Source organism: Telopea speciosissima, chromosome 1 (genome assembly GCF_018873765.1).
Source record: "Telopea speciosissima isolate NSW1024214 ecotype Mountain lineage chromosome 1, Tspe_v1, whole genome shotgun sequence".
Classification (NCBI taxonomy): domain Eukaryota; kingdom Viridiplantae; phylum Streptophyta; class Magnoliopsida; order Proteales; family Proteaceae; genus Telopea; species Telopea speciosissima.
In genome coordinates this window covers 42,516,717-42,588,805 of record NC_057916.1, presented here as the reverse complement: position 1 = coordinate 42,588,805, position 72,089 = coordinate 42,516,717, and the positions used below count along the sequence as shown (strand labels likewise).

General features: G+C 39.7%; 3 protein-coding genes across 6 annotated transcripts; 1 reads left to right on the top strand and 2 right to left on the bottom strand.

Annotated features, from left to right (window-relative positions):
• Positions 1 to 47,062: 47,062 nt before the first annotated feature.
• LOC122670672 (terpene synthase 10-like) lies at positions 47,063 to 50,068 on the bottom strand. Its single transcript, XM_043867636.1, has 7 exons — positions 49,794 to 50,068; positions 49,422 to 49,686; positions 48,942 to 49,314; positions 48,387 to 48,605; positions 48,101 to 48,239; positions 47,753 to 48,001; positions 47,063 to 47,636 (listed from the first exon to the last, which is right to left on the bottom strand). The coding sequence occupies exons 1-7, from the start codon at positions 50,022 to 50,024 to the stop codon at positions 47,289 to 47,291; spliced, it is 1,824 nt and encodes a 607-aa protein (XP_043723571.1). The 5' UTR covers positions 50,025 to 50,068; the 3' UTR covers positions 47,063 to 47,288.
• A 10,783-nt stretch (positions 50,069 to 60,851) lies between these two features.
• On the top strand, positions 60,852 to 64,772 carry LOC122671388 (putative beta-glucosidase 41). Of its 2 annotated transcripts, XM_043868583.1 has the most exons (14): positions 60,852 to 60,997; positions 61,182 to 61,317; positions 61,436 to 61,502; positions 61,580 to 61,638; positions 61,906 to 61,981; positions 62,080 to 62,151; positions 62,242 to 62,329; positions 62,409 to 62,664; positions 63,150 to 63,265; positions 63,365 to 63,588; positions 63,676 to 63,707; positions 63,803 to 63,905; positions 63,987 to 64,095; positions 64,231 to 64,772. In XM_043868583.1, exons 2-14 carry the CDS (start codon positions 61,186 to 61,188, stop codon positions 64,409 to 64,411), a joined length of 1,515 nt encoding a protein of 504 aa, XP_043724518.1. In that variant the 5' UTR covers positions 60,852 to 60,997; positions 61,182 to 61,185; the 3' UTR covers positions 64,412 to 64,772. The 2 variants fall into 2 exon arrangements, with proteins under 2 accessions (XP_043724518.1, XP_043724509.1); XM_043868574.1 differs by having other exon boundaries at positions 62,080 to 62,329.
• LOC122671400 (pentatricopeptide repeat-containing protein At1g55890, mitochondrial-like) lies at positions 61,433 to 70,277 on the bottom strand. Of its 3 annotated transcripts, none has more exons than XM_043868608.1 (2): positions 69,008 to 70,277; positions 61,433 to 61,445 (listed from the first exon to the last, which is right to left on the bottom strand). In XM_043868608.1, exon 1 carries the CDS (start codon positions 70,184 to 70,186, stop codon positions 69,035 to 69,037), a length of 1,152 nt encoding a protein of 383 aa, XP_043724543.1. In that variant the 5' UTR covers positions 70,187 to 70,277; the 3' UTR covers positions 61,433 to 61,445; positions 69,008 to 69,034. The 3 variants fall into 3 exon arrangements, with proteins under 3 accessions (XP_043724543.1, XP_043724536.1, XP_043724529.1); XM_043868601.1 differs by lacking the exon at positions 61,433 to 61,445 and adding an exon at positions 62,692 to 62,848; XM_043868594.1 differs by lacking the exon at positions 61,433 to 61,445 and adding an exon at positions 64,386 to 64,508.
• Between the last annotated feature and the right edge of the window lie 1,812 nt (positions 70,278 to 72,089).

Sequence of the window (72,089 nt, the reverse complement as noted above, 5' to 3'; positions counted from 1 at the left end):
ATGAACTCCTAATAGGGCACAAGTGACCATGTGCCATTCTGTAATAAAGCATTAAATTCATCAACCATCGCCCAACACCAGTGGGGGTATTTATTAGCCTGGGAAAAGGAGGTGGGTTCAAAGGTTAGGTCAACTGTGGTGGGTTTAGTGTGATGGGCATTAGATTGAGGTAATATGTTGGGGTCGGCATAGAGGTCAAGTAGTGACCGGGTTTTTAGTGGAGGACTGGAAGAGGTTGCCAAGGGAACCGTGGGGTGGGGAGAGGTGGTAATGGGGTGTGTGGTAGGTGAGGGCGGATAGGGTGGTGGAGGTGTTTGGTCAGGGGGGGGAGGGGTCAGCTGAGGCTGTGGGTTCGTGTGAGGGGTGGGGATCACAACATTGGGAGCTATGGCCCAAGGAATATTGGTCGTTGGGGGCAAGGGGGAGGGATTTGGGCCTGTTGAGAAAATGGAAATACATCTTCATTAAACCGAACATGGCGAGAAATATAGATGCGATGGGTGAGAAGATCCATACAATGGTAACCTACATGTGATGGACTGTATCCTAGAAAACACAAGGAGAAGTTCTAGGGTCCATCTTATGGGCATGGTAAGGCCTAAGCCAAGGAAAACATAGGCAGCCAAAGATGCACATAAAAGAATAGTCAAGGGCTTGTTGGGTTACCAACTGATAGGGGGAAATGTTCCCAGTAACAGAGGATGTCATTTGGTTGATTAAATAAACTGCAATCTCAAAAGCATAATCCCAGTAAATGGAGGGAACAGAAGCATGAGAAAGTAAGGTAAGACCTGTTTCGGCAATGTGCCGTTGATGCCTTTCAATAAAGTCCTGTTGCTCATGAGTGTGCGGGCAGGACACACAGTGTTGGATGCCATGAGTGGCAAAAAATGAAGAGAGGGAACGAAATTCACCGCCCCAATCAGTCTGAATGGCCTTGATAGGGTGTGAAAATTGTTTTTCCACCAAGGCCTTGAACTTAATAAAACAAGAAAATACGTCAGATTTTAATTTTAATGGATAGAACCAAATATATTTGCTAAAGTCATTAACAAAAATTAAAAAGTAGCGATTGCCTTCAGAAGAAGCAGTTGGATGAGGTCCCCATACATCACTAAAAATCAAATCTAAAGGAAAATAACTACGAGAAACGGTTTCAGTCAAAGATAAACGATGGGCCTTGCTTATTTGACAAGCAGAGCAAAGATGAGGAGTCAGAGGGAGACGCTGATCCGAAACCATGGGACGAAGAACACGATCATGTGGGTGTCCCAAACGATGGTGCCAACGATCATAGAAGGAAGCAGACGCCAAGTTTGCAGAAGGAGGAAAGGCAGTGGAAAAGGTATATAAGCCAGCTTTACTGGGTCTGGAAAAGATAATCACCTTGGTGACCAGATCCTTCACAAGAAAAAAGGACGAGTGAAACTCAAAGAATACACGATTATCATGACAAAATTTTTGAACAGAAATTAAGGAGTTAGTATGTCACACCCCCATCCCTGAACCACGGGAAATGCAACCGGAGCATACAACTACGCTCTCCAACCACCAGAATCACTGATGCAGTACCCAAGACTAACTCATTCACAACGACGGATAATAGGTAAAAAGTAAAGAATTAATATTAATAACATCGAGTTAGCGAAAGCTAGGTGATAGCATATAAAATATTATCTATTCAAGTACAATTCGTTCTAATCGGGACTTATGTATTACCTACTATATAAATAATACATCTATCATGAAAGGAATCAAAAGAATACACCTATAATTCAAAATGAATAATCAAGTGCATCAAAAAGATGGCCACCGCCATAAGTCACGTCCCGCCAAGGAACACACATCGCAGCAACACTCGTCCATGCTCCACGATCTCCGGAGCCCACCAATCAACGTAACCAGCCTCGGGAGTCTCGTACTGTGCCACTCGCTCGAATGTACCGCATCAACTAAAAATATGTTTCCTCGAGGAGTGAGCTCCAATCGAGCCCAATGAGTGGCTAAGCCACACAAGCATGCACAATAATAATGAATGGGGTTGACTACAAATCGTACTTGATGGACGGATACCAAGGTGACCCATACCACCAAGGTAGACCGTACATCACATACAATTTACAATCATGCTACATGAATGAATGATGATGTATAGTTTTATTGTTATCCACCTAACACACAACTAAGTCGGGTATAGTACTATAGCAACACCTTAGGTAGCATCCCGACATCGGTACCATAAACGGATGGTATACCGGCGATGACAAACCCGAGTCGCTACCGAAGCCTCGTGTACGGTCTCCACCAAGAGATATACGCAAACCCCAAGTCAAATCCCGTCCCGGCGTTCGGCCCAAAATACGGTTGGCGCCCAAACTTCCCGGTGAGTATACCCGAATAACGGTCGGAACCCACGGATTTGACCGACACCTAACCCCCGTCGGTAAGGGTCATAGTACTGGGTAAACATTTATCCTAGCCAGCATTCACCTATTGTATGAGTGAGGTACGCATGTGCATAGGCCGAGGCCGAGTCCATAGATACCGAAATACGGTCGGCCGGCTATCCTCTCGCCCCTCTAGCCCATACGCGTATACAAGTACGAGATGTGAATACCGAAGGTAGTCGATCGGTCACCATCCCGTTTCCACCTAATGCAATGGACAACTCTAATGCAATTTCAAGTACGGTAATCTCAAGCCCAGCACCCACCGGCACTTGATCCCGCTCCAAGCCCTAGATCTACATGCCATGAGTGAGTCCATATTATGGAATCCCCAGGTCCAGCACCAACCGGCACCCGAGTCCCATAACTAAATCCAATACCATTCGCACCATAGTGCAATAAAATAAATAATATCGTAAGACAAGAATGTAAAGTCCTATCAACATCTAAACATTTATATCGTCCTATATCTTACTAATAATTATATATTATAGCACACATGCATGAATGACATTCGCAAGACACGACACACAAACATTCCATAAATTAAGACGTTTGCTTAACTCACTCCACATGATTCTCAGTCAATCGTCGATGACGGAGCTCTTCAAATTGGCGTTCGATGCCAAGTACACTGTCCCACGTACTAATACGCCCTCGAGCCGGGTCAGTCAACCTAAAGAGAGTGTACAACGTGGGGAGAGATTAGTGCCTTAGGGCTAGAAGAGTTGGGCCCCATAAGTTATCAAACAAGGCTAAAATAGGGGACCGGCACATACAAAGAAGGCTATATCATGTGCTGTCCATGTGCCTCGTCCATGTGCCTGTCCCTCTCGGACTTTCCCACCGGCAGATCTAGGTTCTCGTGGACTGCACTTGCATGTGCCTGTCCATGTGCCTGTCCCTCTCGGACCTCCCACCGCGCAGATCTTTCTCGGGGACTGGCACTTGCATGTGCCTGTCCATGTGCTGTCCCTCTCGGACTTCCCACCGCAGATCTAGTTTCTCAGGGACCGCACTTGCATGTGCCTCGTCCACGTGCCGTCTTGCGTTCATGCCATTCCGAGAATGGTTTTGCAGCCCCAAAGTCTTGGGCTAAAATGGGGTATTCTTTGGGGTTTTTTAGGGGTCTCTTTGGCCATGAGAACAACTCCAACCAAGGTGCCATAGCACACACCCAACATGGGTTTGTAAACCCCATGATCGATTAGGTTTTCCTCCATTAAAATACATATGGAAAGAAAACTCATGGGTTTGGGTATTGGGGTTTTGAAAGGGTCTTTAATCAATGTTATTTAACACCCCTCAAACCCACACATCTATGGTCTTCCATGAGGGTTGGTAAAACCCATAAATGGAGGTAAATCCCCAACTTAGGGTTCATAAATGGAGAAGGGTGAATGGGTTTAAGGTAGGGTTAGGTGCTTCATAGTTAAACATCAAGGATTTGCCATTAATGGCTCTTCTAATTGAGTAGATGAAGCACTCAAGGTGTGCTCAACCAATTCAAACCCTAGGTAATAGAATTAGGGAAAGAGAGATGGAGAGAGAGAGAGAGAGAGAAAGAGACTCACCAAGGGTTGATGATGATAGCTTGTGCTCCACCATACTTCTCCCTTCTCCTTCCTTCTTCCTCTTCTTCTTTCTTCTTCTTTCTTCTTCTTCTCTTCTTCTTCTTTCTTTTTCTCCTCTCCTCTCCACGATTTAGGATTGAAATGTGAGGTGAATAGTAGTTTTGGGTCTTTAATAACCCATCTAGGCATTAGGTCTTGTTTGGTTAGTCTCAAGTCCTTAGGTCCATTTGTTTAGGAGCTTGTTTGGTTAGGTATAAGCCCAAGGTCTAGTTTAAGTCATTGGGCCATTGGATCCACTTGGGCCCATGGCCCATGGTCCATGGCCCATGTCCTAAGTTCTAGTTACAATTAGAAAGAGACTAAGCTCCTAAGCCCAAGCCCATTCTAGTTCTTATGCTTATTAATGGTCATGCATAGGCATGAATTATTCGGATAGTGACTTACTCCCAATCATCGCTAAGTGGATAAGGGCGATTCAGGTGCGGGCCCGTGGATCCCTATCATAAGAGAATTCCAAGAATATGCTTTAGTGGATGATTTTCCCCCGTCTCGACGGTGGATCTTTCCTCGAGGACTTCCCCTGTTTCGCGGTCCACAATCTCGTGTGATGGCTTGAGTATTATGACCCACAGCTTCACGAGCGTACTCCACTCTTGGTTCTACACAAAAGGTTCAAACCAGACCGGTGGTCGATCGCGTTCAAACCGGGTTTTGGACACGGATTTAACATCCTCCCCACCTTATAAGAATTTCATCCTCGAAATTGAGACGTCCTAGGTATCTGCATAGGTGAGGATACTTCGATCGCACTTCACCTTCTCATTAACGAGATGCCCCTTTAATCAATGAGATTGCTCCACCGAACTTTATCAAAAGTTACGTTCGATTGTGAGGATTGCTGTCCTTATAATCAAAGTTCTCTTGGGTAGCTCTTCATGTGTCAATCCATGACAAGTCGATGTGGCTTTTTAGTCTTGACAATATCAATGTAGGGGTGTACTTTCTCACATCATTACGTAAAATACATTAACACACTTGCCCTCTTTGTCGGCGAATTACTCCTTAGTTGGCGATACTGCAAGAAAACATAATCGGCATAGCTCTTCCATTTAGATTAAGCCGCCATGATTCGGTCCCTTATCAAATCTACTTTTCCACAAGTGGCTTGTATCAATTCAGACCCTAATATTCTTTGCTAATCAACTTCCTCCCAATATAGTGGTGTTCGAAATTTCTATTGTATCGTGCTTTGAACGGTGTCATACCTATAGTAGTTTGGTAGCCGTTGTTGTAAACAAACACTACAAGTGAGATGTGCTCATCCCGACTACCCTTCATATCAATGACACAAGCCCTGAGCACGTCCTCTAGGGTCCGAATAGTCCGCTTTGACTTACCATTAGTTTGTGGATGGAGAACCGTGCTAAAATTCAGCAAGGTACCCATAGCCTTCAAAACCGCCACAGACTTCAATGCAAACTCGGGATCACGATTAGAAATGATATCCATCTCCATGTAAGTGAGTCACATTATCCATGTATAGCTTATTCAACTTGTCCATTGGATAGATCTCCTTTATTAGGATAAATGTGCTAACTTGCTAAGCCGGTCAACAATGACCCAAACAAAGATCAATACATTTAGCTATACCGGCAATTTAGTGACAAAATCCATAATGATGTATTTCCACTCGCTCGAATAGGAAGTGATTACAATAGTCCATATGGTCGTTGCCTCTCCATGCCACCTTAACTCGCTCACCAGGGGTACACATAACCTATCCCTGAACCGAAGGACGTTATTTTCTGGACAAGGTAAAATCGATTCCTCCCGCATCTCTTCCTCGAATGTCATCTATCAATTTCTCGTAACTCCACATCGGTATGTTGGGCTTCCTTAATCTTCTCCGCCAATGAGGGTTGTATTGTCAGAGAGGCAAATAACATAGTAGCATCATCAATTAACACTTCTAGCCCCATTCTTCCGCTTCCTCTATAAGCCTCTTATTGATCTTAGAGCTGGCAAGGAAGGGTTTGTGATTTCCTACTAAGTGCATCTGCCACCACATTGGCTTTGCTTAAATGGTATTGGATAGTGCCGGATAGAGGGGTTAAAACTATGCTCAACTTCCGCCTCCGGACTGCGCTTAGTTATTTAGCTTAAACTAAGTTGTATGGATTTGTCCTCTAATAGTATCCACCTTACATAATGGTATAAATCAATTCCGGTTTAGTTAATATAAAGTCCAAGTGTATTTAAGGACCCAAGAAAATCAAACTCGAGCTTATACTTCTAGGAATAGAGAGATGCAACTATTTCCATATACTTCATCCAAGATTCGTACTCCTAAAATTTTGGGTTGAATGACACAAGGCTGTACTACTTTGCTTACCTGGCTTTTCCTATGAGGACTTTCACTTCCGATCCTCCAATACCTAACTCACTTTAGAATGAATTGGAATATTGATGGAATCCCTACTGCTCACTCCCAATAACGGAGGGGACATTCGGGACCCATTACTCCACTCATATCTATTGTTGAGCAAGGTTTTGTCGAATCATTCAGTTCCAATTCCTTTTTGTTCTTGATCGCACTTGGCTACACTAACACCCGATATAATACTGTTCATCAACTTAAATTGCTAGATCTATCATTCTCTTCCAACTACATGATATAATCCATACCTCCTAGCATCCGTCCCTAAATTATCCTTTCTAGATATCCATCGGTTCGTGGGTGTATAGACATATCGAGATTTAACTACGTGCCTATATATATATTATTTTTCACCGTCCCTTCGTAATCTAGACACAATTGGGTTTCCTATTGGACAAGGTCCTCGAACGTACTGTGCCCATACACCAAGCCAATCCCAGATTCCCGTAGATTTACCAACAAGTCCTAAAAATGGCTCTCCGAGAGACATGTAGGGCCATAGGCTTACCCAAGGGTACTTAGGACCAATACTCAAATTTCTAGGTGGTTCCCAAAGAAAGCCCGGCAGTCATCGAGGATACGAGAAAAATGAAAGATAATTTCCCCTAATCATTAGCCTACGTAACAGTCCTCATGAGAGTCTCTCACCGATAGCTAGCTTTTTATGGTTAGGCTAATCCCAATTATCATTATATTTTACATCATTGTTCATGACTTTACCCTCATAAACCTTAGTATATATCTTCTTCCTCTTTTTTTTTTTTTTTTTTTTTTTTTTTTTTTTTTTTTTTGTAACTCCTAGGGTTTAGTATGTAGTTTCTCATCTTTTCTTCATTTTTCTAAACTGGTTTATGTTCTATGGAAGTCCCATACCTTTATTTGTATTATTAAAGCATTGTTCTATCAAAGAAAATTTATATATTCTCCTTGTTCTACTGATTCTTGTTTGTGGATAAGGCTTTTAATATTTAACCCTAATTTAGAGTAAATCGGGTCGTGTGAACACCGAGTTAGTCCATAAGGTAGAGCATCGCGCTCGATACCAAACTGTCACACCCCCATCCTCGAACCACGGAAATGCAACCGAGCATACAACTACGCCTCCAACCACCGTAATCACCGATGCAGCACTCAAGACTAACTCATTCACAACGGCGATAATAGGTAAAAAGTAAAGGATTAATATTAATAACATCGAGTTAGCGTAAGCTAGGTGATAGCATATAAAATATTATCTATTCAAGTTTACCCCTTCAAGTACAATTCGTTCTAATCAGACTTATGTATTACCTACTATATAAATAATACATCTATCATGAAAGGAATCAAAAGAATACACCTATAATTCAAAATGAATAATCAAGTGTATCAAAAGATGGCCACCGCCATAAGTCACTGTCTGCCAAGGAACACACATCGCAAAACACTCGGTCCATGCTCCACGATCTCCGGAGCCCACCAATCAACGTAACCAGCCTCGGAGTCTCGTACTCGTGCCACTCGCTCGAATGTACCGCATCAACTAAAAGTATGTTTCCTCGAGGAGTGAGCTCCAATCGAGCCCAATGAGTGGCTAAGCCACACAAGCATACACAATAATAATAATGAATGGGGTTGATCAAACCATACATGATGGACGGATACCAAGGTGTCCCATACCACCAAGGTAGACCGTACATCACATACAATTTACAATCATGCTACATGAATGAATGATGATGTATAGTTTTATTGTTATCCACCTAACACACAACTAAGTCGGTATAGTACTATAGCAACACCTTAGGTAGCATCCCGACATCGGTACCATAAACGGATGGTATACCGGCGATGACAAACCCGAGTCGCGCCGAAGCCTCGCTGCACGGTCTCCACCAAGAGATATACGCAAACCCCCAAGTCAAATCCCGTCCCGCGTTCGGCCCAAAATACGGTTGGCGCCAAACTTCCCGGTGGGTATACCCGAATAACGGTCGGAACCCACGGATTTGACCGACACCTAACCCCGCTCGGTAAGGGTCATAGTACTGGTAAACATTTATCCTAGCCAAAGATTCACCTATTGTATGAGTGAGGTACGCATGTGCATAGGCCAGAGGCCGAGTCCATAGATACCGAAATACGGTCGGCGGCTATCCTCTCGCCCCTCTAGCCCATACGCGTATACAAGTACGAGATGTGAATACCGAAGGTAGTCGATCGGTCACCATCCCGTTTCCACCTAATGCAATGGACAACTCTAATGCAATTTCAAGTACGGTAATCTCAAGCCCAAGACCCACCGGCACTTGGATCCCGCTCGAAGCCCTAGATCTACATGCCATGAGTGAGTCCATATTATGGAATCCCTGTGTCCAAGCACCAACCGCACCCGAGTCCCATAACTAAATCCAATACCATTCGCACCATAGTGCAATAAAATAAATAATATCGTAAGACAAGAATGTAACGTCCTATCAACATCTAAACATTTATATCATCCTATATCTTACTAATAATTATATATTATAGCACACATGCATGAATGACATTCGCAAGACACGACACACAAACATTCCATAAATTAAGACGCTTGCTTAACTCACTCACATGATTCTCGTCAATCGCCGCACGGAGCTCTTCAAATCGGCGTTCGATGCCAGTACACCGTCCCCACGTACTAATACGCCCGAGCCGGGTCACCAACCTAAAGAGAGTGTACAACGTGGGAGAGATTAGTGCCTTAGGGCTAGAAGAGTTGGGCCCCATAAGTTATCAAACAAGGCTAAAATAGGGGACCGGTACATACAAAGAAGGCTATATCATGTGCCTATCCATGTGCCCGTCCATGTGCCTGTCCCTCTCGGACTTTCCCACCTGGCAGATCTAGGTTCTCGTGGACTGGCACTTGCATGTGCCTGTCCATGTGCTCGTCCCTCTCGGACCTCCCACCGGCAGATCTTTCTCGTGGACTGCACTTGCATGTGCCTGTCCCTCTCGACTTCCCACCGCGAGATCTAGTTTCTCGTGGACCGGCACTTGCATGTGCCTGTCCCACGTGCGCGCTCTTGCTCATGCCATTCCGAGAATGGTTTTGCAGCCCCAAAGTCTTGGGCTAAAATGGGGTATTCTTTGGGGTTTTTTAGGGGTCTCTTTGGCCATGAGAACAACTCCAACCAAGGTGCCATAGCACACACCCAACATGGGTTTGTAAACCCCATGATCGATTAGGTTTTCCTCCATTAAAATACATATGGAAAGAAAACTCATGGGTTTGGGTATTGGGGTTTTGAAAGGGTCTTTAATCAATGTTATTTAACACCCCTCAAACCCACACATCTACGGTCTTCCATGAGGGTTGGTAAAACCCATAAATGGAGGTAAATCCCCAACTTAGGGTTCATAAATGGAGAAGGGTGAATGGGTTTAAGGTAGGGTTAGGTGCTTCATAGTTAAACATCAAGGATTTGCCATTAATGGCTCTTCTAATTGAGTAGATGAAGCACTCAAGGTGTGCTCAACCAATTCAAACCCTAGGTAATAGAATTAGGGAAAGAGAGATGGAGAGAGAGAGAGAGAGAGAGAGAGAAAGAGACTCACCAAGGGTTGATGATGATAGCTTGTGCTCCACCATACTTCTCCCTTCTCCTTCCTTCTTCCTCTTCTTCTTTCTTCTTCTTTCTTCTTCTTCTCTTCTTCTTCTTTCTTTTTCTCCTCTCCTCTCCACGATTTAGGATTGAAATGTGAGGTGAATAGTAGTTTTGGGTCTTTAATAACCTATCTAGGCATTAGGTCTTGTTTGGTTAGTCTCAAGTCCTTAGGTCCATTTGTTTAGGAGCTTGTTTGGTTAGGTATAAGCCCAAGGTCTAGTTTAAGTCATTGGGCCATTGGATCCACTTGGGCCCATGGCCCATGGTCCATGGCCCATGTCCTAAGTTCTAGTTACAATTAGAAAGAGACTAAGCTCCTAAGCCCAAGCCCATTCTAGTTCTTATGCTTATTAATGGTCATGCATAGGCATGAATTATTCGGATAGTGACTTACTCCCAATCATCGCTAAGTGGATAAGGGCGATTCAGGTGCGGGCCCCGTGGATCCCTATCATAAGGGAATTCCAAGAATATGCTTTAGTGGATGATTTTCCCCTGTCTCGACGGTGGATCTTTCCTCGAGGACTTCCCTGTTCACGGTCCACAATCTCGTGTGATGGCTTGAGTATTATGACCCACAGTTCACGAGCGTACTCCACTCTTGGTTCTACACAAAGGTTCAAACCAGACCGGTGGTCAGATCGCGTTTCAAACCGGGTTTTGGACACGGATTTAACATAGTAAGAGAGGGAACATGAAGAACATCGGATAGTAAAAAAGAACGATTAGAAGAGGAAAGAGATACTGAACCTATGTTAACAATGGGTAGACCATTACCATTGCCTACTTGAAGCTGATTGGTACCTGCGTATGGATCATAAGTAGTGAAAGATTGCAGATCAGGGGTGGCATGGTGAGTGGCACCTGTATTAGGGATCCAATGGGTAGGGATGTGGGGCTATTGTGGAGGGACGGTGGAGGGGGAGGGTTATTGATGGCCAGTTGAGAATTATGGGTGGATGGTCGAGGGTTGTGGGTATAGTAGGTGGTGGGCTGGTTTGTTGGTTGAGAGGTAAGGAGAGGGTGATGGGGTAGGAAGAAGGGGTGGTTTTTTATTATTGGTGGGGGCTTGCTGGCGGTAGTAGCATAAAGGAGCTTGATGGTTGGTGTGGCCACAAATGGTGCATGGGCTATGTGCATAGGCATTGAAACTTCCAAAACCATGTCCACGACCCCGGCCTCTGGGGGTGCCACGGCTAGAGGATGAATAGCCAGAGCCGCGGCCTTGCTGAGTGAGATTGGCTGAAGTAGCGGCAGATGGATCAATTGTTGCACGTCTTGAAGTGAACAGGGACTCATGACTCAAGAGGAGCCCATGAAGTTCAGAGTAAGTAAGTGGCGGCTGGCGATACATCATGGTAGGAATGACGGATTGGTACTCTTCTCGCAACGATCTAAAGATATGAATGTTGAAGTCCTCTGTAGGGAGCGGCTTGCCTGCAATTGCCAGTTCATCAGAGAGTTCCTTTACCCGATGAAGAAACTGAGAGATGGTTTCATCATGCTTGTGTACCAAATTTTGAAGGGCAAAGTTAAGAGCAAGTATGCGTGGAGTGTTGGGATTACTGAAGGCTACCATAAGGGCATCCCAGATCTCTTTGCTGCTTACACGGCCCACAACAAGTGGTAGGGCACTTTGTCAAGGGAGGTGATAAGAAGACTCATAATGGCTGCATCCTGAATGCGCCATTTTGTTGCTTTCTTAGGATCATCGGGGCATGGTTTGTCGTCGGTAACATAGTCATAAAGACATTGTCCAATCAGATAGGGGACAACTTGCGTCTTCCAATAGATGTAGTTTGTAGAGTTTAGCTTGATTGAGAGGAAGTGGTGAGCACCCGAACCAGTAGTGAGGGACACAAGAGAGGATGGGGGAGGGGCGGTGGCACTCACAATTGAGCTGCCTTGGTCGACCATCGAGTCCAAAACATGGGAGGTGAGAAAATTTTTTTAGAATTTTAGTTGTAGGAGGGGAGCTCATTTGAGCATCTTGCTCTGAATACCATGTTGAGAAGCAATTGTATATTCATTCACCTTGATTGTCTCTACCATAATAGTAGAGTATATATACAGGAGATTACATTGTGATCTTGTAGGATCTTAGAGAATAATACATAATATGAAAATTGGATATTACAAGAGATATTATCACATGTGATAACGTTGTGTATGGTAAGTCTTGGTACCCAAGGCCACATATGATAACACTGTGAATGGTAAGTCTTCATATCCAAGGATTTGCCACATGTGATATTACTTAGAATGGCAGGTGCATGCATGGTAGTTGGAGAAAATGTGGAGAGAGAGAAGATCTCTCGGTTGATACCAAGCAACCAAACAACTTGGGATGCACAATTTCCATATGATGCATAAAAGAAAAATAATAAGATAATATGAGTGCAAAGGCCGTACAATGCTTTTTGGTCCATCAGGTTGCCTGCACATAACCCAATGAACACCAACCCCCAGTCCAAAAGCCATGCTTGCATGTTGGGGTAAATTCTAGGCGGTTAACAAAACATGAGATTCAGAGAGAGAGGACTTACAGACAGGTCTTCGGCTATAAGCGATGGCCCTAATGGCTTTAAAGAAGATGGGAGCAGTGTCGACTTCCATCCAGGCTCACATTGGTGGAAAGGTTCAGATAAGGCAACTTCCCCGCTATCTCTCCAATCAAAATCGGTGGGAAGATTGTTGGAATTGATGCTTTGTATATGTTTCACCAACATCCATCGTCCTGAATGGAAAAAGTGAATCCGCAAGGAGAGACCTCATTTAATCAATGTAATGTAGGTAAACTCTAAACCCTACAAAATATACATCGATAGTTTTTTAGATAAATTAGTGATTCGAATATGCCTTGCTTTGAAAAGAACTGACTATTCGCCGGTATAGGTAAGGGAACCTATTGCTAATAAAGATAGCAAAATCTGCTATGGCAATAAAACTCGCATGGAGGGATGGAGAAAGTGTTGAGCCTATGTCGGCAGCAGAGGTGGTGATGGAGGAGGCGAGAGGAAGAGGGAGAGGCACAATGATGTAAGGGTTGCGTTCTAGAGTTTGGGAGTTGTCTTCCAATCTATGCGAAGAAGAGAGAAAAGGCGGGGATGGATGGATGTGTCTTTTGGAATTTGGGAAGCGTCTTCTCCGCGCGCGAGAGAAGAAAAGAGAGAGATAGAGAGAAGGTATTTTTAAAAATTGGACAAAGGTAGAGTACGTACTTTTATAGGATACATATATATATATATATATATTACAATTGAGCTCAAAAAAGATCTTGTAGCTTAAGAGTTAAGCACTATATCAGCATATTGTGGCCCATTAAGTAGGTGTTATACATTATCCATGCTTTTGATTTCTAGCAACCTTGGTGGGTCCACTAATATCATACTATTATATAAAAGCACGTTGTGGCAAATCTTTCAGGTACCTTTCTATCCTTCATTCTTATCTAAAATTCCATTATTCAATTCTTAATCTTTATGTCATTCTTTCTTATAATTTCTTATAATCCTTCGTCCCTTAGTTTTTTTTTTTTTTTTTCTTAATTCTTAAAATCGTTTTTTATGACAGTAAATTTATCGAATCCCATTCTTACCAAAAAAAAAAAAATATATATCTAATCGTGTGACCGTTTCTTTCCCTCTCCCTCTCCCTCTCTCCAATCTCCCAATTTCAGTCCTCTCACGTTTCAAAGAAAACGAACCTCTCTCTCCCAATCTCCCAATCTCCAGTCCCTCTCACGTCTTAAAGAAAACGAACCTCTCTCTCCCTCTCCTCCCTAAAGCCTCTTTCCTCGATTTCCTTTCCATTCTTCCTTCTTCTTCTCTCTCTCGACATCACACATCATTCTTTCTAGAGAAAATCTTTGTAAGAAGATGGGAGACAGATATTTTCTTGATTGTGTTTGCATTGTGACCTCCATCCCTACTTCTCTTCTTCTTCTTGGCGTTGGGGACTGTTTCAGGGGATATTCCTGCAGCCACCGTCGAGGATGTGGAACTTGAAAATCATGAAAAGTTGACTGTGCTGATTGAAAAGTAGGTGGAATCCACCCTTGGATGTCTGGCATGCATGAGTGGTTTCAGTTTCACCTGTCACATTCTGTTTGATTTTTTGTCTTCGATCCTTACAGCGGCTAATGATTAATGTCTGAAGCAATTAGGTTTTTGGGTTCGAGTTTGGTCTCGGTGATTCTACATTGAGGATGATTTTGTCGTGGACATATGGTAGGAGACGAGGAGGACGCCGCCGGTTCCCGAGGACAGTGTCAGATCTCCGGTGCCGGCGGCGGTGGCCGCAAAGCATTCTGGAGGTCGGCATCTTGGTCTTCCAGGTCTGCCTCTCAGAGTTCTACCCCCTTCGATCATGTCAAAGACTTCTCAGATCCTCATAATAGCATCACCAACAAGAACAACGGCGGAGGACAGTTCCAAAGGTTTCCTCTTCTTCTCACTCCTAGGTCCCAGCAGGGTAAGGCTCGCTCTTGCTTGCCCCCCTTGCAGCCATTGTCGATCACTCGCCGCGGCTTGGACGAGTGGCCCAAAGCTGGTTCAGGTGATGTGGGGGAATGGCCTCAACCTCCCACCCCAGGTGGTCGGGGTGATCCAAACAAACCCATAGAAGGTTTGAAGCTTGATTTCAATTTGGTTAATGGATTTCTGCTCTTATCCGTTTGATCGAAGAAGAATATTTCTGTTAATTTTTTTCCAATTTTTTTTGTGTGGATTGGATTGATGTATTTCTGCAGATAATACGGCTCCCAAAAGTTTTACCAGTTCTCTCCCTCTCACGTGCTTAAGAACACACCGATTTCTCAGATTTCGCTTCCTCCTCACCGTTTCTTCTTCATTGAGCCAAGAAATAGTATTCCTTCTATTTTCGCTGGTGTTTGATCATACCCGACAGAAGTTTGCACTTGAGGCTGCAACCCAGTTTTAAATATTACTTTTGGCGTTTCTTCAGTTCCTTACAGGGGAAGATTTTCCACAGCTTCAGGTTTGCGGTCATAGTGATGAAGTTAATTTCCAATTTTCTAAGACTAATTTTGGTTCCCCCATTTTATTTAATATGGAATTCATTCTTTGATTGAGTAGTTTGAAGCAATTTTAGTCATGGCAAGTTTTGGGAACTCGATTGTCGCTTCAATCTGCAAACTGGGTCTCTTCATTTGAACCGACTTGATTATAGAATCTAACAATCGTCTGGTATTTGAACAGAACATTCCAATTAATACAACTGAACATAGTTATCACTGTTAATTTATATGCATGATATACATGGCAACCATATATGGTAGTTCTTTAATGGTGCAGATGGCTCAAACCCAATCAAGAACGTCATCGTTAAATGAGATAGCAGGTGCTCAGACTTCTCGGTCCCATCAACCATTGGGATTTTATCACTCAATGGACCAGGGTTTTTTTGCTTTTATTATTAATCTGGTTATGCTGTGAATTCAAAGAATCAAGTTTCATCATGAAACAATATGGAGGAGTGTGAAGTTTATTTGGTATGTGTCTAATATCTTAAATTTTAACAAGTTCTGTAGGAAGAAACAACTGCATGATATAGAAAGTTGGTGTACCTGCAAAGTTTTGGTTCTATTTTTAGAGAGAAGGCTATGAAGTTGAATGTGGTTTCCCATGAATGATAGATAGTTCAGAGATTAAGGATTCCAAGGCCTCCATAACTTGGTGGTAAAGAATAAGACTCTTTACTAACTCAAATAACACATCAGGTTTGTTCTTTAGGAATTGAGTTTGATGTACAGATTCCATTTGATTGCTAAATTTTAACACATCAGGTTTGTTCTTTAGGTCGATTGTTTCAGATCTAAGAGAGAACTGGTAAAACTTTTGGGACTGTAAGTACCGCTCATGAGAGGGAATAAAAAATAAAACTCAAATAAATGGAAAAAAAATAGAAGAAGATCAGGTCGCCATGAACTGATACCCTGGTCGCCCATCAACAGAAGTGAAGGATTTGCCCATCAAATCCATTGAGCTAGAGGCCCTTTCTTTGTTCCAAACATATAAAACCATTTCAATATTCCATTTCTCAAGAAATTGTATTTTTTTGTTTGTCTTAGGCCCCTATTTCAAAAGCACAATAGGTTGTTCATGTTGTTATTTTCAGAGAAGTTAAAATGGAACTGCTTTGTTTGTTGCTTGTATGAAAGGTGTTTGATGAAATGCGTTAGTATGAATGTATCACCTGGTGCCTACGAATGGAATACATTACTGTGATGCACTCACTGTCTCACCAGCATTCGAAAATCAAGAATAGATTTTAGTTAGACATGTGCCAAACAACATTCCCATTCTATGTGAGGAATGCATTCTCCATCTTGAGAATGAGAATATGCATTCTCCATCTTGAGAATGAGGAATGCTCTAGGATGTGCACCTACGGCATGTTATCAGATAGATTTTGATGCTAAGAACAATTTAGGGGGTGGCCTTTTCATTGATGATTGACCCGTAAATGGAGTTCACAGTAATGAACCCTGACATAAAGTGATTTAGGATAGGAGAGAAGAGCCTCTGATCTATGCTGCTCTTTTAGTTATCTATTTAGGAAAATTTAATATTATTTTATATTATCCTCTTTTTACAATAGTTGTCAAGCCTGATCTCTCATTTTTAATTTTCTTCCTTTCATGCCCTTCAATTGCCTGCAATTGCATTCTTTTTAAGCCGTTTGTTCTCTTAATTAGATTTGGTTTGTGTCATACACTGGATTTTACATGTAGCTTCGGAAGATCCTTTCCAACTACTTTACACAAAGTCAACCATCCTTTTTGAAAGCATCAAATTTAATCAAATAGTATACTAATGGGATAATTTCATAGAAATCAGGCACTGAATGACATCACGAACTTAATTGAACTTGGTCAGTCTGTCTCAAACGTCTCTTTCTTGGTTAATTACTCCAATGGATTCTAAGTCCTTGATGTTAAGGATGCCTCTGATGTCAATGAATTGGTCTCAAAACGTGGTGGTCCAGTTACTTTTCTACAGATGCAACCCATCGTTGCATTACAAACTAAAGAATCCATCAAATGTGTTCTTGGTGGATCCTTGTAGAGAATGTGTTCTCTTTTGATCAGATTGAAGCCACATTTGAAGAAACCCCCAACCCAGAGAGAGAGAGAGAGAGAGAGAGTATATGAAGGATGGGTCCATGATTTCTTCTTTGTTGTTTTTATTTTATTTTGTTTTATTTATTTATTTATTTTTTGTGCGGGTTGATTGGGGTGTGGGGTGGTTGGTTAGGTGCTATCTGAAAGTTTTGGTATTCCCGTTTTACAAATGTTTGATGTGAAAATTGTTCTCCGAGTAGCTGCTGTCTTGAAAATCAGTTAAATTGATGTGGATGGAATTATGTTCGAGTTATAGTGGATAGCTTTCTTTGTGTTTTTTGTTTTCATTCATATTGTCTGTGCCTTTCAAGAATCCTAGAATTTCAGATTCTAAAGAATTTCTCCCTGACATAGTTTAGTATATACTTTTTTATTTTCACTTGACTGTTTGCCTAATAATAGTTACATTTAAACACTTTGTGAGCTTAATATGTGTACTTTGTTGTGCAAGATTATTGGCCAAGTGGCAGCTTCTGGAACACATCAGTGGACTTTTGCAGACAGGCCTGCATCTGGTTCCTGGTCATCATCTGAAGTAAGGATTCTTCTTATCTTCCATTGAATAAATAATTTTCATGCATGTTCATTCTACCTCCAAAAACAGATGAGAATACTCCACTTATTTTATTACTTCATTTCTCATATTGTTTCATTTTGGTGATTCCCAGTACTGTGATGGGTGACAAGAGGATGCCGACAGCCCTTTTGTTACTCCTCCTGGATCCAATAAGACCTCTCTCTCATTCTCTCCCTCTATCCCCACTTCTTGGCCGAAGATCCCTCCTCCCTTTGTCCCCCCCCCCTCTCTCTCTCTCTCTCTCTCTCCCTCTCCCCCTCTGCTCTTTGCCGCCTCCTCTTCTCTCTGCATTTATCTTTCCCCCTTTTCCTTCTCTCTTATTATTATTTGCATATTGAATACCGTTGGGATGGAGATTAGTTGAGAAAGACATTGGTCCGTTGGGCTGCTTCAATTGTTGACAAGGAAAGAGTATTGGGAACTTCAAATCAGAACTTTGAATTGATTTAATAGCTCTAGATTAAGGAAGACAGGTTTTATTCCTGCAAATAGCGCTAAAACTTACAGAAGATGACAGATTCAATTGCTGGAAAACAGAGTATAAGAGATTGATGGAAAGAAGAAGAATTAAAAATGGTGAAGAATAATAGTAACCTATATAGGAAGGAGGAGATTAGAGAAAATTCCTTTCCACGTTTTTTTTTTCTTCAAATTTTTAAATTGAAAGGATCATAAGCTAATTTGTTTTGCATATTTGTAGACTGTAATTTCTTTATTTTCTAAATTATTGTTTTTGAGTTTAATTTCAGTAATTTCAGTATTTTCTATTATATTCTTAATATTGGAGTTTGATTTGTTTGCAGCTTCCCCATCTACATTGATGGCATCTCTCTCTTCGGTCTTCTCTTCAACCCTGCTACTTCCCCATCTAAGTTGATGGCAAGTTATTGGTGATTGGTAAGCATACTTTTCTCTTTGTATATAATTTGATGTTGTTCTATTTCTTTACGACATGTTTTCGTAGATTTAAGATCACAAAACTATATATCGCTCTCTCTTCTTGATTTTCTTCGTCCCCATACCCCTCTCTCTCCCCTACTGGTCTGTGGCGAATTATCTCGACTTGAAGACGTTACCTGCGCATATGGCTCCCATCCTCCCCAGTGTTAAGAACCAGGTACCCTTGCTCTTCCCCTTGCCTTTTTGTCATTTTAGGGTTCATATAACTCGCTCAAATTTCTTCCTCTAATACTCTTGCAAGTAAATTTTTTGTCTCTGAAATTTTTACTTTTTAATTTATTAATTTAATTCTAGGAGACACTCTCTTCTCTCCCAAACCCTCTCCCTTCCCGTGATCTCTCAATGCACTGGGATTCCACCATTTCTCTCATTCCCTCTGTCTCCTCAATTTTCTTCATCCCCATACCCCTCTCTCTCCCCTACTGGTCTGTGGCAAATTATCTCAACTTGAAGAGCTTACCTGCTCATATGGCTCGCATCCTCCCCAGTGTTAAGAACCAAGTACCGTCTCTCTTCCCTTGCCTTTTGTCATTTTAGGGTTCATATAACTCACTCAAATTTCTTCCTAATGGGTTGTAAATTTCTGTCAAAAAAAAAGAGCTTTGCTCTAGGATATCAAAATACCTTGTAGATAAAACCAAAACCCACTTTCCATATTTTATTTTCTTGATTAAAGTCATCAATACCAATTACCAATTCTTTGTAAGTGTACTATATAACATTCTTTATGCCTGAAACATCTGTAAGCAATATTTTACCCTTCTTCAATTTAATGAAAAGTTTTACGTTCTATTTACTTTTGGCCATTTTACGTCCAAACAAATGGAGCCTTTACATCATTATTTTTATTTTTATATTCTGTTTTTAGTAGGAAATCTAATATCGGTAAATGTGATTATAGTACGGATCAACACTTCATGATTTAGATTCAAAGAGTAAAATTAGAACACTAGAACATGAATTTTGGATGTGAGGATCAAACGGAAATTTCAGAATTGAAGTTAGTGAGTGATGACTTGTGATCTCCCATGTTCCTAGGCTTATGAAAATTTGAGGGGTTCAACCCCTTGTAAGTGAGAGCCAGCTTCAAATCTACAAATGGTTGCAAACTATCTTACGCAGTTTAGCTAAAAATATTTCCTTTAGGTGGGAATTTTGCTCAGAGTAAAGAACTACAGTCACTTGTGCAGTTTTATCCTCTAGAAGTTGGAGCTGCAATGGTTGGCCAGTGTCAAGCTTTTAGGTACTTGACTTTTATGAAATCCATTTCCCATAGGATGGTGGATCCACAGTTTGGAGAGTTCCTTAGAATGGCATAGGCTGACACAAGCACACAAGTTAGAGTGTGCAACAAGTTTAAGCAAAAGGACCGACACTGTTATATTGGAAGCTGGCTTGCAATGAATTACCATATGGGACAGTAATGTTTATACTAGGGATGATATGAAACCTACTTTTTACCAACAGGTTCCTGCCATTCAACTACAAGAGAAGGCTCAAACTTTAGTTCTGAAAATTGACAAGTTATAGCATGAATGTTGAAAAGTACACTGAAATTCTACATACCTCGATGAAAGATCTAATATTTTCTCTTTGCAAATTCATCAGTTTTGGCAGATAAGATCCAGGATCTCACTGCTCCCACTGATGGACTATCATGTACAAGCACTGCATGAACCTATTAGTGTTGTTGGGCAGATTATTCCATGGTATTTTCCTCTTCTTATGTATGCTTGGAAGGTTGGGCCTACATTAGCTTGCGGTGACACTGTCATAGTAAAGGCTGCAGAGTAGACACCATTATCAGCTCTCTATGTGTCAAAGCTATTCCATGAGGTGGATACTTGGTTTATCTTTTATTTTCTTTATAACACAATTCTTTTTCTACTCTCTTTGACCTGTATTTCCTTTCTTTTTTTTCCCTCTCTTTTAAGGATCTGGGATCTCAATTAATATTCCGAATCTCTGAATCACCATTTTTCAGATTAGAAATAGTTGAACCTATGGTTTCGGAGTAGTTGTCTAGCTGAGGGGGTTGATGCATAATAGAAGCTTTAAGTCTCAAACAAATCCTAAGTGCATATAATATTTCTGACCATACAGCATGTTCAAAGTTGCATTTGAAGTCAATACTTTAATTTATGATAGCATCAAGTATCTATTTATATCAACTTTGCAAGAATGCAGTTGCCAGTTTCTGTGAACTCTTCACCACCAAAATATACAAACATCAACTTTTAGCGTTCCACATGCTAATGATATGTTCTGATAAAAGTTGCTATTGCACTTCTATGGAAAATAACTGCTTTCTATGATCATGAAAATCTGGCCGATACACACACACACACACACACATACATATAATTCTAAATTTTCACAAGTTTTGATATGAGTTCCAAGAAATATTGATCTACAGATAATGTGACAGCTACTTTTCATTCCCTTAGGATTTCTTGTATTCTAATATGTGTTCCTTGTGACAGGCTGGTCTCCCTCATGTTTTTAATGTGGTTCCTGGATATGGCCCTATCGTTGGTGCAACTGTTACCAGTCATATGGATGTAGAGAAGGTAATTTAATGAACTTCCATTCTGCAATTCTTTTTCTGCTATCTTTGACTTGTATTTCCTTTTTTTCCCCCCCTTTCTTTTAAGGATTTGGGATCTCAATTAATAGAGTAAATTACATGCACCCCCTGGATGATTGGGAGGCTTACAAATAAGCCCTTACCGTCAAGTTTAAACCATCATTAGGTATAGTTAAACATTTCAAAATGGCAATATTACCCTTAAATTTTTTCCATGGACAATTTTACCCTTATAGAACCCAACCATAGCCCAAACCCATCTCCCCCAAAACCAACATTCCAAACCATTTTGATCAACAATGGGAAGGAGTATCCAAACTCCAAAGCAGAAATTTCCTAATCCTCCATGACTGCATCATTCCATAACCATTTTCTGGCACCCTGAGAGAGAGAGAGAGAGAGAGAGAGAGAGAGAGAATCGTCTGAAACTGAATTATCCAATCAATGGAGGGATTACCGTTAGATCTCTCACTGAAGATCTTCTTTTTCTTGGATCACCAGGATCTTGCAACCGCTCAACAAGGTTAGAACTTAGAACCCCGAGATCCCATCTTCTTTCAGTTTCCCCTTGCAACCAACCTTCCCTCCTATTCTTTGGAGATCTTCTTTTGAACTCTCGGGGAACATCCACCCCTGATCGACCAGGGGCAGGGGATTTAATCCCTGTAAAGAAAATTTCCTGTTTTTCCCTTATTTATCTTGAATTGGGGGGGGGGGGGGGTTGACTTCTCGATCCTGAACTTTTGGTTCCATTTTTTGAGATTTGTTGTCTACCACTTCAATTTTGTTGGGTCGATCGTATCAGATGCTTCATCGATCCTCTTTCTAGGAAACGCAGGGACCAAAGTTGGAGCAGGGTACTTCTGCCTAGCTAACCATCTAAACTATATTGTATTCTTTAATCTAATAAGCAGATCAGGTTTAAGAAGCACATAAAAGCTTAGCTCTGCAACCATCTAACTATATTTTTGGTGATGGATGCAAATTTTGATTTCAGGGGATTGAAAATTATTAAGGAAGGTGATAACTACTATCTTGTTCATCAAGGAGAAATCCAGAGGTAGTTGGGTTCTAGGAAAGGTGACAAAGTGGTCTCTGGCAGGGAAGAATCTGTGAGAGCAAAGGAACCTTGTTTAGGGATTCTTGACAAGATCCTTTTCTTCATCGGAGACTTGGAGGTTGCATCTAGAGATGCAAAACGCAGTCTGAGTGTCGTAAATCATCCAAGACTTTGAGAATGTAAATTATTGTATACAGCAAAATTTGCATCTCATGCTTCTGTTCTATGCAATATGTATTGACCTAAGACAATATTTTTGGTGTTTGTATTGCAGTGTGGATAGGGGGCATTTCATTCTTCTTCCTTTCTCTTTTTTCTTTTATATTGCAGGTTTGGTTCTAAGGTTATCCATGCAAATAAATGAATTGCAGTGCCTCAATTCCAGCTTCTACCTGTGGAATATATATTGCAGGGGTATTCCTGTTTATTACTGTCAATTGCAATGTGGTCCTATATTTTGTTTCTAATTTATCAAACAAAAATATATATTCCTTTCATGGCTTCTAATTAGTTTTTTTACTCTCTTCTCCAATCTGTCCTTTATAGGACAATTTCTAAAGGTTTGTTTTGATTGTTGTTTTTCCCTGAATCTCAGTGGTATGAAATTTAGAGTAGAGGGACTAGATGTGAATCAAGTCAGGGCATACCAAGAAAAGGGTAAAGAATGAAATACATGTTATTCTAAATGGCACCTTGATATTTGTCTCCATGTAGGGGTAATGCTTCTTTTCCTTTTCTGTTTCCCTCAACTTCTTTTGATGTTGATATGCATCGCAAAAACAGTTAACATTGTATAGTTAAATAAAGCGATGTCTATTCTATTTAAAACCAGGAAAGAAACCCATCAAGTGTTTAGAAGAGTAATGAAAGTAGGATACTCCAAATTCGGGGGTCAAAAAGTTCATAAAACGTTCTTGGTGAAAAAAAATGTGAGTGAATGATCCCACTGAATCAAATTTGGCCCATGAATCTAAGAAATAGTGAGAATTCTTGATCTCACTCAATATCTTTCTCAATTCGAAGATCCAGGATTTGAATTGATGTCTTTTCATTGATTCCTATTTCATGGATTGTTCCTAAAGATTTCATTTCAATTGGAATTTGGTTATTCACAATGTAAGTCAAGTACTTCTATGATATTGTATTTGACAAAAGACATATTGGGATCAAGTACTTCTATTGTTGCCACGCTTACTACTTACATGTATTAACTTCTGTGGGAACCAAAGACCATCAGTGCAAGACTGCAAGCAAATGCTCCCCATTAACTCTATCGTCTTGTAGTGTTTCTCCTATTACATAGCCAATAACTCAACCGACTATTTTTTTGTTTTCTTCTCAACTACCAAATGTTGATCAATTAAACTAAATAAGAATAAAATCCATGCTCATGCATATTGTAATCTTAAAGTAAAAGAATCACCAACATCCACCATTTACTAAAATTTGTCAAAAGCAGAAAATCAAGATCAATTTTCCAAACTTACTAGGAGGTGCAATAACTGTCCTTTTCAATAGCAGTAACAACCCAATTACTTGTGAAGAGATTATTAATGCATGTAGAGTTGAAGATCCATGATAGGACAAAGCATTGTATGTCCTCCCTTTTTATTATATTTTTTTTTCATTACTTTTATTTTTAACAAACTATTGATACCTTTTAGTATTTATTTACTCAAATATTTCTCTCCATCGAAACGATCTGACTACCACCTTCCCTTCTTCCTCCTCCCTCGACTCCCACATTCCCTTCTCACAAACCCTATTCTATGCTCAAAACCTCCCTTAAACCATTTTCTTGAAACTATCCTTTTGTTTTTCTCAATTGCAATCACAGGGGCTTTGTTTACGTATCTTCTTCCTTGGACAATGAGTTCTCCCTCTCCATTAGGGTTGCCAACAGAGGCAGCAACATCACCACCACCCTCTCTAGCAGAAGCAGATCCACCAAAGGCATCACATTCTACCCTCTACCTCTGTCCATACTCTCTCTCTCTCTTGTGCGAACATCCTCTCTTTTTCTCTTCGCTGAAATCCTTCTTTCTCCTCCATGTAAATTGCCACAGGTCTACATACTGACACAAGTAAAAGCAGAGGAGCCCTAAGATCAAAGCTTCCACTCTCTATAACACTTAGATGCTCCCTTCATTGATTCTGTATCCCAGGTACATCCGCATTGTTTTTTTCCTTGATGGTAAAATTTGCTCAGTCATGCATTTTTGGTCTGGCTTACTTGGGCTATTTCAATCTATCCAGCCCTCCTTTAATCTGTTGCTTCTATTTAAAAGCTTAATAGGGCTTGTTGAATTTTTTTTTTTTTTTTGGTAAAGGGCTTGTTGAAAGTTGAGTTGGTGTGGAGTTGTTCAAATAGTCTAGCTAGATTAAACTAAGATTGATTAATATATCTAATAAATAAACCCATATCGACATGGTAAAATTATATCAAACTTGTGGCAGAAGAAAATCTGATTTGTTATAGGAAGTCTATTAAAGAATTATGAGATCTTGTCCATTTTTGAATGGCCAGGTTTGAGTTGCTATTTCATACATCAAAATCTCTTACCATATTTACAAATTAATTCCTCAACTCCCTTTCAACACAAGTGACCCTCTGCTCTATAATATCTTTTCTCTGCAGTCACATACGATCACACGTGCATTTGCACGTGCATGTTTACTAGTATATATATATATATATATATATATATATATATATATATATATATATATATAAACAAATGTATTCCCCTGGGGTAGCCCAATTGGTGGGTCGGTTTCCCAAGATTTCTTTAATAAAGGGAATGTAAAATAGAACTAAGATTTTACTTTATTTGATCATGAGACGATCAGAAACATTGATTGAGAGAACGTCATTGGCGATAATTGTGAGACGATTAGAGACATTGATCGCTTGCATGAAGTGGCCAAGTTTCCGATGGAGTTTTCTTTTTTATTTATTCCAATGTAATTTGTATTTTCATTGCAACTTAATAAGTTGAGTGGGAGTAACTAAGGAGGGTATGTTACTCCCCCCCAATATGGAATCAAATTGACTTGTATGAGATGCAAAGTTAATTTGACTCCGAATATCATCACATAACCACTAGAGTAATTTACTTTCATGTGATGTTTATTTTATTTTATAAATCGAATGTAATTTTTATTACATGCGATGTAAAGTTAGTTTATACATGTGATATATGTTTAGTTTAATTTGCATGCGACATATGTATGTATGGTGATATGATATATGATTATATGGTGATATAATGAATATTGTCATTATGTTTGATATGAAATGTGAAGGATTGTGCATTCTCAATTCCCTCATAACAGAGAAAGTGTGATATGGGAATCCCACCAGTGTGATATGGGAAACCCTAACTGGTGGGATTCCCATAGCCTCCTATTATAGGTGGGTGTAGAGGTCTAGTTGATCTACTCTTTTAGATGTTGATAGGATAATGTTTGAGTAATTTTATTCGACGGCTTGCATTCATCTCTATGAGATAGGAAGCAGACATGGTTAGTGGGAGGTGCACTACGATAGTGTATGCTAACCCACAATGCAGTGATTCACTCCGAGACAACGGGTACACACTTGACTTGAGTATGTGTGAGTCGATTGGAATGAGAATGGTACTTAAGTGGCCAAAATTATTGGAAGTCTTCATAATGGATAGAATCACTCCAGTCAACCAACACATGCACAATGAACTCTTATAGGTTAAGTTGTACATGTAAGAATTGAATTGTTCTGATTTATGACCCAAAGTTTTGAGGGAAGCTTAAGGTATGGGAAACTATTAATTGAACTTATTCCAATTGTATTCATTGGTTTATATATGCAAACTAATAGTGCATCAATTGCCCTTTTTTCCATTACTAGCCCACTAGTTATTTTAATGTAGACTCATTGTCTGATCTAAATTGTTTGGATTAGACAAGATTATTCGCTCATGCTTATAGCTGAGAAAATTAGAATTATCCTAAAATAACGTTCTCTTTCCCTAATTGACTTTATGATGCCATTAAGAAACCACCTAGGGTTGTAGACATGATGAGAATGCTATAGGAGATGTTTGATGAACGTTCATTGATCAATAATAAAGGTCTCTCATATTACCCAAGATGATTCAAGGTTCTCCAATTCTTAATCATGTTATGATAATGATAGGTCATTCCATGGGATTGGAATCCCTTAATTTAGTCATGGATGTTTAATTTATGTCTTAGGCATGTAACCAGTTACATATGACATAAATGGTGGAATTGAGTTTGAGAAAACCACAACAATAGAAATGATGTCTATAATTTTCTCTTCATATTTTGGGCCTAACGACAGGAAAAGGAAAAAGGAAAGCATGGGTGAAACCCATGAATTTAAATATAAAGGGAAAGAATAATACAAGGAATCGCCAGCTTGACCTAGTCACTTTTAGAAAGTAGCTAGATGAAGGTATTCATGAAATATTTGCCCTATTTGATCCTGATATGTTGGTGTGACCAATCACCACTTGATATATGGACTCCAGTTCCATCATGCATGCTTACAACTTAATTGCAAGGTTTAAATGCAACAAAAATGTTTCGTGAAAGTTAAATTCGTCTTCTAACTAGGATTACTTTTGGCAATTCTCATAAGGTCATGAAGAGTTCATGGAAAGTGTATGTTGATGAAGGGCAAACCTTAAGATTGTCTAAAGGAAAATCTTTTGTCGATCTATGAGTCTTGTTTACAAGGAAATATGATCGAGAAGTCTTTTTCCTAAAAGGCCGGTGCGCCATTTGTGTTGTGAAGTTGATTTATACTAATGTAGGTAATCCAGTAATTAAGGAATGCATATCGGTCTCCATTATTGTGCTTGGTAGCACCTTTGTCAATAATCCACTCCTTTTGTTATTCAACCAAATTCACCTCGGTTATCATGGCCACAAATATGTTAGCTTATGTATGATATCGACTCTAGCCTTGTGAGAACCCTACTTCTTCAGTATTTCTCATTCCCGCTTGAAGTATTCTGGTTTATCGTGCATAAAATAGTTTATATTTTCCTTTAGTTTCATATCCTTTTTAACTTGAAGGCTTTTCTTGGATTGGTCATGCTTCCCGGTCTCAAATTAGCCTTGGATGTATATTCCTTGGCCCTTTTCTTTTTGTGGTTCCTTTCTTCAATCTTCATCCGGACAATGATTTTTAGTCTAAGATCCACCCTTTCCTCTTGTGTTTCATATTCAACTTGAAATTGTTCTAAGAGGATGGTAGCTTCTCTAAAAGAGAACTAGAGACAAACTCATCTAGAACTATGCCTTCCTTAGCCAATTTGAAAACTATAACTTGAAATTTATCAATTTGAGAGGACAATTTGAGTTCATCATTCATGAAAAAACTCAATAAGTTGTTAGCAACATATTTCCTATTACCATCATCCTCAAGCTTATATTTCTTCTCAAAAAGGAATAGACATGTAAAGATCAACAGATAAAGAATTCAATGTTCTATTCTTTCATGGATATAGTTAGCTTCAATCTCTCTCTCTCTCTCTTATCTTCGGGAATATGGTTATCACTCTCATCAGATTTGGGTTCAGACAACACAAAAGAGATCCCCAGTTGGACTAATGCAAATAGCATCATTTGTTTCCACCTCTTATAGTTTTTGCCATTAAATGGGTCTATCTTATCAAAGTTAGAAACTATTCTAAAGCTTGTCCAAGGCGATGTAAGTGAGGCAACTAGTGCACTAGGGGATGAAGATACAATAGGGGTAGTGGCCATGGTCTTATAATATTAGGTTTAGTACCTTAAGAATTAACTAACAAATATGCTAAACAATAATCGAATTAGAATATAAGATTTATCCGTCTTTAAGTGATGTATCCACTAGTATTGGTTAGTGAACCAATCTTCAAACGTAAAGGCTTCGAAACAATGATGATAATGCTATGTAGGGTTGAAGCGTGTCACAGATAAAACTCTCCTTAAGTTAGTAAACACCATGTTAGTGCACTCTGGATAGTGTACATTTCAACTTATGAGATAAATCTACCAATCTTAGGGAATCACCGAGGTATTGCACTCCCACTCAAGATTACTCAGAGATTTGGAAAGCTATGCTCAACAATCCAAAAAGAAAGAAGAAGAGAAAAGGACAAGAAAGCTTAAATAATTTTTAGGCCTATAAACAGATCGGATTCGGCTCGAATACGGATCAGATGTAATCGGATTCGGATATTTCCTAGTCGAATACGGATACCTCTAAATGGATTCAGATGGATTTAGATGCGGATCGAATTTAGATTTTCGACCATTCGTTTACACCTTTGCCTTGTGTAACCCAAACCTTCCTCCCCCTAGTGGATACAATTCACTCTCAATCCATAGTTTTAGATCATGATTCTCTTCTCCTCATATTCTAGAACCTGTTGAATCTTCAAAAACCCTCAAGATCATTATTTACTTAATTTTTTATAATTAAGTATTCGGATTTGGATTTTTATCGGAGTATTTGGATTTTTTTTTCGGATATCTCTAATCGAATACGGATGCTCCTAAACGGATACGGATGTGGATCGAATTTGGATTTTTGGTTATCCATTTACAGCCCTAATAATTTTGAATGAATTGAAATAGAAGCCATTTACCCTCTATTTATAGATGTGAAAGTGCCCCTTCAAGGTGTCTCTACCAAAGGGTGTGTCCAATTAATGTGTGGTTGTGATTCAATCACCCTTGGAGATTCTGAATCAATGCTTTTGGGCATGTCCTATGTATAGGGGTGTCTCTATGAAGAGACACAACCCATATGAAGGGTAATTCCTAGAAGAAAAAGAAAAGGATAGATCTATACGTATTAGGCCTGAAACCAGGCCCATAAAATGAAAGCCCATAACTTAAATATAAGTCAAAATTATGCCCAACACAATAAATTTATCCGCACCATACCAACCTGGGCCGGGCCGGGCCCAGCTGAATGTACGCACATGTGTGAAAAGCACCTCAGACCCTGTGAGGACAATGACATGGCGGGAGATCACCATGTGTCCTCCACCTCATCGCTCTTTGGGGGGAAAGAGAGGTGAATTGAATGTTGGAGTCACTACCTAGATTATTAGGGTCTAGGACCCGTAATGCAAATGACTCTCTTGCAATGCCCTTCGGAGACTGATTGGTTCATTAGTCTACGTACGGATCAAGTTATGGTCTAGGGAAGGTGGTAGGTACCCCAGTCCGCCCGGACTTTTTGATCTTTCTATTACTTGGCTAAGCAATCATATAACACGCTATTGGGAAGAAAATAATGTACATGAAAGATAAAATCTAAAATTCAAGAGTAGGATAGGGAAACATACCTGAAACTAGGCTGTATAGTAGGGGTTAGTATACATGAAAGTAAAGAAAATGATAATCACAGGTGTGTGAAGCATACAAATGGCAAAGATAGCAAAACAAAAGTAGGTACGAAGAAATAATGAAAAATATACGATGATAACACAAAGGATGGTAGAAATACAAAAGAAAGACGAAGAACTAGTTTACATGAATGAATGCATGGAAAAATCAAGACATAGGAACATGGAGAAGTATGAAGTTGTAATGACATAAGAAGCATGGACAAGTGAACATGTATGAGAGATGCATTAACCAATATTGAAATATGGCGATATGCTAACATACAATTCGAAAGCTGAAGGGGGCTACATTGAGAAAGAAGATGCTAATCCAACAAGTGCATATAATAAAAATATGGAGAATCTTAGTCTACAGGGGGAGGATAGGGATCATGAATGAAAGTAGACATGAAAAAGTAGAAGACAACATGAGTATGTGTGATCACCAACACGAGTTGGGCCGATTTGAAATTCTTTCCACTCCTAGTATTGGCATTATTGCATTCTTCATCTGATGGGAAGCATAATTTGAAATCAAACTGGGCTAGAAGATGATCAACATCTGATTCCCCATCACTTATGATGTTTATGTTAAATACGAGTTCATCAGAGGGTTCTTTTACATTGAGCTCTTGCAGCTTTTCACAATGATTCCATACTAGAGCTTCTACCATAAGGACTTCTTGATCGAGACCTTCGAGATGATAAAAAATATCATCGCTCTGAGCATGGATCGGGGGACTGGTGCCCCGTCTTATTCCTAGGCCTAGATTTCTGGCTATGTTCCTTCAGAGGTAGGCATTGGTTCCTTGAACTAGCAGTGAAATAGCATTGACCTGATCCCGTATATCGTTCTACCATTTTATATATCGGTCCCATAACCTCCAATATTGTTTGTCCATCCTTTGGTTTATGTTCTTCAGAGTGCCAATCTGTTGTTTCTGAGCCTTGATTATGTTTCTACTTAAATGGATTGCATCTCCATCTCTATTTCGTTCAAGCAGATCCCTTTGTCCATTTAGTATATCCCTGGCACGTCCTCTTAGAAATTGGGATATATTCTTATGTTCTTGCCCTATCCTTGATAAGGATCTGATATCTTCCACTCGTGAATATTGCCTATATACACCCCTTCTATGTGGTCTGAATGGATTAGGGCTTCTTCTGACATAAGTCTAGATGAGTTTATCGGCCTCTAGCATGATCTGATGGACTTCCTCAATGTGTATGTAGAGTCTTTTCCTAATCTTGGCGATCATGTCCAAGTGTAGTAATCATGTTTCTCAATTATTGGAAAATTAATGCTAATTCGTCCCTTTCTTGGACCAAATTGATTGGACAACCACCTCCATATAGTTTGGTGTCAAAACTATCAGTTTGATTATCATGATGTTCACCGACTACTTTGTCTATGATGTCATTTTCAAAGTCTTCACTATCTTTAGAGACATCTGTTGATGAGTTGATGACAATCCTATCGTCTGAATGATTGTTACTTGAATCATCATCATGGGTTTATTCATCCTCATCATTTCCAATGTGTATCATGATGACATCATTAGAAAGCACCTCCCCTAAAGTAACAACCGCCAAGGCATGCAGCAGTTCTTTAGTCCATTCTACATGAGGAGGGCTTTGTTGTTCCTTGATCTGTATGATCAAGGCTTGTAGGTTACTAGGATAATCCTCACCCTCAAGATTGTTAATGGACTTAAAGTTTCCATCGTGTGGCATGAGTGGATTGGTCTGCACATTGGGTTGACTTGTTTGGACTTGCAAACTTCCCTCCATCTAACAGGTCTTGCAAGACATGTTTCAATTGATAACACTAATCAGTTGCATGTCCATTTTGTTGGTGGTACTCAAAATAAAGATTCGATTTTTACCATTTGGGTAATGGGGTTGGCAAGTTAGCCGGCTCTAGGGTAGAAGTCCTCTTCGGAGTAATTTCTTGAGAAATAGGCTCGATGGCTTGCCCAGATTTGTAAATTGTCTCCTCTATCTAGAGAACCTTGCCTTAGGGTTATTTCCTTGTTCTAGGAGGAATGATGCTCCCCTTGCAAGGGCTACAGCATTTAACTCAGAATTCTTGTTTGGGAAAGCCCACTTCCCAGCTCCGGTCTATAGATTGTTTGTTACCATGTTTTGTTCAGGATTCCCTTGAACAAACTCTGGCAGGTTCAATTCATCCTCAACTTGTTGGCCCACTTTTTTTTTTAGCCCAAATATTATCTAGTACCCGGGCAAGCCCCTATAATTTTATCAGAAGGAAGAGAAAAAATTGAATACAAAGGGAAACATTCCGCCTTACCCTAAGCCTCAAGGAACAAAACCCTAAACTCAACCTGAACCCAAACCCATACATTCATGGAAAATAAAGAGACACACAGCCTACATTCTAAGAATGGGCAATCCGGTTCTGTCTTCCCGAAGGATACGTTGTAATTCCTCAGGGGGCTGACTCCCAAGATGAAAGACGTTAGAGGTAGCAGTTTCACAAGAAAGGTTGATCATTTTAACTGTAGTAGCAGAGTCAGAATTAATCACAAAATCGACGAACCCCAAATCGGAACATAGCTTCAAGCCATCCCACAAAGCTCTTAATTCAATGACCTGGTGCAAACGCCATAGTAGTTTGCAAAGGCTGCCAACACAACACCCTCCTTGTCTCTAATGACCCCTCCACCCCCCCCCCCCCCCACCAATCCCTGGATTACCTCTACAGGCACTACCACATTAAATTTCACAAAGAAAAAGGGCGGGCACTAATGAATAAGAAGAGGACATTTCAGCCTAAATGGAGGAGCCGATAAACCAAGGCATTGTAAAATTAATGCTTCTCTAGAGGAAGTCAAGTGTCTTACCTTAGGGGGAATAGGAATGTCTTTTACCCAAGCTTTGATGTTCTCAATAATAGAACCTATAGATAACAGTGTCTCTCCATGCCTTCAGCTATTCCTTTCCTTCCAAAGCTCCCAGATAACAAGGGAGGATAGAAGCCCCATAATATAGGCACTGAGACTCTTGAAGCTAGCTACCCTATGCCAAAACAAAATACGACTCCTTACATCATGTGAGGGGATCACATTAACACCAAAGATTCTTGAAAAATAACTCCAAACCTTGGATGCAATGCCTCCTACAAGCAGGCAATGATTTGTTGGCCCACTTTAAACAAAGCTTCAAAGATGGTCATGGGTTGAGTGAACAAGTGGGTCTTATAATTCTTGCAAATTCTTGATAACCATTTTGACTTGTTCCTTCTCAGTCGATCGGTCCCACATTAGTGCGACTTTTGATCTGAACCTCATCAGATATCGTGTGAACCTTTCATTGGGTTCCTATTTTATGGTCTCAAGTTCCCTTCAGGTCAATTCCATCTCAGTATTGTATGAATATTGGTTGTTAAAAGCCTTCACCATATCGTTCCAAGTACATGTTTGGGAGGAATCTAGGGACATAAGCCATCTTAGAGCGGGGCCAATTAAAGACATTTAAAATGTTTGGCCCATTTGCTGGTCCGTAAAATTTTTATTCTTCATCTGACCAATGTAAACCCTAAGATGTGCTCATAGGTCACCGGTTCCATCAAACTTTTTGGACTTCTAATTGATATCATCGGGTAGTCGAGCCTCGAGGAAGAAACATAGACCTTTAGTTGTTATCATTTCATCCTCTAACATGTTACACCCGTGCCAAAAAACCTGGGCTAATTTGAATTTTGGTTGTAAATCCGAAACCCGAACCCTAACCCAAATTCGACTATAGATCCAGAACCCGAAGATGTGGCATCGAGTACATTATGGAACTTTGGTTGGGTGTTCGATTTGGTAGATGATGAAGAAAGAACCTTTACAGCAATGTGTCATATACTAATAAAATGACGGATACCTCCCTTGTGTAATTGCAAGACCCATCAATAAATGTACGGATCGTGGTGAATTCCACTAACTGATAAATATAAGTCGTGTTTGATATTTTAAACTTAAATATTTCTAGCGAGAGTGTATTAGAATAAGTGGGAAAAATCCCCAGAGAAGAGCCCTAGGATTTCATGAGCGAAAAGCCATAAATAAGGCATCGAAGGCAAGAAAGGATACAAGTAGAGTCTTAGATCCAGGTTTGAGTCCGGTGTGGGCTGAACAACAGGGTACATCGGATTCACGCACAGATTCACACCCAGGCTTGGATCCGGCCTTGTATCTGGTGCGGGTCGGATACGAAATTTCAAGAATTCTGTGTAATATATTATTATATGTTATTTAAATAGATTATATTATAATAATATCACTATAAGTTAAGATGTATTATAATATTATTTTAATATAAGTTATATATAATATAATAATATGATATTTATGTTTATATCTATACGTATGTATATATGATTTATTTATTTATATAGCACATGGGTTATATTGTAATAGAGAAGTAAGAGGTGGCTTGCTGGACAAATAGCGAAGTAGGAGGTGGCTAAGGAAGATGATGTGGCTTGGTGTATAGTGAAGTAGGAGGTGGTTAAGGAAGCTTGTGGTGCCTTGTTGGACAAATAGTGAAGTAGAAGGTGGCTAGAATGGAAGAAGTGGTTGGTGGACAAAGCCACCTAACCCATGCAAGGTGGAGGTGTCATTTAATGGGATTTAGCATTACTTTCCTAACTAATCTAGAGACTCAACAATTGAATCAGTTTTGCAAAATTGAAAGGAAAAAGAGAAGAAGAAAAAGAAGAAGAAGAAGTGGAGGAAGAACTTGAGATCCCATTTTTTTTATTTAAAGGTAGGGACTCCACACTCCTTCCATTTTTTTTTAAGTCTATGGCTATTTTGTTTAACCTATTCTATTATCCAATATTAATTCTTGATAGTTCCTTTAGGAATTTATGGAAATTGAGCTAAATCACTCTATGGGGAGCTTGATGCTCACCTCTGAGACCACTCTTGACCTTCTATTTAATCCCTCACTTGAATCTATGAATTTTAATGGCAAACCCTTTTTTTCATTGATCCCAACAAATCCTTTGATAGGAGTAGGATATTATGACCCTAGGTGACTTAATGATCCTTTTTTCCAAGTCCTTATGGCTTAACACCCAAGTGAAATCAAGTTGGGAAGCTCAAACCTTAGAGAATTCGGATTCAATAGTGGTGGACCCAGAGGTGGACCCAGTGGTGCACCCAGGCCAGAAACCACAATAAGAGTCTATACCTATTCTATTTTCAGGTGGACCCAGAGATGGACTCAGGCCAGAATCCACAACAAGAGTCCACACCTATGCTGTTTTCAGGTGGACCCAGAGGTGGACTCAAGCCAGAATCCATAACAAGAGTCCACACTTGTTCTGTTTTCAGGTGGACTCAGAGGTGGACCCAAACCAGAATCCACCTAAGAGTCCGGTTCAGGTTTTTGGGGTATTTTACCCCGGTTGGACCCAAGCATTGTGCCTCCACATAAATGGGTTAAAATACTACTTCGAGTTAGGTAGCATGTTCTGTCTTCTATTCTAGGAGATTGATCTTTGTTTAGTAAAATGGTATAACTCCACCATCCAAACTTCATTTGCTCTGATTTTAATTTTGTTAGAAACTAGATTCATAGGGCTTCTTTTGTTAGAATAAACCATTGCCCAATTTTACCCCTGTGTGATCCAAAATTTCCATACAAAATTCCCCATTTTTCCTTTTAATTCTTGTAACTATCGTTAAGCATAAATGTGATCCTAAACCTAATCTAACATAATCCTAAGGCTACCCTAGGATCCCACCAACACTCAAACATATCCTAATACTTGTGTATGGTTTAATAATTATATGAAATAATCATTTGGTCATTGGAACCTATCGGAAACTGTCTCGAGGACTATTTTAATCTTGCGAACGCAAACATAACAAAGTAAGTGGGGGTAGGCTTTGATTTCTTTTGGGAGTGTTTAATTCATTCTTAGTACTATTTATTAATGAATTATATGCATATTTAAATTCCTGTTTTGCTTATGATACTTATTGATTTTATTATTTATGACTCATGGACGTGAACGATGTAATGTGAAATGATATGCAATATGAATCTTTGTGTTAGAATAGATGTCGTAATCGGTTTGAAAACGAGTGGTATAGTGTGCCGTAGTATGGAATGCGGGAGCACTGTACACCTCGTACTATGCCATTTAGACTGTATATGGCTAGGAATGTCATTCCTTGATGCTACAATCCTTACCAGCAAGGGTTCAGGTATTGGGTGATTATAGCTTCCTGTCACTAAAGACTGTAAAATACGCCGGGATGGGGTCCTGGCTATGATTATTAGGGTCTACCCATGAAAAGGTATATAATACTAACGATCGATGTGGGCTCCATACAACAGTGGAGGTTATGTCTCGGGGAGGTTAAGTAGGAATCGAGAATGTTTCCCGAGTTGTTGGCGTAGCACAGACCCGACTTAGGCATTTGTTTGTTAGGTGAAAACTAAGATTAAAATTGAACCCATGCATTTAGGATTCATGCTTGTGTGTGTGTGGTCTATCCTTTACTTGCTGGGCTCAGTGGAGCTCACCCTTCTGGAATATTTTTTTTTAGATTGTCTTGCAGATGAATGTGAAAATAGTAGGAAGAATTACTTTGAGGCGGAGGCTGACGACCACTGTGAACGTGCTGGTGCAGACCCAGAGGGTTGTGATCCCAATCATGCAGACGATTAGGGTGTCCTGGAGAACAAGGACTAATGATGTGGTGCTATCTTTATGTTCTATTTTTTTAAATACCATCCTTTTTGGTGGATGAGTTTCCACTGTTTATATTTTAGAATAGTTATGTGTTGGCTCGATGGTCGTGATCTTGGGAATATCGAGTCGTTGAAACTTTAATATAAATAATATATATATAGGACTTGTACATATTTACTTTTTCTGCACTCTGATCAATGTAATACTTGTTATCTTGATATTGTGTGGTGCTTGTGACGTGTATTTACTGCAGCTGGATCTTGAAGGTATCTGAATACTTTGGGTATTGGGGTCAACCATCGGAATCCTCCCAGGGGGTGGTTCCGGAGTGTGGCATAACATCTTTACATTTTTTATGGCATATTCTAGTTTTTCAACCTTTTGTCTTGACAACAGGGTCTCAGCAGACTCGAGCGATAATTGGGGTCCGAAAGTGATGACCTCATCCTCTAGGATCGGATTAGGGTCAGGTGACGAGTCTCCACACAGACATATACGATTCTGGTCCGAAAGTGATGACCTCATTTAGTACTAACTTAGGCACTAAATTAACCAACAACCACATATGAGCCTTCAAATCCTATTCATGTGATTATTCTTCACATCACTCATCTCTAATTCGGGTAAACTTAAAACACAGACTAGTCTTCTCCCAGTCCTAGTCCATCTAGTTGTCAAACCAGTATCATGTCGCCTCAAAGTAATGGTTCCTAATTAGAATAGGGTCCTGATTAGACCAAGCGAGATTTAAGAAAGACCTAAACCTAAGGTGAACCTCATACCCCATATACGTCGTCCTCTAAAAGAGATGATATGCATATGTTGTGCAAACAATTTCACAACAAACACACCACACCCATCTATGGGTTAGTAAGCCTAGCTACAAAATTGATCAAGTTCTAAGTTGGTCAACACATTAAGGACTGCACAAAGGTGAGGTGGGCCCGAGATGGCTCAAGAGGTGATTGGACCGGGTAAGAATGTGTCGGTTTGATTTTCATACAATGTTATAATTAGTGTATCATCACTAAGTGTTAGGCTCTTGATCCTTACATGATGCATGCTGATTAAAGGATAATAGGACAGAAAAGGTTTCCTAAGCAAGGTGTGTCTACATACCTTTCACCACTTCTATAAGTAAGATGATCCAGCGTACGATGGCACAAATCTTTTTTACATACCAGGCCCAAATGTATTGTGCTTAGAATTGTGGATTCACCAAAGGTAAGCCATATGTCTACACACCGGGCCTAGAGTTACACCACGAGATGTAATATGAAGTTAAATTATGCATTAGTTAGGATTATCAACGGTGTATGATAGTGTATGCAATATATGATGCAAAATTAGCTAATCAAAGTTAACATCCAAAAGCACACACTAAAAAAAAACATGTTACAAAAGTACAACATATATGTCAAGCACATAAAAAAATATGGCCTATACTAAACAAGCATAGTAGTCCTCAACAGAATTGCCACTGTGAGGATAATAACATGGCAGGGGATCGGCACATGTCCTCCTCATCCCTCTTTGGGGGGAAAGAGAGAGGTGAATTAAATGTTGGAGTCACCACCTAAATTATTAGGGTCTAAGACCTGTAATATAAATGACTCTCTTACGATGTCCTTCGGGGACTAATTGGTCCATTGGTCTGAGTACGGATCAAGTTACGATCTAGGAAAGGTATTAGGCACCCTAGTCTGTTTAGACTTGCTGGCTATAACATGTAATTGGACAGAAAATAATTTACATGAAAGATAAAATCTAAAATTCAAGAGAAGGATAGGGAAACGCACTTGAAACTCGATTGTATATTAGGGGTTAGTATACATAAAAGTAAAGAAAATGATTATAATGGGTGTGTCAAGCATACAAATGGCAAAGATAGCAAAACAAAATTAGGTACAGAAAGACAATGAAGAATATAAGATGAAAACACAAAGGATGGTAGAAATATAAAAGAAAGACAAAGACCTAGTCTACATGCATGCATAGAAAAATCAAGACATAGGAACATGGAGAAATATGAAGTCACAATGATATATGAAACATGGACAAGTGAACACGTATGAGATATGCATTAACCAATATCGAAACATGGAGATATGCAAATATATAAATACTAAGCTTAAGGGGGGTATATGGAGAAAGAAGATGCTAGATATACAATCACATGGAGAATCCAACAAGTACATACATTAAAAATATGGGGAGTCTGTCTACAAGGGATAGGGATCATGAATGAAAGTAAACGTGAAAAAGTAAAAAATAACAAGAGTATGTGTGATCACCATCTAAAGAGATGGGATAACACACCTCTAAAAGATGCAAAATGAATACAAAAGAGAAGGCGATAAATCTGACAAAAAAAAGTAGAAAAATGGATGTTTATCTAGTTAAAAGGACTTGTACTTGAAGGTGAGTGGAGACTTCCCTCTTTTGACTCAAGGGAGAGATGTTCAGAGTCTATTTCGCTTTTGGATAAGTGTTCTCGATCTCTCTTGAACAGCACTTCATCACACTACTCGAAGGTCACTCGATATGAGCTAACTGGCCAAAGTAGGACTTTGAGAATTGTCCAAGGATCCTCCTCAACATTAGAGCGGGTGTATTCATAGTTGTAGAGTGGTGTATGCACTCCCAAATTCGTGCTAGAATGTTGAATTTGATCTAGATCATTGGTGGGGGATCGAAATGGTTATTTTTGCATCGATGGCGGGTGTTTGGTCAAAGTTATAGCCAATGGAGTGTGGTAAGTGATTTGTTGCCAAAGGAGGAATTGTTTGGGGTCTAAGATAGCAAAATCTTGCATCCAATTTGCCAAATATAAGTTTGGGAGTAAAAGGAAGTGAAATCGAAGTTAAACATGACAGGTGTGGGTGTCTCTAATTTGTAGAGTCGCAGTGAAATGAGGTCGAGTCGACATCGAGGAGGGGGTAGGTCAACATCGAGATGTTGTCGATAAACAGTTGTCAACATCGGTGATGATGTTTTTTGTGTCAGTATGAATACTTTGAATTTCGATGGAAGATAGATAGTGAAAGGGTTCTATTCGACATTCAAAGGGCATGGGTCGATGTCGATGGAAGGTAGGGTCATTGTCGATTCGGGGGCTTTCAATGTCAGCCTTGGTTTCGGTGTCGATAGGAAGGATTTGGGTTATTTAGGCTATTTGAGCTGGTTCTGTGCTGGGCCAGGCTGGTTTCAAAGAGAACTGGGATAAGGCTGGCCCTTCTAGGAGGCTTAGAGTACTTTGGGACTCTGGTTTTGGCTCCAATAGGGATTAATGGGGTTTATCCTCTGATGGGTATCAAGGGTGGACTATCTGTGGATAGATTCGGGAAGTCCAAATTTACGCTACATCTGCAAATACATCGACTCTACCCCTTAAAGGATACTCATCATCGTTACACCAAGACTCCAGGGGGAAGACAAAATGAGGTGTTTTGCAAATATATCGACTCTACCCCTTGAAGGATACTCATCATCGTTACACGAAGCCTCTGAGGGGAAAGACAAAATGTGGTGTTTACAGATCCAACCCCAGACATCCCAAAGGAGGGATACTTATCCTTTAGAACCCTTATTGATCCCTTATAGTTTTCATAAGTATATTTACTAGACCTTTTCACTCATTCATGAGCAATGTAGGACTAAAAGGTTCTTTCTATTTTTTTTCTTTAATAAAGCAAACAAAGGGGTAGTCAAGGGTTCAAGCCTTGAAGACAACAAATGAAAACAGTTGAGAGAATAGTTTTAAAATACATTCTAAAACCTAGTTTTATTAATAAAATACAAAAATTACCCTACAAAACGTCATTGCAAGTATATTTTGGACTTTAATCTACACTAAATCTAACAAACTACGCTACAGAGTACAGATGAAGTTAACTTTCTTGAACCTTTCCTCATCTATATAGCCAACTAGTTAACCAACCATATCTTACTAGTTGACCCTCGCGACATCCCTTTTTCAAATGGACATTTTTCGACCAGCCTTGTCCCATCTCAGATTCAGCGATGTTTAGAAAGTGATTTTTAAACTTTCATCAGTATGTGGCCTCACCTCCTACACTCACCTAAGTCAGCCCATAATATGCACCACAGTTAACACACCCCCGCATTTCTTAGCACATGGCTAATTTAGAGTTTATAACTTATCCTCCTTTCATTATGGTGATACTACTTTCCCATTTAATCAAAATAAGCAACTGATAGTAGTACTAAATAAATCATCCAGTGCCTTCGTTTTTACCCTTTTAAACCAATTCTAGAGACTTACTTTCACAGAGGTTGAGTGTCCATCACATGACGTATGTCATAGGACTAAAATGTTGATCTACAATGCCACAAATCGGGCTACTGTGGTGCCATACTGGCTCCCTCTGAGGAGTACATGGAGAGTTTCACATGACATCTATCCTACCCCTTGTTTTTGCACATCTTAGTCTTAACTTCAGAAAGCCATAACTTTAAATCTGGTAGGTCAATTTTCACAAACCAAATATTGTTGGAAAAAACTTATTCTTAATACTATTTGATGGGATAAGAATCAGGCACAAATCAGGATGGGAACAAGTTGACAAAACATACCTATTTTTCTAGTTTGGTTTAGTTTTCAAATGGTCGAATAGGCTCATGGTTTTAGTGCACAGTATCGGAATGGGTATCGGTCAACCTGGAAACTGATACGGTATCGGATCAATATCAGCATGGATCGAACAAATTTGCCCCTAATTCTCCTTGAAATTTTCATTTTTACCATTTTACCCCTTAACTATACCGTGTCACCGATATAGTATGGGCACGGTATCGAGATTGACAAGATGCAAAACCGGTACGGATCGCCTGATACATGCGATCCAATACCGATTCTTAAAGGCATGGATAGACTAACCTAATTAAGGGAATTTCGATCGTTTTCATATAAAAAAATATTTTGTAAAATTATAAAATACCAAAATAGGTTCCATGGGGGGTTCCACGGGATTCCTCTGATAACTAATGAGAAGATCCAGGATGACAAAATGTGGTTTCTACATAGGCGACAGAAATGATTGTTACTCTTGGAATCCTCAAAAATTTGAGAATATTGACCAGAAGCCAAAGAGATTGACCATTATCCACATGCCCATTTGGGGGTTTAACGGAAGGAGCTATAAGTTTCTACCTTTGAGACTGCAAAAACTTGATTGCTCCTATTCATTCAGGGTTGAGCATGGTTTCTCACCTCAACATCAGGGGATAAAAACACAACAACTGTCTTATACCCCATAAATACCTTAATGAAAGAAATACAGCTATTTGGACTGAAGTCTGAGTGAACCCTAGCTACAATTTTATTCACAAACTTGTTCTTCTTTCTATACTCTCCTTCTGAATTGAGTTAAAAAATGAGAATCCGCAAGGGTTTCTTTTGCAAGAACTATGAAATTCATCTTTTTTTTCACTATTTTCATATAAAGCTTAAACTCAAAAGCCACTGGAGAAGCTGACAGAAGGGCTTGCGACAAAATCCATGGATAGAAGCAGAGCCTAGATACCCAGGGTTCCAAAACACAATATCTAGTACGTCTAGAATTCAATAGGGTTTTGTATAATGGAGAAGAACATGGAAAAGCTAGGATGCAGACAATATAATACAGAGTTGATGAACAAAGAGAGAGATAGGAGAGCTTACTCTACCAAGTATCTGTCACTAGTAAGAGCATTGAAGAGACAAATGGTGGGAGTTACAAAGGGGGGGAGGAAGTTGCAAAAGAGGTGGGTCAGGCTTGCGAAGAGGGGGTGGAGTGGAAGTTGTAGAAGGGGTGGCGTAGGGGTTACGTAGAGGGGAGTGGGGTACAGGTAGGATGGGAGTGGGGAGAGAGAGGAATTAGGAAATAACAACGCAGTAGAATGGCGATTTGCAAAAGAAGAATAGAAAGAGAAAGCACACACACACGAGACAGAGATTTACGTGGTTCATCCCCAAGAAGGTAGACTACATCCACAGCAGAGTGATAGATCCAAATCCACTATTTCTGTGAAGAAAATACAAAACATCTCTCAAGGAGATGACAACTATATATCGTTACAATATAGAGAAAACCCTAACCCACAAAAGTACAAAACTGCCCCCAGAAGCCCACCCGGTTTGGTCCAAGTTCCAAACCAACATAGGGCGAATAATATATCAAATCGAAGATCTCAATGAACACTTCAGGGTATAGTGCCTATGGCGCTGATGTATGCACTTTTTGGCCCTTCTGGTGCATTTTAAAGTCGAAATAGCCCACCGAAGAATCACAATACTTTCTGGATTAAAACTAAGATCAGTCTTCACCAATAATAGGGGGGCAGAAGGTAAGGGTATAGAGCGGGAGATGGGGGCTGAGTTTGAAGTGAGACAACTGGCCATGGTCAAAGTTGGAAATGTTTCTCATCTTACATAGAACCTGGCTAATTAGGAACCCCAAACTTATATTTCAAACATGAGGTATCCCAAATGTAGTATTTTTAAATGTTGGGTACCTTAGCTATATTAATATTATAGTTTAAATTTGTTTTGGGTTACTAGAGATGCCAATGGTCTGGGTCTAGGTTGAGTCATTAAATACCCATTGCTAATCCCTTCTAGGACTGAAGGAACATTTGCAAAAAAACTTCGAACAGTTTATAGGTTTTATAGTTCAATGGATCTTAGGTCCAATCAAGGCACAATAATATGAATTTGAAGGTCCAATCAATCCATATGAGCTGAGTCCACTTGACATAGCATTGGGTTGAGCCCTTTGTGTATAAAGCACGGATACTGATTGTTTACCATAAAGAACTAAGGAATAAAAAATTGGATTAGAATTGGTGAAATCAGTTTATTTGAATCATAATCCATCCAATTGTGATTGTGCTCGATCTCAAAATCATTTTCTTAATTGGCCATTAATGCACTCAAAGCTTCATCTCTTTTTATTCTTTCCTTATTTTAGTCAATAAATAGTAGAAAATCAATACAACTTATCCTTGTAATTTTTTGTTGCTAAAGATCAGCAAAGAATATATTAAAAGAGAAAAAGGTACAAATGTTAAACATCCAGGCATACCTAGACGATTACAAAAAACACCAAAGTAGGGAAAACAACCCTACCCAAACAGCAAAAACTCCAACGATGGGAGACAACCACTAGCAAACTCTAAACGAAGGATGACCTAAAGCATCACTGAGCAAGGACGAATTAACAAAAGTGGGAAAATCAGAGACCAACAAGATAGATACCCCATATTTCGCTGATTTAGCCAAAAAATCCGTCATAGGGTTTGCCTCCCTAAATCAATGAGTGATCTTCTAATGTATGGAATGAAAAAAAGATTGGAACCCAATCCATTGCTACCTAACAAACCAAGGAATGACCCCTAAGTTGCAAGTTGCAACCACTGCCACCAAGTCACACTCAATCCATAAGCGCATCACACCCATCTCCTTAGCGCTAAGAAAACCATGCATGATCGCCCAAAACTCTTCCACAAAGTTAGTCTTAATACCAAGGAAAACACTGAAAGCCGAAAGGGGAACAACTTGATCATTCCTAAAGATGCCACCCACACCAGCCTTGTCTGGATCCCTAAGGAACAACCATCAACATTAAGCTTTATCCAACCCCTTGGAGGTCTACACCACCAAACCTCCCTAATCACCTGAGTCGGTTTAGGAACCCAAGGATATTTAACCACCTAGCACAGACCAAATCCTAAGTTGTTGACACCGGATAGTAAAAGAACCTAAGAGTTCCCTAAGAGAATAAAGGACTTGAAGCAGAGCCACACCCACCGATCTAACCTTCCCCTCAAACTTCCTGGAGTTACACTCCTTCCAAACAATATAAGGGATCAACACCACTCCCAACTCCCAAACATTAGGCAAAGGAGCCACTTTGGATTTCCTTTTCCATCAAGACACCAAGTCCTCAAAAGACACCACACCCGGCCAAGTAAAACCAAAGAAATCTAGAAATCTCTACCACAAAGAACAAGAGAAAACACATTCAAAAAATAAATGTGATGCTGACTCCACATCACCTTTGCAAAGATCACAATAACGGGACACCATCTGCAGCCCTTTGATCGACAGGGCAACCTCGGTTGGAATGTTATTATGCATCAACCTCCAAGCAAAACATGAATGCTTTGGCAGCATCTTCTTATTCCAAATGACACCACACCAAGGGACCTTGGGTTTCTCTTCCTGATAGCTTCCCAAGCTGACCGGGTTTTAAACACCCCAAAAGGTGTAAGGCCCATAAACAAAGATCCGAACAAGGGTGGGAGCATAATTTTCTTATTAGAAGAGAAAATATCCCCAAGAAAATTCGAATTTACCTGGGGGAGGGACCAGAAAGAATGCAAAATGAAGTCTGCCACCTTTGACAATTTATCCACAAAACACTCCATCCTAAGACCCGAAGCCGTGACAATGAACTCGCTACCCATCAACCAATCCTTTCAAAATTTTACAGAACACCCATCACTAATAACCCTACGTTCATTCTATTTCCCAACATTCCAAACTCTTTTAAGGCCAAGCCAAATTGATGAGGAAAAATAGTGATTTTTCAAAGACCCATCACCATTAACAAATCTCGCCTTGAGAAAGTTACAAACCAAGGAGTCTTCATGTATAACTGACTAGGCTAATTTACCAAGAAGAGCCATATTGACATCACGAAGGTGTCTCAAGTCCAATCCCCCTTCATCTTTGGGACTGCAAACCACATCCCATTTAACAGCCAGCATCTTCCTGGACTCAATGTCCTCGGACCATATCATATTGCACAGCCACCTCTCCATCAGCGTCACCAGGGAAGCAGACCACCAGTAAACCGAGAAATGAACAGGGAGACTCAACACCACTAACCTTACAAGCTCCACCCTACTGGCAAAGGAGAGAAGCTTTCCTTTCCACCCTGCCCGACGATTCTTGAATTTGTCAACCAGAGGCAGCAACCTAGCCTTGGTAACACTTCCCTTTAAGATATCCACACCCCGATACTTGGTAGGAAGGCTGCAGAGAGGAATATTCAGCACATCAAAAATTCTTCGCCTTCAAACGGGGATGATGGATCCACAAAACAACTTGCTCTTTTCCAAATTGATTTTTTGGCCTGAAAAAATCCTTCAATGCCCAAATATACCTGAAAGCACCATTAATAAAAATAAAAACATCCTCAGCAAAAAGGAGGTGACCAGGAGTATGAATACCCCTAGGACCCCTCAAAGGAAGAATTTGCTGCTCCACCATCCTTTTCAGGTCACTACACAAAAGTTCCTCCTCAATAATAAAGAGCAATGGGGAAAGAGGATCCGCTTGGCGCAACCCCCGCTCCACCCCAAAGAATCCCACTGGACCACCATTGGCCAGAACTGAAATTCGAGTAGAAGAAAGCAACTGGCGAAGCCACAGAACCCATCTCTAACTGAAGCCAAATATGCCCAACACCTTGAATAAGAAATCCCAAGAAAGGGAGTCATAAGCCTTCTGAACATAAAGCTTAAGGCCAATACCACCACGTACCCCTCACCACCTTATGCATCAAGTTACTCAATTCCGAGGCCAAACTGATGGTAGAAATAATCACCTTCCCCTTCTGAAAAGCCCCTTGTTCCTCAGAAATAAGCCGAGGCAAGAAGTCACTTAGTCTATTAGCCATAATTTTTTAAATAATTTTGCAAACAAAATTACCCAAACAAATAGGGCGAAATTTATCAAGAGAGATAGAACCATCCACTTAGGGATCAAGGCAAGAAAGCAATTATTAATTCCTTTAGGAATGACGCCTTCCATAAAGAAATTAGAAACTGCCTTACACACATCCACAACCACCATCTCCCAGCAATGCCTAAAGAAAGCACCTTGGAACCCATCAGGGCCATGAGAACTACAAGGGTCAAGATCCCACACCTCCTTCTTAATCTCCTCCCCTCCAGGAATAGAGTCCAACTTCACCTTATCTTCATCACCAAGCACAGTTGGAATCACATCAAGGATATCCAAGTGCTCCTCAAGGGGAACAAACTTGTGAAAATTTTGAATGTACTCACTAACATATTCCGCCACACCATTCCGATCAGAAACCAAATTCCCATCACCATTTTTAAGACACCTGATCTGGTTTTTAGCTCTTCGTAACATCACAGAGAGGCAACAAAATTTTGAATTGCGGTTCCCTTCTTTCAGACATTTAATTCTCAACTTTTCACGCCAAAGCCTCTCCCAATCCTTCAAAACTAATAAGTATTTAGTCTTGGCATTCGCCTCCAAGCCAAACAAGGAATTATTAACCCCTATAGTCTCCATGGCCCCTTGTAATTACGTAGCTAGATCTACATGACTTTTGAACAAAAACTTTTAAAAAATTAAAGATGTGGAAATTTTTGCTACCTTAATTCAATTTTTTATTGTTTGGGCTGATTCATTCCCACTGACTTCGATCTGATTCTAATTGAAATCGATGGAGGCCGATCCCATATCAGATTCCGGGTTTTCAAACCTTGCTCCCAATTCCCAAATATTAGATTCTACATTGATAACTTGAAAAACTCAGAGTCCTTGATCAACTGTGATATATACAAAAGGAGCTCACCAAATTATTGGAGTGGTGATTCTGTTTATAAAGATTTCTTTATGCATACTGCTTTAATATATTACATTTATTGGGACATTTATCCACCGATAAGCTAGGTTCAGGTAGCTGAAACAAGTAGCCACTGTTACTTAACCGAGTCTCTTTATGAAACTGAAAGTAAACCATCGTCAACATGCTTTGAGTGAGTAGTTAAAGGGCTCCCAATTGCAATAGGTTTGACTATCAAGGACAACACATGGTCCTTGCTTTTGCTGCTCTCGGCACCAAGTCCATCTCCATATTGGTATACACAAAGTGATGTTCGGGCAAGATTTAGACAGAAATGGACAAATTGGCTGGAGAATGGAGAATTGGTGATAGATTTGTTCATCAATTTCCATGTCTCCATAATCCTGGCTCTAATGTGTTCACGGGCTACCTGCTCAGAAACTTTATGCTCATACATGTAACAATGAATCGATGATGAAACATCACCTCTCTCTAGCTCGGCCTGCATTGAAGGCAAAAAAAAAACAGAGTATTATTAGGTTCTGAGCATGATTTCCTCTTTCAAAATTTGTCAACAATGAAGAGAAAATTAAGGAAGATTGAGTCAAAGTTAGATACCGATGAAGTGGCGAGATCATTGGAAAGCCGAAAGATCATGGAAGGGCCAAATATTAGATCTGGGTTGTTGTCAAGGAATTCAAGTACTTCCTCATTAATCTCTTGCCCTGTTGCAAAAAATGCATGGACAAGAAATACTGTTCCAGAAGATGAAACCCATCCATTCTTCAAGTACTCCTCAGTTGATGGGGTTGTTCTGGTTTGGTACCACTTGGCCTCAACAAACATTGCCTTAATGAAATCTGCCCACTGAGACAAATTGAAAGAAAAAAAAAATGGAAGTTTTAATAAATTGACTTCAAGTTCTATGTGTGGAAGATGATAATTTTTTATTAAAAGACATGATACCGTTTTCGTCAAGTATGGTAGGATATCCCAACCCTGCTCTTTGAGAATGTCATAGGCCATTTCATTAGTGGTGTTGAAGAGAGCTAAGAAAGACATCTTCATGTAGTCTGGAAGTTTTTTCATTGCTGCCATATCCCATCTGAAACAAATCAAATATGTAATCACTGTTGCAAGTCATATATGCTTTATATTTTTTATGTAATCACAGAGCAGATTAATCCCAAAAGGAAAAATAAATCTCAAAATCATAATTCATTCATTTTGTTAATTTAAAAAAGATACTAACCTCTCAACTGCATCAGTGAAGAGCTCGAGTTCCTCAAGAGAGCCATAGACATCATAAATGTCATCTATTATTAGAACAAAATTCATGACTTTTGTAAGCCAGTTTCTGCAGCGCTCATACTGAGGCTCATAGGTAACCCCCATACTCCACAAGAAACTCTCCACCAGCCGGTCCCTTGCAAAGCTCAATTTCGCTGCTAAACCGAGATTTCGCCACCACCTAAATAACAAATCAAATAATTCAATTAGTACATTCCACAGTAATAAGAGAGACACTGACAAAAAAAACTACAGTTTTATACCATGTATTATATGGTATCCCCACATACATAACATGGTACTGTACCTTTATGTTGGGGTTCCATGTAGAAGGTGGAAGTAATAATCCCACATTGGATGTGAGTAGCCCAATATGGAGACTAATAGGTACTTGGGCACTCTAGTAACCATTTACTGTAAAGTTTCCAATGCCTTGGGCCACAGAGAAACATTGAACAGGGCCAACTGGGGTATAATTCAATAATGAGATTATCTTGCCATGTCTTCTTAGTCATACCTTGATGCATGTCTGAGATCTCTCTGATGCACTGCTTGCACCATGTTGAAGTCCAGCTTAGCCAATTCAAGAATGATAGGATTCATATCCTCTTGTCCTTGGTAAGCATCAATATACCACCTTGTCTCTGGCCTAAGCATCCTCCAATGCAAGGGAACTTCCAAAGAATGCTTCACTTGGGTCTCAAGATTTGAGTCTTTGTAGTCCTTTATGTCTTCAAGATGTCTTTTAGTAAAGTCTCTGGCATCATCCAAGATGCTTTCACCTTCTGCACCTAAGTATGAAGCTTCATACAAGCTCAGCATTCCCATAGTGTCATCACAGAGGGACTCTTGGAATTTTCCTTTTTCATCCAAGAATCCACTAAACACATCTGCAATCATAAGATCTTGTTATATATTATGGGTTAATTAAAAGTAAATTAAAGAAACAACTTTTTCTGATGTCACTCAAGAACAAAATTAAGAACCTTAAAACTACCTTGGGAGAGCAGATATCCATTTTGCCTAAGAAGCCTAAAATGGAGAGCAGTAGCATATAAATCATCCTTAATCCACTTATCAGTATTGCTGTCATTGTATATTGCTTGCAAGGTTCGATCTATCTCTTTATCGAAGAAGTGTCCCAAACCAAGCCTTTGCAAGACATCGATCAGCTTAAGCTGAGCCAATGGTTCAACCTCCTTGTTGAGCATAACCCTGACATCTTCTGTAATTTCCTTTGCTCTTGATCTGAATGTGTCTTCCTACATATATGAAGGATTTCTATAATGAGTGAGCATTTAAAATCAAGGAAATTAACCAACTTATAAAAATTATAAAAAAAAAAACTATGAAAAGTAGATATAATTACCACATAACCACTACGTAATGATTCGACGAAATCATAATCCCAAATGGTAGGTTGATAGACTACTGATGGCTTATTAATAATGTCTTCTGCTTGAGATTGGATGCTAGCATTAGCAACACATCTGATCTGCCAATTGGATCGGATGTTGCATGGAGCTCTCAGTATGACATATCGGGTAGGTATCATTGAAACAGAGGAGGGAGGGTTCAAAGCATGAAGTTGAAGAGCCATTCTCTTCTTGACTGTCCTTTCTTTCTGTTACAATTCTTATGGTCTGAATCCTACTTTGTACCATCTATCACATATGTGTATATATAGAACTCTATATCGATATAAGGATTGATTACTGCCACAGAAAATATAAAAAATCATTGTTTGGTTCTACAAATTTTTGGTCCATAAATTTCTCAATTTCTGAGTTACCACAAAAATTTTGAGATGAAAAGCCAAACCCATATCAAATCAACGAAGAAGACATGGCCAAGATTTGGATTTTTATGTTTAGTTAACTAAACCATATATATGGATATTAGTAAGCTTGAGAATATTACAAGCTTTTGAGTGGTGATATTTAGTAGAATATGTGTGGCTTACGTATTTCTGAGTCTTTGAGAGGAGGGAGATACACAATTAAAGCTAGGTACTGAGATTTCATGGCTTCATGTTGGAGAAATTTTTTCAGGAAAGTTCGGTTGGATTCTAGACGTATAAGTTGAGGTCCACAGGTAAAACAGAACCGTAAAATGTCGCCGTCCGAAGCTAAATGTGGTTTAGGTTCATTTGGAATAGAGAAACCAATGAAAAGTCTATTAATGGTCCCTAAATTTTGGAGGAGGTAACTGGAGCTCAGTGAAGCACCTGTACAACGCAACAAAAGATTATATCCTTCACGAAGATGGCGATTGGGGGGGGGGGGTGTTAAGCCAATGCAACTTGTCAAAAAGCCTTTGGATCTCTGGGAGACCCAAGAAATTGGGCCGGCTGAGGCCCACCCATTTAAGTCGTTGTTAGTGGGTTTTCTTTTTCTTTGTTTTTTCGAGTGTGAGAGGTATTCCTTTGGGACACTAAAAGTTTGGGCCAGATGTGGCCCTGCCATAGCAGTCTTAGTGGGCTTTGTTTTTTTTTTCTTCCTTTTGTGTGAGAGGGTATTGGCTTTAGTTTGTAATCGATTGGACGAACCTTTTATGATTTTATGCCTCAGATGTGGAAAAAATGGAAAGCACAATACTTGTCTGGGCCTCTAGAGCCTGTATGCACGTGTTGGCCAATGGGAATGTGTGCGCATGTAACGTAAGTATTGATCTAAGCAGAATTTCGCCTTTTCATGGGGCAAAGCAGTACTTTTCATGGAGGCGGGACAGTACTGTGTCTAGATGAAGGAGCCACGCTGACTATGCGGGCCACGCGACCAGATAACATTCTTTTTCCTTAATTCAAAATAGAACATTGGCAAATGCTATCGAGTTGTACAAAAACTAGCCTGCAATTGTCCAATCAGATAAAAAAGAAAAATGTTATTCATATCTGTTGACATTGAAAAGGGGGTGAATCGGTGAATTTTAAAATTTTCTTCCCAAGTTGTACCTCACACACATCTCTGACACTGTCAATGGACACTCACACAAACAACACTGCACAACCCTCACAAACTTACAGACACAAACGAATTGAATCAGTCAATGTTGGCATAAACACAATATCCCTAACACACTGGCAATTTCATAGATACATTGGTTGGCACCGTCCTCACTCTGGCCGTCACACCATTAATCACTGGGCTCTCAATATATCAAACCATCTAGAGAGAAAGCCATTGGAACAAACCTAGCTTTGGGCTAATCTCTTGACTAAATCTTGTATGTTCTGGTCGTGATATTTGATCCTTGTGTACAGGACATGTCATATAATGAACCATATGCTATTGTATAGTGGGGGGATTGGTTGGTCCATAATTAACTACTTAAATTGGGTATTATTGGTTCCACCCACTTGTCAACCCATGTGTTAGCAAACATTGTATTGAGAATACATTGTTGGATTGATATGTGGCATGCATGCTGGCTAAATTCCCAATGGCGATCCTACCTCTTTCCTTTAAGTCCAACCCCATATATGTAGCACCTTTATTATTCGGCATAGACCCTTTAATTTTTTTCTCATTGGATGTGGTTCTTTATGTGAGATGAGATCTCGTATAAAGATATAAAGATGAAGGGAGATGTTGAGAAAATGAATCTTTTCTTTGCAGCATGTAGGATTGAGATTCCTATTGCAATAAAATCATACCTTAGGATATGATTTTTCGTGAAATATTGTGATTGGTTCTAATTTTGAAACAATATCACAACACTTACCAAAAAGAGATTTTGGAAAGAATTTTTGTTACAAATTGACAAGAGTTGTCAATAGCAACATAAGAGATCTCTCCAAAATCATTTTGGGCTCTCCCTTTTCTCCAAGAAAGAAAATTGACTCTCTCTCCCTTCCTCTCTTGTGTGCTCTTGAGTGATGGTGTGAGATTTGGGTTCTTGTGAAAAGCCCTAAGTATTCTTAGAGGTTTTTGCATTGGCATGATTGCATCGCTACATCTGTAGGAAGGACCAACTAAGAAAGGGCTAATTAAGTTTGCGTGGAGGCCTTGCATAAATGAATCTTAAGGTAACCTTTAATCCCCCTTTGTATGGTTATGTTTTTTAAATGGCTGCCAAACAAGTAGAACGATTCAAATCGTTTCTGCCCTCCTTTAGAATATTAGATAAAATATCAATTGAACATGGGAAGACCAGTTTAATTGGGTGGACCGGGTGCCTAACCCTTTTACAGGTGCACAACCTGGCATGACTTGATCTCTCGGTCGAACGAGTGTAAGTATGGAGCTATGGTTTAGTTATAGATCCTAAATCCTAATCTAGGTGGTGCATTCCTTTTTCTTAAGAGACAGATCTTTTTAAATTTATTTTTGGGTTATTGTTTTCACGCTCTTTCACCGATAGTCGGACACTCAATTGCGCAAGCCAAGGTATCAAAATCAACTCTTGATGGAATATTTTTTTTTTTTTTTTTCTATATACACAAGGAACCATTGTTGTTGATAATTCAATTTCAAAACTTGTATTTGAAAACATATGACACAATTATGATCTATCTTGTGGGATTTATGAATGGGATTAAGTATTTAGCTATTATATTGTTTTTTTCGTTTTTTTTTGGTAAACTATTATATTGTTTTTATTTCAGTTGGAAAACTTCTTTTTGATAAATTTATATTTTATATACTATGATTGTTTTTTTTTTTTTTTTTTTTTTGAATAATGTACATATCTTCTAGATATTTTGAATATATACCTAAATTCTTGTCCTTGAACACTTAAACAAGAACGGTATTAAAAACGTATCAAATCGGTACTGTATTGTGATCATGTTTTTATTTTTAATGCTCAATTTCAAAATTATTATTGGAGTCCAAGCTTGTTTAGTACTCATATGTATCTATGCTTTTTTCGGCTCTACTCTCCAGTTTTATCCTTAGGGGTCGTTTATTTGACGGGAAGGATGGGGTGGGAATGTTGTGGGACGGGGTCTCACAGAGCAATGGATTGAGGAACAGGGGTGAGATTTTTACTTTTTACATGAACAATAATCAAAGTTCTTTATTTTTTGTGGGACTTTAAATAGCATAAGGTTGAGATTTTCAAATGCCACGTCGACAGAGCATTTAATTCTGTTCTTTGAGCTTTTGTAAGTTCACCACTCCAGATTAAACAAACAACATTGGGGTGGAATTTTAAACTGCCACATCAGCACTTTCTCACCCCAATTCTTCCACCTTACCTAAGTCCACTTCAAATAAACAGGGTCTTAGAGTCACGTAAGGATTTTGCTTTGCTTTAACTATACAAGCTACATGGCAAAGAAAGCCATTATGGAACAATTAAAAAGATAAGACACAATCTTAACGAAAATTTCACTTATTTTTTGAATAAACAATCAAAGTATATATTCACCAAGATGCATGTATTAACATGCCAAGTAGTTTAATTATAGAATTTAATATCAGCCAAACAATACTGGTCATATTATCTACTAATAAAATCTATTAAATGTAACATAAAAAATAGGAAAAAAGATCTCTACTTGGTGGTGTTTCGTACGCCCTCTCACAGGGAACTGTGAGCTGACGCCTCTACACCTTGGGTAGATACCCAGACGTGCTCACCCACTGGCCCAAACGCTTGTGTAGAGACATGCGACCAAGTAGAGATCTCTTGCCCTAAAAACTAATCCATAGGATTCTATAGTGTTTTGCCTTTTCCATTTGCTTTGGTTCTTTGAAAGAAAAGGGCCTAGGAGAGGTGAGCCAGGCCCAAAACCTATTACATATTTAAATTTATATAATAAAGGAGAGAAAACGATGCTTGATTGTGTGTGTTTATTCCCCATTTTTGTATTTTTTGGGTTAGGTCTTTACTAGGCTGTTTTTTTTTTTGGTCGGTTCTATATTGGACTGGTTCCTGAATGACATAACTTGTTTTATTGAGATAAGTTTAGACCGTTTTATGGGAACTATACCCTGGACGTTGAGTTGGTTGTAACCGACTAAGTATAAAAGAGGAAGGCAGAGGCATCTAACATTTGATCAAACACTTGCAGATTTATCTTTTCTTAGGAGTAGGAGTAAAGTAACTTAAATTAGTTTCTTCCTCTTTGTAAATCTTCTTGTGAGGCTTACAATGTTCTATACTTTGCTTGGTGAAATAAAGAAAGTTCATTTGAAATCCAAACTTGTTTCAATCTTTTCTTTTGTTTCATTGTCTGTATTGAAAAATCCTTGGATTACCAAGGTCGGAGGTGAATCTTCATCGCCTGAAATTTTCATTTCTTCCTGAACTTAGAACAATCTATTGATTGAGAAAATTCAGGGAAAAGAGCGAGCGCGTGTCAGGCATCCAACATGGGGGTGGTCATTTTGCCATGCCTTGTTTCTAACATAGCGACACGTGATCAAGTAGCATTCTTTTTTAAATATTTATTCATTATTATTTAACCAAGTAAAGAAGAATGGTAAAAACCCCTTGCACCTTATCCATTTAGCTAGGAAATAAAAAACACCTTCACCATAACTCCCTATATGGAATGAAACCTTATTACCTTTCAAATAAAAAGGAAAAGAGGAAGAGGAAGAGGAAGAGGAAGAGGAAGAGGGGGAGGGAACAACGCTCACAAATTTGGTTTTACTATTGGATCGTTGAACCGGTGTAGGGTGATCTGCTTGACCCAGTCCTCGATTTAGGGGAACAGGGGGTGAGATTTTTACTTTTTCCATGAACAATAATCAAAGTCGTTTGTTTTTTGTAGGACTTTAGATAGCATAGGGTGAGATTTTCAAATGCCACGTCAGCAAACAGAGCATTTAATTTTGTTTCTTGAGCTTTTGTAAATTCACCACCCTGGGTTAAACAAGCAATATTGGAGTACGATGGGATTTTAAAGTGTCACATCAGTATTTTCTCACCCCAGTTCTTCCACCCCACCTAAGTCCCCATGAAACAAACGGGGCCTTAGAGTCACGTAAGGATTTAGCTTTGCTTTAACCATACAAGCTACATGGCAAAGAAAGCCATTATGGAACAGTTAAACAGATAAGACACAGTCTTAACAAAAATTTCACTTATTTTTCGAATAAACAGTCAAAGTATTTACCAATATGTATTAACATGCCAATTAGTTTAATTATAGAATTTAATATCTGCCAAACAACACTGGTCATACAATCTACTAATAAAATCCGTTAAATGTAACATAAAAAATAGGGGAAAAGATCTCTACTTGGTGGTGTTTTGTACGCCCTCTCACAGGGAACTGTGAGATGATGCCTCTTCCCCCTTGGTAGATACCGAGACGTGCTCACCTACTGACCCAGACGCTTGTGTAGAGATCATGCGACCAAGTAGAGATCTCTTACCCTAAAAAATAATCCATAGAATTTTATAGTGCTTTGATTTTTTTCATTTGCTTTGGTTCTTTGAAAGAAAAGGGCCTATGAGAGGTGAGTCCGACCCAAAACCTAATACATATTCAATTCAAATTTATATAATAAAAGAGAGGAAACGATTCTTGGTTGTGTGGCCCCTGCTTTAGTGTGGAGGTCAAATCAGAGCGCGTGTCAAGCATCAAACATGGGGGTGGTCATTTTGCCATGCCTTGTTTTTGACATAGAGGCACGTGATCAAGTAGCATCCTTTTTTCAAAATTATTATTTAACCGAGTAAAGAAGAATGGTAACATACCCCTTACACCTTATCCATTTTGCTAGGAAATAAAAAAACACATTCACCTTAACTCCCTATATGGAATGAAACCTTACTACCTTTCAATTAAAAAGTAAAAGAGGGGAAGGGGGGACAGCGCTCACAAAATTGGTTTTAATATTGGATCGTTGGACCGGTGTAGGGTGATTTGCTTGACCCAGTCGTCGATTTGGGCGGTCAACCATCAACCATGCCACACTCCTCTAGTCTACGGTTCTAAGATGAATCCTCTACAGTCTGATGAACGCAGGAGCAGAGGATCCATTAATCTGGTATATGATTGGGTGGGTTGGCACCATGATTTGAGGAATCGGTATTGGATCGGTCAGGTTGGCCAATTAATACCAGTATCGATGGAGACCGATATGGATTCCTGTTTGATCCTGTATTGGTGGATCGATACGGTCAAGGATAAAAATGTTAAGAAAAAACTTATTTTTTGAAAGAAAACATAGATAAACCTGACTAACCGATACGAATCAGTATCGACAGATACCGGTATCAACACCGATACCAATATCAATACCAATTACTAAAACCCTGATTGGCACAACTATCAAGGCCATTGTTACACGAGTTGGATTCCATCTAAACGTATGAGAATGGCTCACAGCCGTTCAGATGGAATCCACTCCATGTGGGTCTCACAAAGTAGATTTCATCTAAACAGCTGTGAGCTGTTCCCGTATGTGAACGTGAGCTGGACTTGTGTTATACGACGGTCTAAGAAACCAATTCCATAGATCTTAAAATATTTTTTCACTATAATTTTTCTTTTTTCCAAAAGGATCATCTCTATCAGATGATCTCATCGATGCTTTTTTTGACCAGAGATGATCTCATCAATGTGAAACTGATATATTGTTTTGTTTTGTTTTTCAGCAACACTCTATCTTTGTTTTCCAGTCTCCGTGTTTAATTGAATTATCTTCAACTCCAACCCGTCATCATTTCCGTGCTTATCTCCGCCGAGTTGGAAGATTTTATGTAAGCAATGTGAAATGGTGAAGACCTTTTACTTACTTTACAACCATTTGATTTTATGAAGATACCGATCAAAATCTCCACCCACCACCACCGACACACACAGTGAAGCTCGAAACGTTTGATCCTTTCCCCCCGTTAACAGTTTAAGATGGATTTTTTTTTTTATTTTTTTTTGGAGACAGGAGGGGTATCCGACTTTAGGCCAACTAAATCCTCCCCTGGGCTCGTACATGACCCCAGCACCACGAACGAACCGGGAGCTTCTGAACCCTAATGAGCCTCAGGCGGGTGGCTTTTTCTTTTTTGTTTTGGGTAATCAGATGGCTGAGTCTAAGATGGCTTTCCAACGACAAGTGGAGCAATCTTACGTAGGAGTTCCACTCTCGGATAGGAACACGTGAGTGACTGCGGGAGCTTATTTAACTACTCAACTAATAAAGAAAAGGAAAAAAATTCCCCCATCAAATAGTTTTATTTATTTATTTAATTATTTTTTCTTTTTATGACCATTGTGAGTCTCTCACGCACGATAGCGTCCAACGCTCAAATCATTTGAATTGTGCGGGAGATTCCTCCCTTCAAATTAATAATTCTGTTGTCTATTTATGAGAAAAATATAAAATATAAAACTCAATTAATAATAAAGTTGAGGGAAAACTGGAAAAGTATTTTTGAACTGTCGGGTACCCTACGGCTTTTCATAAAAAAAAATTATATTATTTTTGTTTGGGAAAATTTCACGGACACCCCCTAAAAGTATTTAATATCTCAGAAACTTACCATACTTGATCAAAAAGGCACAGACTACCTTATTTTATGAAGATATTTGAACTTAGTCCACTCCGTTAGGTTTTTGGGGTTAAGTTGCTGTTAGTTTTATCATAATGATCAAATTACCCTTAGAAGGGATAAATGTACCATAATACCCCTTAAGGGTAAAACCCTCTTTTACCAATCTATGGCAGAGAATCGGCATTCTGAAAAGCCTACATCTATCCATCACCGGCGGCATCCAACACCGGAATCCATCATCTTCCCTATTCTTACCGGTTCTCCTGTTTATTGACACTAGCAGAAAAGCATGAGTAAACCAAATGTGAGACCATTTAGGCATTACACCAAGGATCTGAAAGTTTCCGATGCAACTGGTTTGGAAGAAGTGCACTCCCCAACAACGAAGGAGATCAAGATGATGGGTGATAATAATCTTTCGGAACGGATTGTTCAACCCAATTTATCAATAACTAAGAAATGAAACGCAACAGCTGTTACGATCAATCCGAGAACGAAGAAAAGCAGAGAAAGATCAAATATTCCGAACAACAAACAGATCCCAACTTCTAGGGCAACCGAGATCAAAGGATGAAACAGACGTACCTCTGAAGCTCAACACTTTCCCTTCCTTAATACAACAAACAACAAACAACAAATTAATTGAAACAAGAAAGCCCTAACTTTTGCAGGCAAAAGCATTTGAAGATAGATTTCCTCCAGCGACACAGAGAGAACGAAGAAACGAAGAGGCGAAGATATGAGAAATATAAATACATAACAGATGCGCATTGAAAGAGAGACAAGATGACGTTTTTTATTTTTCTCAATTTCTTTCCCCCCTTTAATCTACAATAGATTGAACAAATGTTGGCGTTTATCAGATCCGGTTACTGCAAAACCATCTTGATGTCAATCCATTAAATGAAGAGAAGTGGATTCCTGGAATGGGAGCCATTCATGAGAGTCTATACCGGAAGTGCCTCCCACTCTGTTTTGATCACACAAGTCATTTATACCTGGGAAAAATCTCCCTCCTGGACATTGATTGTACTTCTTTTCTGGATGTGTTGTGCACTGAGTAAAAATTAATCCATATTGCTGCTTGGTTTTGATCCCCTTCCATATGCTGGATGGGAAATGGGAATATTGGTAGATCAGGTGAATGTTATCAAATTTGGTTGGGGTTAATTAATATACAGGACAAACATGTTTCTTCTATCAAAGGCTTTTAACTCTTGGATGTCCCTGTTCTTGCGTCTTCCTCCTTCAGCCCAGCGACCCACGAATAGCCCTAGTTTCTCAAGCCCTAAACCCAATCCTGTTGTGATGTAACTCACTATACCCAAATCTGAACCTATAACTCGGAGATGGAGAAGGAAAGGGATAGGGAAATGCATCTGGTAATGGTCGTCGGAGAAGAAATCGTAAGACTTTATTCTCGACAAAGATGGAAGAAATCGTTGGAGATGAAATCGCCCACGGTGGTTCTGTTCTTCGCACTCCAATGGGAAGAATCTGGTCTTGCCCTAGTAATTTTTCCAAGAGGGTAAAATCGACATTTTCTACTTTGGGTGATACTAAGAGGGTCGACATTTTATCTTGGGGGGGTCACCCTGCTTAACGTCAGGGGGAAGTTTGCTATTTTGACCAAATATGGTAAGTTTCTGAGATATTGGATACTTTTAGGGGGTGTCCGTGAAATTTTCCCTATTTGTTTTTATTTTTTTGAGAAATGGTAGAATACTCGCAGTTGAGAAAACCCTTTGAAGGATTCTTAGTCGTAAATTGTTGTTTGACACAGGAGGTTGGGTTTCTAACACTTCATTAGTAACAGAATTAGGGGCGTGGATGTAGAATCACAGAATTATTGCACATTGCCTGGAGGTGTCATGAGGTATCATGGAATGCGCACATATGTTGTGACTTTCTTACTTGGTATGACGCGTTTTAAAATTGTACAAACCTCGATCTAAAACAGACAATATCATGCTATCTATGAGGTTGGGTTTGTGGCACTTCACCCTTACCCTAGAGTAATTCTAAGCCAAATATAACAATGTGAGAGCTCACTTCTAGGGTTATAAAGGGTCGGGTTGGGATGAGCTTTTTTAAACCACAACTTAACCCTGAGTCTTCTAGGTAGGGTCCATGCCAGATCTCACTTGACTTGGATTTAGGACCTAAAAAATTCAACCCTGACCCACCTTCAAGGTTGAACTGGACCTTGATTGGCCCTAACCAAAGGGAGGGAGAAGGGAGATGCAATGGCTGGGCCAGGCCAGGCTCAACCCAAGGCCTTAACCTTGGCCCAACCTAACCTTGATTCAAGGTCAGAAATTTTTAACCCTGATCCACCCTCAGGGTTAGGGTATCTCAGCCCAAGTCTGTTCGGGTTCAAGACTAGCCAAGATGGGCTCAAGCCGGCAGGGCCAAACTTGCACCCCTAGTCAATTCCATGTTTTCCCAAAAGTGTAGATGTACATTCCTACATATCGAAAAGCTCATGCTGACATGTGTAAATTAATGTGTTTGAGGGGCGGCTACTGATCAGGGAATGAGAGCCTCCACAGCTTGGTTAGCAGACAAAATACCGACTACTATCAGCTTAATCTTTGGCCCCCCAAGAGAACCCTTCTAAATAAAGAAACTGTTTAAATGACATCTAAAATTGTCTTTAATCTTATTACAAAAAAATTAAATTCGACAAGAAAATCTATATTTTCTCAATACAAGATAGGATTAGTTCTTCTGCAACGTCACATACGACGGAGGACCAAAAAAACCAGAAACATTTTATATTAATTATCAATCAATGGTTGAAGTGACAAACGTGTTTTACCTGCAAAAGTGTTTTTCTTGACTTATGCTGAAGAGCGATGGCGGCCTCCGATAGAAGGAAAGGTAGTAAGGAAATATCTACTAAATAGAGCAGTTATAAGGGAACCCCAAATTTCTCTCCCAAAGCCCTCAGCCATGATATTCGGATTCCCATTTCTCTATATCCTACGCAACAACAATAGGCTTCTCCCCTGAATACACTCTCCGTCCGTCTCTTAACTGTTTAAGGATTTCTGTAGCGTGTCCACAAAGTAAGGAAGGAAATATATACTAATTAAGCTGATTTGAGCAAACACTGCAAGGCAGATTAAAAGAAATAAAGGTCGCTTTTACTCATCTCATCTGCAAAACCAATTTTGCTTCTACGCCACCACAACTAAGTCACCTTCTTCTTCTTCTTCTTATCCTTTTTTCATTTATAAATTTAGGGAAAGGTATTTAACTCTTAAAACTCCCCCCAAAGCTTTAATTAAGCTCACAGGGAGATGAATTCAACAATGACCATCATCACAATTTTCTTGCTCTCAGTTTCTGGCCTTTTCGCATACTCTGAAGGTATTAGCAGAACAGATTTTCCACAAGGATTTGTCTTTGGAACAGCTTCTTCAGCTTACCAGGTTCTTTCTTTTTCTTTTTCTTTTTCTTTTTTCCAATTCTATCATTTTCCTTCCTTCCTGCCCGATAAGCTTATCAGAATAGATTGACGAATTATATTTTTGATATAATGGGTTGCAGTTTGAAGGTGCTGTAGATGAAGGGAATAAGGGAGACAGCATATGGGACACTTTCACTCGACGACCAGGTTTGAATTCAAACCCAGAAGACTTTAAATTATATCAAAGATTGAAAAAACTGTAGTTTTGATGAAAGATTAAACAGGAAGGATATTGGACTTCAGCAACGCAGATATGGCCGTGGACCAATATCATCGCTTTAAGGTTAGACTTTTTTAAGTTACCATTAATTGAATCACAAGGTTTAATTAATGCCTTTAAAATTTTGGATTAAATAGAAAAGATACTTTCTTTAAACATTTGATTGGTTATTAAGTATATAAGACCCAGTTAAATGAGGTTTATATGAGGCCAAAATAATATTTAAATAAGAACACGTTTACCTTTTACCATCTAGTCAAACAAAGACAGATATTTTACACTGATGACTGTGAAAGGACAAAAAAGTATTTAAATTATTTCTATTTGCAGACTGATGTAGAGTTGATGAAGAACTTGGGCATGGATGCTTACAGATTCTCAATATCATGGCCAAGAATCTTCCCCAGTAAGACTCAATCATACTTAACATTTACTTATATAATCTATTTTTCTTCTCCAAATTCTTCATTTTTCTTCTTATATTTCTGGACTTCTGCTTTACAGATGGAACGGGAGAACTAAATCTAGAAGGAATAAATTACTACAATAGCCTTATAGATGCTCTGCTAGAAAAAGGTCTTTTACCATTCAAACAATGTTCCTCTACTAAAATTTCATGTAATTTTGAACAACTGAAGTCTCAGGAGTTTGTTTTGTTTCTATCAGGAATTCAACCATATGTCACTCTGTATCACTGGGATCTTCCACAGGCACTGGAAGATAGATATGAAGGATGGTTGAATGAACAAATAATGTAAGCATACTCACTGATTACAGTTATTGATTGATAGAATTATGGGAAAATTCCATTTCAAAGCATCCATCTACTGCAGAAAAGACTTTGAGCATTATGCTTCCACCTGCTTCGAACATTTCGGAGATAGAGTTAAGCACTGGATCACCTTCAATGAGCCTCATGGATTTGCAATCCAAGGATACGACACAGGTGTTCAAGCACCAGGGAGGTGCTCCATTCTTGGTCACTTGTTCTGCAAGTTGGGAAAATCATCCACAGAACCATATATTGTTGCACACAATATCCTCTTATCCCATGCTGCTGCTTTTCACACCTATCAGCTCCACTTCAAGGTGACAATCTTCCCGTCTTCATTTGGGGCTACAGAAGCTGTAGAAAGGTCTGGGGCCCGTATGACACCATATATCTCATGATAACAGGACAAGGCTCCAAAGCAGGGTGGGCAATGACTAAGAGAATTACCAGACTAAAGGTCAGCTAGATCAGATGATTGATGATCCCATCAATATATCGTCTCTGTGAACATTTGAGCAGTGAAAAAGAAAATAAGTAGAAATTCAGAAGCACCAAAATGGTTCAGAGATTAGATGGTCAGAGAAGCAACAAAAAAATGCATGCTTTTGGTCTGCAATCTCTAAGGTGGGATACAAAAGTTGCTCCTGATCTTCTGAATATGAGAGACATGGTGATAATTGGGGCCCCAGACTGATGTACAGGGCCTGTACTGCTGCACTCTCTCTCGCTCTCTCTCTCCCCACCTTACAAATACATACATACATACATACATATAGATATTAACCATTTTAGCCCCTTCTAGGAAAGACAAGGAGGCCTGATTGGAATAGCACTTGATGCAAAATGGTATGAACCAATATCAGATACTGATGAGGACAAGGATGCTGCTCAAAGAGCTATGGATTTCGGGCTTGGATGGTACTCTCTCATAAAATATCTTAAAATTCAAGTCAAATACATTTAGCTGGTGATGAAATTCAATTTGGATTTATGTATGACACAAACCTATGAAAGCAGGTTCCTAGATCCCCTTTTCTTCGGCGAATACCCTCTTTCTATGCAGAATCTTGTAGCTGATAGACTCCCTACGATCACAACTGAGATGTCCCAAAGTTTGCTCGGCACACTGGATTTTGTAGGCATAAATCATTACACCACATTATATGCCCGAAATGATAGGACCAAGATTCGGAAACTGGTGTTGCAAGATGCTTCATCTGATGCAGCTGTTATTACAACCTGTAAGAGTCCTAAGCAATTCCCTCGCATAGATTTTTCATTTTGAAGATGAAAACATTAAGTCACAATCTTACATTTCTTCAATGCAGCTTCAAAGGATGGAGTCGCAATCGGAGAAACAGTATGTTCCAAACTCTAATTAAAAATTGTGGTCATGATGTATGCACTATGCAAGAGGTACTAACTGAAATTTTTTCTCCTGGATTCCTCCTTTAGGCTGCCTCCCGCTGGCTGCACATTGTTCCATGGGGTTTCCGGAAATTGGTAATATATGTGAAGGATAAATATGGGAACCCACCAGTTTTTATAACAGAAAATGGTGAGAAGTCTTACCTCATGGACTATTGTCACTGAACCTCATACTTCTTTGAAATGACATTAATAAGGTTCGTGGATGCAGGTATGGATGACAGAAACAAACATTTTACACCCCTAAACGTAGCTCTACAAGACGACAAAAGAATTCGCTATCACAGGGACTACCTCTCAAACTTATCTACTGCTATAAGGTAATATTAAGTTCCTTACTTGGTATGGTTTTAAGTCTTGGTTTTATCCCATTTAGGACAGCTACACTAAAGAATCAGGCGCTTGAAGTTGAGCTCTTATATCAAACATAATAAAAAATGGAATGAATGAAACAGGCAAGATGGCTGTGATGTGCGCGGTTACTTTGTATGGTCATTGCTTGACAACTGGGAATGGAACAACGGCTACACTGTCCGCTTTGGACTCTACTTCGTCGACTACAGGAAAAACCTTACAAGGATCCCAAAGGCTTCTGTTGAGTGGTTCAAAGGTGTTCTCATACAGCAAGAATCGTGATCTCTGTTACTTGGATTTATGAATGCCTCACATCAACCATATGCTGTACCACCAGAGGATCCTCAATTCATATAATATCAACTTACTGATACAACAGCTGCAAAGACAGATGACTCAAATTGTGAAGTTCTTTTACCCACAGAATTTATAAGCTGATCCAAGAAGGTACTCTTAAACTTCAAGAATGTATCTAAAACACTGACAAGTAGCTAACCTACACAATTTCTGACCCCACTGTGTGCACTAACCCCTAGGGGAGAAGTATGTAGGTGGTTGCCTAAAGGAAAGAATAAGCAATCATACATTTTTCACACCCTTGAATGAATGTAATTACATTTTTTTATTCCGTCTCAAGGATTCCTCACTCTCTCCATCTTTATTGTGTGTGCAACATGCCCCTTTGTCGTTAAAAAAGCAACTACAAGACAACTCTGATGGCAGCAAAATAGACTGTCCTTTGACAAGTTTTTTCCTTGGTGCCAACTGCTGTTGAAAGAGTGAATATTTAATCCACAATAAATTTTTATTTTTTTTTAAAGTAAAGGGAGAATTAACAGGATTAGAACATAGTTGTCAAGGTTGCTAGGTGACTCAAGCTTGTCGAGGGGGTCAAAAAACCAAGGTGACACCAAGAAGGCACCTAGGCAACGCATTGACAACTATGAACTAGAATAAACTTTAAAAAATTAAAAATTAAGGCAACACTAAACATGAATATGCTAAAACTGATAAGTAGAAGTAGATCTGACTCAAAATAACTCAGGTAAAAAAACTCGATTTTGAGATCAGGCATACATGTTAAAGCCAAAACTCCGTAAAAACCCTTATTATCCCAAATCTAAGAAGTCTAATGACTTCAAAACAGCAAGTTCAATAGTTTAACCATTTGAAACCCACCTATTTGATCTGTTCTTCCCACTGTAATATACTATGGCCAATAAAGGTTCCTTGTTGGCCCCACATAAAACACTCCCTTCTCTGCATTTACAGAGTAGCCTCCTAGGCTATTTGTAAAACTTTCAACGGCTAATCTGTAGACTGCACTCACACATGAAGCTGGTGATTGATGAGATTTAAATTAAGGTGGTTCTGTAGTCAGTGAGTTCCGAATGAACAACACCCCCCCAAAAAAAAAAAAAGTCCTGAGCATGTGGAAGTCATTAGAAGATGGAAAGGAACTTCATTAGGCACAGATTACAGCTTGGATTGATTAAGACTTGCAAGGGGCTTTCAAATTTGATAATAGACAGTGACGTTGTGAATGTAATTGAATGGATGTATGCTCAATCCAATGGAAAATGGAGATTTTCCCATCTTATTGGAAGCAATAGGACCCTTGCATCCCATTTGAATTTTTTGTTTCAATGGAGGCCAAGACAAGCCAATGAACAACACCAAGGATGAGAATTCCTTTGTGAGATATGTCTCTACAAATTTCTTATGTTTTTTAATGGTTTCCAAGTTGGAACTGCCCAACATTTACCTCCGTGGGAGTTTGAATTTTACCCTAATCTTTCTGTTTAGTCAATGAAGTCATAACTCGACAAAAAGAAAAAGGGAAAAGTCAGAGCAACAGCACAGCAAACCGTCTTTACTCTCACAAAATTACAGAACTCCCATATAGTTTTCCAGTTGAAGACTAAAAATCTCCAACTATTCCAGCAACCCCTCCGTCCCCTCCTCTACAGCAATGGTGCAGTTGCTGGACCACTGACGGCTTCAGCTGTGCTGCACTTCCGAGAGATAATAGCACATCCCTTTACTCCTATCTCTAAAGAATTTTAAGCAACTAATCCCTACAGTGTTCTGCTCCATATCAAGGTACTAATAAATCTAACTGAAGTAAAGCCTTGTTAATGTAGTCCTAGATATGTAGAAGGCCTACTAGGAACCAGACAACCAGGACCTGTAGAACTGCTGGTTCGATGGGGGCAGAATTGAAGTTTTAAGTCAAATTTAGGGTTAGGGTTAAGGTAATGGGGTTGTATCTTATATGGTAATGCTAAGCAGGTTTAGGGGACGCTAACAGTGAATCTAATGATGTTTTGATGAGTGAAAGTAAAAACAGAGAATTAGGGTTTCGGGTTTTGGGGAAGATGAGAGTGAAGGGATCTAGGGTTTAGTGATAGATTTAGGGCAGGGGTTTTAGGTTGAGCTCTCTAGTGGTAGAGAAGGTCACTCGCCAAGGTTTGGTGAGTTTTTGATGGTTAGATATGGCTGGACTGTAGTTTAGGGTTTTAGGGTTTAATGGGAGCTGAGGGGGATTAGGGTTTTGCTGAAGGGATGGGCCTAGGGTTAGGATGGAGTAGAGGGGGTCATGTAAAGGAGCTGAGGTTAAAATATTGATGGATTTGGGTGGTGGAATAGGGCTGGACAGAATGTAGATGATCTAGGGCTTGATGGATTGATGGGCTTTGATGGTGGAAACAAGGGGATCGATGGGGCTGGGTTTAGAGGATTAGGAGAAGAAGGGGAATGATTGATAATATCAAACACTTACTTGGAGTTGCAGGTCTTCAATGGCAGCAGCTTGAAGACAATTAGCAGATCCTCCCGGTCTACAAGATGCAAGGATGCAACTGCAGATCCACCAGTCCCTTCACCTTGATATAACTCACAAGGCAACACTCAATAGAGTAGAGCAGCAGCTATGGCAGTAAGAAAAAGCTTTTTAATTAATCAAATTCGTATTCAATACTTTGCCTCCTTACAATCTTATATAAAAGACTCAAAATTAGACTCCTACACTAAAAAGGAAAGACCTAACCCAATCCTTAGCCTATTAGGTAACTTAAACTGGCTAGGAAGCTGAAATAGACTCAAAATAGAGTCTTAATCCAGCCCAACTAAACAATTAAAAGAAAACTACTAAAATCGCTTAAATTGAACCACTGGTTCAAACCAGATTTGGATCAATTCAATTTAAAACATTAAAAAACATGAAAATAAAGTATAGGACTAAAACATCTAATCCCGTATGCAACCTAATTACCCATATTTTAGGCTCATAAAAGTGGCCTATTACATAGAAAACCCATGGGACGAACATGTATATAACCCAACCCTAGACTTATTCTTAATAAAAGAAGCCTAGTTTGGTGATAAATCTACATCATCTGATCTACTGGCTTGAAACTAATGAAGTCGAGTTAATTTCCAAACCCATTCACAAGCCATCTCTAAACTACAAATTTTCTGTCCTAGCGCATTCTATTCTTTCTCAACTGTCCAAAGGATGCAAATGACCAAAAGGGAAAATGGCTCTATCATATTTGTGTGTCAAACCTTTCCATCACGCCTGCTAGTTTTCTGTCATGTGGACTGATGATTTGGAAAGTTAAATATTGGATTGATTCTGGAGCACCAATGGGTCACCTGTTAAATTTGATAGCCCATCTCAACCGTATGGCCGATCATGTAAAGGCTTTTCCCCTTAATTTTTCGAGGGTTCATATTGAGTTCACATGGAATTCATTACTTAAATTTTCAAACTTCTTTTAAACCTATACAATGATGCATGGGGATGTTAGATTGATCTAAACTTTTGATCATGAATTTATGATGTGGGCAACATTTTCTTCAAGTTTGAGGATGGAAATTGGCACATGGCAGCTAAGGGAATGATGGGAATGGGTTTAGGGTATGGGCATGCCAGATCAAATAGTTATACTATTTACAAATAATAAGGTTGAATTAGCAGTTATTCCTCACTAAGACCTATTGGTGGGTGACAATAACTTCTTTCCATGGATAGCACATATGAAGTTGTGAACTTCAGAAACGTTTTCGTGCCTGTAGCAGGTAAATTCATAGTTATACTATACACAATGAAGTAATGGACTAGCTACTGAACATACATGAAAGAGCCATCGATTTAATTTCTGTCAAGAAACTGAAACATTGTTCAGAACCCCCTTTTACATCACTGAATTGCAAGGTTCCAGTTCCAGTTCCATACACTTTCTTGTTTTAGGAAACTGAAAAGTGTTCTGTTTGATTATCTTTCGGATGAATTTTATCAAGTTATTCCACAGAATAACTACTACTTTATTTTCCATTAATTCTGCCCATTGATAATCTTCTTTCATAATATTGGGTATCAACATTATTGAGTTACTTCACAAAATCATGAATACTATTGCTTAGGCCTATTATACATATATAAAACCTTAACCGCTGCTTCCCAGATAATGCACCTTCATTAGTTAATTAATACTAAAAGTAGAAAAAGGCAGAACCTTTGATTTCCAATTTTAACATGCCTCCTTTCCGTGTCTGAAAACATATAATTTAATTTGAACTTTTACAATCAACCAAAGAAGAGAAGTGGATAAAATATTAATAAGATAAAGTAAATAACACAACGTAACATAAACACAGCCCCTTCTTACGCATTTTCAAATGTAACAAAAAACAAAAGGGGGAAACAATCTGTGATTGGATCAGGTCAATTTGCCGAGCCCAACAAGAACAGAAGTTTCAAACCAGAGCCACCACATAGTGGCAACTAGAATTATATGCATGGAGCAGTGAATCCAATCATATCATCAGATGTGAGATAAAATAATTTAACGGATGATAATGGACTTTACTTACGCATTTAACATGAAGCAAATTTTGAAATCATTCCGCATTAGAAGGCATTTTCAAGCTAGATTCACTGTAACCTTTTGCCCTTCCAAGCTCCACAAGCTTCTTCGCTCCATCAAACTTTAACTTCTTGACTAACCCATCCACCACAGTTTGCAACAACTCCGCATGCAGAAGGCATTGACGATTCAAACTCTCCCTGCAGAGCTTAAGAGCCAGATCTAAATCCCCCTTCTCACAAAGGCAAGGGACAAGTGTCTGAAAGGTCGATCGATTAGGAATGAGACCCCTTTTGGATAGTTCCCTATGTATCCTCATGGCTACCTCTAAATCCCCATCGTTGCAAAGTCCTTTAATCAGAGCGTTGAAACTATGAATATCAGGTTTCGGACCCTTTGTCTCTAGTTCTTTAACTAACTCAACCACCTCCGATTTTTTGCCCACAAGAACAAGACCTCGCAGCTTGGCATTAAAGCTTCTAATATCAGGAACTAAATTGTTGTTCTCCATTTTAGCCCAAATCGTCTCGCCATCAGAAAACCGATTTTTCTCATAAAACGCATTAAGAAGAATATTAAAAGTAATCAAGTTCGGGCTCACGCCACTCTTCTCCATCTCATCTAGAACTGAAAGTGCAGAATCGAGTGAACCCATCTCACAGTAAGCCCGAATCATGATATTGTACGAGTAAAGATCCGGTTGGATGGATAAGCTGGAAGGGAGCTCACGGAAAAGGGGTTCGGCCTTGTCAAAATTTTTGGAATCGACGCAAGCGGTGAGGAGGGCATTGAAGGACTTCACAGTGCGCTGGCACTTTAGTTCCGGCAATTGGTCGAACGTTTGAGAGGCTTGGTTGAACATGCCCGATTTACCATAAAGAGAGATGAGCCGAATCGCGAAGCCTTCACTACAGATATCATCGTACCTTTTCTGGTCCTCCAAGATTTCTTCAATGCATGAGAATCGTTTAGCCAATGCGAGGCGACGAATTGTAACCTCGTATATGCGGTGCTTGCAACGGAACCGGTAGGACTCGGAGGACTTCTTGAATTTGTTGACAAGAGTTTTGAAGTTTCGTTCTTTAAAAAGGTCGATAACAATGGTGTTGAGAGGTGTCGAGGCCACACTGGTTGCAGAGGATGCAGTGCAGAAGCGACGGCAGAGAAGGCGAGAGAGAGAAGACATCCTGTCTCGCCTGAAAGAGAACGGACAATGGAAATGGAGACAGGGGAAGGGTTAGTTTTCATTTTAGGGATTTTAACCATTCCAGTTTACAGGCCATTTTCTTACCCCAAAACAAAAAAAGTTTACAGGCCATTTTTTAAGTTTTGGTGAAGTGTTTCCTGTGGAAAAAATCATCTCCAACGCGCCAGCCTCTCCAGTGCGCATGCGACGGCTGGAAGTACTCGCGAGTGCATGCCGGGTAGGGTTTTACAATCAGGAATCGATGATGGAATCGGTCACCATCAATTACCGAATCAAATCGAATCGGCCACTACAGGGTGTCAACAGCCTGGGCTTGCCCTAAATCCTAGCCCAACCCCAGGAGCCTTAACCTAAACCCTGGTTTTTACCAAGCCCGGCTTGGCCCAGCCCTGATTGACATCTCTTGGCCCATTGAGTTGTGGAACTAACAAAGCCCAAACTATAAAACAAATAACAGTTTTCGAAGAGAGGCTGTTTCTAGACTTCAACCCGTGACAAATTGGTTACAATGGAGGAACCTTAACCATTACATTATGGCTTGCTCGCTCTTTATTTATTGATTGAATATGTTTTATATAATGCAGGGTTGGGCTAGCGCTTCCAGGGTCAAGGCCTCAACCTAGGCCCGCCCAGCCTTGTTCGGGCTCAGGGCGATTAGGGTAGTTGTGAGCTGGCCGGGTTTTATCGACACCCCTAGCAGCCAGAATCGGTCCAAAAAACTTTTGAATCGGCCTGAAGCGGTAGAGATCGGAGGGATTTTTTCTTGGATATTTCGATTCAAAATGGCAAAAATCGGAATCATTCTTGGCTGATTCCTGTTCCAATTCATTGATTTTTGAACCCCTAGTGCCTGGTCATTGGATGCGCGCTATTGGGGCTGGCGCGTTGGAAAGGATCCAGGTCCGTTTCCTATGGGGAGTGTGGCTCCTGTGAGTGCATGGGCCAATGGGAACACATGTGGAGGCATCAATAGGGGCAAGATTTTCTTCCTTTCATGGGGGCAAGGCAGTCATTTTGCCCCCTCTATGTCTGTGTGCAGGAGCCATGCTCTCCCCTAAGGGTGTCAACCGGGCATCAGAATCGAAAACTACATTGGAACCGGCCCGTAAAAAACCAAAACTGACCCATCCAATAGTTTATTAGGGTGGTTCTGGATCTATCGATAAGTTATGAGTCTAATTTCAAAGCTACTGATTAAGATATTGGTCTCCCACCGGTTCTAGAACCGATAGACCAATTAAGAACCATTGGAACCAAAAAAATCCACATCCTAACCCTATATATTATATAATTCTTAAGACTTAATGTTGATACATCCAAGATTCACCGAACCAGTCAGCGGCTGCCACTTGTCACAAAGCGACCCGCTCTAGAACCAAGGAGAACCAATCGGGGTCCCACCGGGAGCCGGCCCGGCGTAGCCTCACCGACGCGCCTCACGCGGCCTCACACCGGCATGGCCTCTCACCCAGCGCGACATCATGGACGCAGACGTGATGTACACGGACATCGAGGCTGCTCGTCTATGACCCAATCGTGTCACTACAGACTTATGCCACCACCAGGACTTTGGGCCACCGCTTAGAAGTCACGTCACCCAGACGGATTCAAGCACCAATGACATTATCACCACACACGAGTATCTATCCACCAAGGATCTTGATACCACCAGGACACTCCCTCCCGCAGGGAGATGACCAATCAGGACAGAGCCCTACTACCCAGGGTCTCTATCCACTCAACGGCACACTTGCCATCAGACTGGGACTCTCCATATCATTATACTCCACTATAAAAGAAAAGGTACACCACCCTCAGAGGAGACATCTAAACTCATATTGAATAATTACTATTCATCTGTTTGCTCAGGAGATCTAACTTT

Bases quoted from the DNA above. Each gene is read 5' to 3' on its own strand.
- LOC122671388 (XM_043868574.1), top strand. From the start codon at position 61,186: ATGAATTCAACAATGACCATCATCACAATTTTCTTGCTCTCAGTTTCT. The intron at 62,665-63,149 runs GTGACAATCTTC...AGCCCCTTCTAG, and splicing joins CCTATCAGCTCCACTTCAAG to GAAAGACAAGGAGGCCTGAT. The intron at 64,096-64,230 runs GTAATATTAAGT...TGAATGAAACAG, and splicing joins AACTTATCTACTGCTATAAG to GCAAGATGGCTGTGATGTGC.
- LOC122671400 (XM_043868608.1), bottom strand. From the start codon at position 70,186: ATGTCTTCTCTCTCTCGCCTTCTCTGCCGTCGCTTCTGCACTGCATCC.
- LOC122670672 (XM_043867636.1), bottom strand. From the start codon at position 50,024: ATGGCTCTTCAACTTCATGCTTTGAACCCTCCCTCCTCTGTTTCAATG. The intron at 49,687-49,793 runs GTAATTATATCT...TCATATATGTAG, and splicing joins CATTACGTAGTGGTTATGTG to GAAGACACATTCAGATCAAG. The intron at 48,240-48,386 runs GTTAGTATCTTT...GATTTGTTTCAG, and splicing joins TTCACTGATGCAGTTGAGAG to ATGGGATATGGCAGCAATGA.